Source organism: Ranitomeya imitator, chromosome 2, assembly GCF_032444005.1.
Source record: "Ranitomeya imitator isolate aRanImi1 chromosome 2, aRanImi1.pri, whole genome shotgun sequence".
In the NCBI taxonomy this organism is placed as follows: domain Eukaryota; kingdom Metazoa; phylum Chordata; class Amphibia; order Anura; family Dendrobatidae; genus Ranitomeya; species Ranitomeya imitator.
The window spans coordinates 23,473,668-23,545,756 of NC_091283.1; the positions used below are offsets into that span (position 1 = coordinate 23,473,668).

Below are 72,089 nucleotides of genomic sequence, written 5' to 3' on the forward strand. Positions count from 1 at the left end.
ACTAGAAGAGACAACAGGCAGGCGGCGGGGACTAGAAGAGACAACAGGCAGGGGGCGGTGTCTAGAAGAGACAACAGGCAGGCGGCATGGACTAGAAGAGACAACAGGCAGGCGGCGGGGACTAGAAGAGACAACAGGCAGGCGGCGGGGACTAGAAGAGACAACAGGCAGGCGGCGGGGACTAGAAGAGACAACAGGCAGGCGGCGGGGACTAGAAGAGACAACAGGCAGGGGGCGGGGTCTAGAGGAGACAACAGGCAGGGGGCGGGGTCTAGAGGAGACAGGCAGGGGTGGGGTCTAGAGGCAACAACAGGCAGGGGGCAGGGTCTAGAGGAGACAACAGGCAGGGGGCGGGGTCTAGAGGAGACAACAGGCTGGGGGCGGGGTCTAGAAGAGACAACAGGCTGGGGGTGGGGTCTAGAAGAGAACGGGCTGGGGGTGGGGTCTAGAGGCTCACAGGCAGGGGGCGGGGTCTAGAGGAGACAACGGCAGGGGGCGGGTTCTAGAGGAGACAACAGGTAGGGGGCGGTGTCTAGAGGCGACAACAGGCAGGGGGCGGGGTCTGGAGGAGACAACAGGCAGGGGGCGGGGTCTGGAGGAGACAACAGGCAGGGGGCGGGGTCTGGAGGAGACAACGGCAGGGGGTGGGGTCTAGAGGAGACAACAGGCAGGGGGCGGGGTCTAAAGGCGACAACAGGCAGGGGGCGGGGTCTAGAAGAGACACCAGGCAGGGGGCGAGGTCTAGAGGAGACAACAGGCAGGGGGCGGGGTCTAGAGGAGACAACAGGCAGGGGGCGGGGTCTAGAGGAGACAACAGGCAGGGGGCGGGGTCTAGAGGAGACAACAGGCAGGGGGCGGGGTCTAGAGGAGACAACAGGCAGGGGGCGGGGTCTTGGCATGGATGGGATACAGTAACGCCGCCAGTTCTGACCGTCTCATAGTCCTTCAGTGCAGCCTTCAGCTTCCCCAGCGCCATGTTGCTGGCCGCTCGCCTGTAGTAGCCTTTGATGTATTTGGCATCGAGTTGGATGGCGCGCGAGGCGTCGGCCAGGGCGTAGCCGTAACATTCAGTGCGGAGGTACGCCAGGCTGCGGTTCCCATAGTAAATGGCGCTGTTTGGGCTGAGAGCGATGGCTTCAGTGTAATATTGTACGGCGCGGTCATAGTCCTTCACTGCGGGAGAAAGAGGCACCAATCACAGAAAGCTATGTCCAGACCACACCCACTGATGGTTAAGCTCCGCCCATGGACCACACCCACCTGTAAGCTCCACCCACTCCGTTACAGTCGCCCTACACCAGGCACAGCTGAGCTTTTGGGGAACAACTGGGGGTTCACAATGTAAGGAGACTGGATGCTGGGGGTTGTAGTAGACGGCACTTAAAGGGAACCTGTCAGCAGGATTGTGCATAGTAACCTACAGACACTGTCAGGTTGGTGCCGTTATACTGATTACACTGATACCTGGTGATGAAATCTGTCTTGTGGTTGTTGTTTAATCCTTATTTTTAATTTTTAGTTAGGCCCCTTTCACACATCAGTTTTTCGCCATCAGTCACAATCCGGCGAATTTTGAACAACCGGATCCGGCAAAAGTTGCCGCCAGATCCGTTTTTTCCCTCATAGACTTGTATTGGCGACGGATGGTCTCACGTTTCATCCGTTCACCGGATCCGTCGAAAAGTATCAGTCCGGCGGCCGGAGACAACGGATAATGTAAAGTTTTTTTGTGCCCTTTAAAAAAAACGGACAGTGACGGATTCCATTTCTTTAAACTGAGCATGCTCCGATTTTTTTAGGATACAATTAGCCGGATCAGCTAGTCGGATCCGGTGAAAAAACAGATCCGTCGCATCTTTTTTTCACAATCTGCGACGGATCTGTTTTTTTTTTTTAAATTCAACGGATTGCGACTGATGGCAAAAAAACTAATGTGTGAAAGCAGCCTTAAAGGCAACCCGTCACCTGAATTTGGCGGGACCAGTTTTCGGTCATATGGGCGGAGTTTTCGGGTGTTCGATTCACCCTTTCCTTACCCGCTGGCTGCATGCTGGCCGCAATATTGGATTGAAGTTCATTCTATGTCCTCCGTAGTACACGCCTGCGCAAGGCAATGCCTTGCGCAGGCGTGTACTACGGAGGACATAGAATGCCTTGCGCAGGCGTGTACTACGGAGGACATAGAATGCCTTGCGCAGGCGTGTACTACGGAGGACATAAAATGCCTTGCGCAGGCATGCACTACAGAGGACATAGAATGCCTTGCGCAGGCGTGTACTACGGAAGACATAGAATGCCTTGCGCAGGCGTGTACTACAGAGGACATAGAATGCCTTGCGCAGGCGTGTACTACAGAGGACATAGAATGCCTTGCGCAGGCGTGTACTACAGAGGACATAGAATGCCTTGCGCAGGCGTGTACTACAGAGGACATAGAATGCCTTGCGCAGGCGTGTACTACGGAGGACATAAAATGCCTTGCGCAGGCGTGTACTACAGAGGACATAGAATGCCTTGCGCAGGCGTGTACTACAGAGGACATAGAATGCCTTGCGCAGGCGTGTACTACAGAGGACATAGAATGCCTTGCGCAGGCGTGTACTACAGAGGACATAGAATGCCTTGCGCAGGCGTGTACTACAGAGGACATAGAATGCCTTGCGCAGGCGTGTACTACGGAGGACATAGAATGCCTTGCGCAGGCGTGTACTACGGAGGACATAAAATGCCTTGCGCAGGCGTGTACTAGAGGACATAGAATGCCTTGCGCAGGCGTGTACTACGGAGGACATAAAATGCCTTGCGCAGGCGTGTACTACAGAGGACATAGAATGCCTTGCGCAGGCGTGTACTACGGAGGACATAGAATGAACTTCTAGGTTCTAGGTTAGCGCCTATTATCTTCCTGTGTTTCAAAGAAAAAAAAAATCATCATCAATATCTCGGGTGTGCCTGCGCATTGGCGTGTATCGCGTTCCGAGAGATGCTACTGCACAGCGCCACCGCCGGCTCCTTACTACTGCAGCCAAAAAAAAACACTACAAGAAAATGGCAGCGGCGGCGCTTGCTAAGTAGCATCTCTCAGTACGCGAGCGGCATCTGTGGGCTCCAGACTGTGGCAAGTTTTGATGTTTACATTGTTATTCCTTTTGTTTATTCTTCAGCGTGGTTGTTGGGACTTGTGTTGCCGTCTACCGCACTTTCTAGCACTGCTCACTGTATGGCGTGTCCGTGCACTATAGTGCGGCTGCCATTCTATCACCCCCTGATATTTGATTGTCCTGATATGATGCCTACTTTTGGAATGATGCAAACATTAATATCCTAATGTATTAAAATTGTACATTGATTATCTTGTCAATGTATATTTTGCATACCGATGCTCATTGCACATGAGAGCTGTTGACACAAATAAATCCTGTATATTCTCATGCATTTGCATTGATTATCTTGACAACATTTTTTGCATATGCTAGACCTGGATAAAAATCACCAGTATCTTATTTCACAGCCCCCCCCAAAAAAAGAAGCCCACGCCAAACGCGCGTCGGGGCTGCACCAGGACTTCACTTCACACAGGCATTATGGGTAAGGCTACTTTCACACATCAGTTTTTTGCCTTCAAGCATAATCTGGCGTTTAAAAAAAAAACATAGAGAGCGAGAGAGATTTTGACTTTCTCAGTAAATATTGTGTGTTAAAAAAAATTCTTTATGGTTTTTTTAATTAATAAAATGAATTTGTATTATACAGTTTGGACTTAAGATATCGGGAGAGTTCAATTATATCTTTACTGGTCGCATAGGACCGGTCACGATATTGTAGTTACCATGGTTCAGCGGAATCTTTTTCTCACGATACTGAGAGTTGTAGTACACTAGATATAAGGTGACAAGATGCTGGGAGTTGTAGTACAGTAGATACAAGGTGACAGGATGCTGAGAGTTGTAGTACACTACATATAAGGTGACAGGATGCTGGGAGTTGTAGTACACTAGATATAAGGTGACAGGATGCTGGGAGTTGTAGTACACTAGATATAAGGTGACAGGATGCTGGGAGTTGTAGTACGCTACATATAAGGTGACAGGATGCTGGGAGTTGTAGTACGCTACATATAAGGTGACAGGATGCTGGGAGTTGTAGTACGCTACATATAAGGTGACAGGATGCTGGGAGTTGTAGTACGCTACATATAAGGTGACAGGATGCTGGGAGTTGTAGTACGCTACATATAAGGTGACAGGATGCTGGGAGTTGTAGTACGCTACATATAAGGTGACAGGATGCTGGGAGTTGTAGTACGCTACATATAAGGTGACAGGATGCTGGGAGTTGTAGTACGCTACATATAAGGTGACAGGATGCTGGGAGTTGTAGTACGCTACATATAAGGTGACAGGATGCTGGGAGTTGTAGTACGCTACATATAAGGTGACACGATGCTGGGAGTTGTAGTACACTAGATATAAGGTGACAGGATGCTGGGAGTTGTAGTACGCTACATATAAGGTGACAGGATGCTGGGAGTTGTAGTACGCTACATATAAGGTGACAGGATTCTGGGAGTTGTAGTACACTAGATATAAGGTGACAGGATGCTGGGAGTTGTAGTACACTAGATATAAGGTGACAGGATGCTGGGAGTTGTAGTACACTACATATAAGGTGACAGGATTCTGGGAGTTGTAGTACACTACATATAAGGTGACACGATGCTGGGAGTTGTAGTACACTAGATATAAGGTGACAGGATGCTGGGAGTTGTAGTACGCTACATATAAGGTGACAGGATGCTGGGAGTTGTAGTACGCTACATATAAGGTGACAGGATGCTGGGAGTTGTAGTACGCTACATATAAGGTGACAGGATTCTGGGAGTTGTAGTACACTACATATAAGGTGACAGGATTCTGGGAGTTGTAGTGCACCACATATAAGGTGACACGATGCTGGGAGTTGTAGTACGCTACATATAAGGTGACAGGATTCTGGGAGTTGTAGTACACTACATATAAGGTGACAGGATGCTGGGAGTTGTAGTACGCTACATATAAGGTGACAGGATGCTGGGAGTTGTAGTACGCTACATATAAGGTGACAGGATTCTGGGAGTTGTAGTACACTACATATAAGGTGACAGGATGCTGGGAGTTGTAGTACGCTACATATAAGGTGACAGGATGCTGGGAGTTGTAGTGCACTACATATAAGGTGACAGGATGCTGGGAGTTGTAGTACGCTACATATAAAGTGACGATGCTGGGAGTTGTAGTGCACTACATAGAAGGTGACAGGATGCTGGGAGTTGTAGTACGCTACATATAAGGTGACAGGATGCTGGGAGTTGTAGTACGCTACATATAAGGTGACAGGATGCTGGGAGTTGTAGTACGCTACATATAAGGTGACAGGATGCTGGAAGTTGTAGTACGCTACATATAAGGTGACAGGATGCTAGGGAGTTGTAGTACGCTACATATAAGGTGACAGGATTCTGGGAGTTGTAGTACGCTACATATAAGGTGACACGATGCTGGAAGTTGTAGTACGCTACATATAAGGTGACAGGATGCTGGGAGTTGTAGTACGCTACATATAAGGTGACAGGATGCTGGGAGTTGTAGTACGCTACATATAAGGTGACACGATGCTGGGAGTTGTAGTACACTACATATAAGGTGACAGGATTCTGGGAGTTGTAGTGCACCACATATAAGGTGACAGGATGCTGGGAGTTGTAGTACGCTACATATAAGGTGACAGGATTCTGGGAGTTGTAGTACGCTACATATAAGGTGACAGGATGCTGGGAGTTGTAGTACGCTACATATAAGGTGACAGGATGCTGGGAGTTGTAGTGCACTACATATAAGGTGACAGGATGCTGGGAGTTGTAGTACGCTACATATAAGGTGACAGGATTCTGGGAGTTGTAGTACGCTACATATAAGGTGACACGATGCTGGAAGTTGTAGTACGCTACATATAAGGTGACAGGATGCTGGGAGTTGTAGTACGCTACATATAAGGTGACAGGATGCTGGGAGTTGTAGTACGCTACAGATAAGGTGACACGATGCTGGGAGTTGTAGTACACTACATATAAGGTGACAGGATTCTGGGAGTTGTAGTACACTACATATAAGGTGACAGGATTCTGGGAGTTGTAGTACACTACATATAAGGTGACAGGATTCTGGGAGTTGTAGTGCACCACATATAAGGTGACAGGATGCTGGGAGTTGTAGTACGCTACATATAAGGTGACAGGATTCTGGGAGTTGTAGTACGCTACATATAAGGTGACAGGATGCTGGGAGTTGTAGTACGCTACATATAAGGTGACAGGATGCTGGGAGTTGTAGTACGCTACATATAAGGTGACAGGATGCTGGGAGTTGTAGTACGCTACATATAAGGTGACACGATGCTGGGAGTTGTAGTACGCTACATATAAGGTGACACGATGCTGGGAGTTGTAGTACACTAGATATAAGGTGACAGGATGCTGGGAGTTGTAGTACGCTACATATAAGGTGACAGGATGCTGGGAGTTGTAGTACGCTACATATAAGGTGACACGATGCTGGGAGTTGTAGTACACTAGATATAAGGTGACAGGATGCTGGGAGTTGTAGTACGCTACATATAAGGTGACAGGATGCTGGGAGTTGTAGTACGCTAGATATAAGGTGACAGGATGCTGGGAGTTGTAGTACACTAGATATAAGGTGACAGGATGCTGGGAGTTGTAGTACACTACATATAAGGTGACAGGATTCTGGGAGTTGTAGTACACTAGATATAAGGTGACAGGATGCTGGGAGTTGTAGTACGCTACATATAAGGTGACAGGATGCTGGGAGTTGTAGTGCACTACATATAAGGTGACAGGATTCTGGGAGTTGTAGTGCACCACATATAAGGTGACAGGATGCTGGGAGTTGTAGTACGCTACATATAAGGTGACAGGATGCTGGGAGTTGTAGTACGCTACATATAAGGTGACAGGATGCTGGGAGTTGTAGTACGCTACATATAAGGTGACAGGATTCTGGGAGTTGTAGTACACTACATATAAGGTGACAGGATTCTGGGAGTTGTAGTGCACTACATATAAGGTGACAGGATTCTGGGAGTTGTAGTACACTACATATAAGGTGACAGGATGCTGGGAGTTGTAGTACGCTACATATAAGGTGACAGGATGCTGGGAGTTGTAGTGCACTACATATAAGGTGACAGGATGCTGGGAGTTGTAGTACGCTACATATAAAGTGACAAGATGCTGGGAGTTGTAGTGCACTACATAGAAGGTGACAGGATGCTGGGAGTTGTAGTACACTACATAGAAGGTGACAGGATGCTGGGAGTTGTAGTACACTACATATAAGGTGACAGGATGCTGGGAGTTGTAGTACGCTACATATAAGGTGACAGGATGCTGGGAGTTGTAGTACGCTACATATAAGGTGACACGATGCTGGGAGTTGTAGTACACTAGATATAAGGTGACAGGATGCTGGGAGTTGTAGTACGCTACATATAAGGTGACAGGATGCTGGGAGTTGTAGTACGCTACATATAAGGTGACACGATGCTGGGAGTTGTAGTACACTAGATATAAGGTGACAGGATGCTGGGAGTTGTAGTACGCTACATATAAGGTGACAGGATGCTGGGAGTTGTAGTACGCTAGATATAAGGTGACAGGATGCTGGGAGTTGTAGTACACTAGATATAAGGTGACAGGATGCTGGGAGTTGTAGTACACTACATATAAGGTGACAGGATTCTGGGAGTTGTAGTACACTAGATATAAGGTGACAGGATGCTGGGAGTTGTAGTACGCTACATATAAGGTGACAGGATGCTGGGAGTTGTAGTGCACCACATATAAGGTGACAGGATTCTGGGAGTTGTAGTGCACCACATATAAGGTGACAGGATGCTGGGAGTTGTAGTACGCTACATATAAGGTGACAGGATGCTGGGAGTTGTAGTACGCTAGATATAAGGTGACAGGATTCTGGGAGTTGTAGTACACTACATATAAGGTGACAGGATTCTGGGAGTTGTAGTGCACTACATATAAGGTGACAGGATGCTGGGAGTTGTAGTACGCTACATATAAGGTGACAGGATGCTGGGAGTTGTAGTACGCTACATATAAGGTGACAGGATTCTGGGAGTTGTAGTACGCTACATATAAGGTGACAGGATTCTGGGAGTTGTAGTGCACTACATATAAGGTGACAGGATTCTGGGAGTTGTAGTACACTACATATAAGGTGACAGGATGCTGGGAGTTGTAGTACGCTACATATAAGGTGACAGGATTCTGGGAGTTGTAGTACACTACATATAAGGTGACAGGATGCTGGGAGTTGTAGTACGCTACATATAAGGTGACAGGATGCTGGGAGTTGTAGTGCACTACATATAAGGTGACAGGATGCTGGGAGTTGTAGTACGCTACATATAAGGTGACAGGATTCTGGGAGTTGTAGTACGCTACATATAAGGTGACACGATGCTGGAAGTTGTAGTACGCTACATATAAGGTGACAGGATGCTGGGAGTTGTAGTACGCTACATATAAGGTGACAGGATGCTGGGAGTTGTAGTACGCTACATATAAGGTGACACGATGCTGGGAGTTGTAGTACACTACATATAAGGTGACAGGATTCTGGGAGTTGTAGTACACTACATATAAGGTGACAGGATTCTGGGAGTTGTAGTGCACCACATATAAGGTGACAGGATGCTGGGAGTTGTAGTACGCTACATATAAGGTGACAGGATTCTGGGAGTTGTAGTACGCTACATATAAGGTGACAGGATGCTGGGAGTTGTAGTACGCTACATATAAGGTGACAGGATGCTGGGAGTTGTAGTACGCTACATATAAGGTGACAGGATGCTGGGAGTTGTAGTACGCTACATATAAGGTGACACGATGCTGGGAGTTGTAGTACGCTACATATAAGGTGACACGATGCTGGGAGTTGTAGTACACTAGATATAAGGTGACAGGATGCTGGGAGTTGTAGTACGCTACATATAAGGTGACAGGATGCTGGGAGTTGTAGTACGCTACATATAAGGTGACACGATGCTGGGAGTTGTAGTACACTAGATATAAGGTGACAGGATGCTGGGAGTTGTAGTACGCTACATATAAGGTGACAGGATGCTGGGAGTTGTAGTACGCTAGATATAAGGTGACAGGATGCTGGGAGTTGTAGTACACTAGATATAAGGTGACAGGATGCTGGGAGTTGTAGTACACTACATATAAGGTGACAGGATTCTGGGAGTTGTAGTACACTAGATATAAGGTGACAGGATGCTGGGAGTTGTAGTACGCTACATATAAGGTGACAGGATGCTGGGAGTTGTAGTGCACTACATATAAGGTGACAGGATTCTGGGAGTTGTAGTGCACCACATATAAGGTGACAGGATGCTGGGAGTTGTAGTACGCTACATATAAGGTGACAGGATGCTGGGAGTTGTAGTACGCTACATATAAGGTGACAGGATGCTGGGAGTTGTAGTACGCTACATATAAGGTGACAGGATTCTGGGAGTTGTAGTGCACTACATATAAGGTGACAGGATTCTGGGAGTTGTAGTACACTACATATAAGGTGACAGGATGCTGGGAGTTGTAGTACGCTACATATAAGGTGACAGGATGCTGGGAGTTGTAGTGCACTACATATAAGGTGACAGGATGCTGGGAGTTGTAGTACGCTACATATAAAGTGACAAGATGCTGGGAGTTGTAGTGCACTACATAGAAGGTGACAGGATGCTGGGAGTTGTAGTACACTACATAGAAGGTGACAGGATGCTGGGAGTTGTAGTACACTACATATAAGGTGACAGGATGCTGGGAGTTGTAGTACGCTACATATAAGGTGACAGGATGCTGGGAGTTGTAGTGCACTACATATAAGGTGACAGGATGCTGGGAGTTGTAGTACGCTACATATAAAGTGACAGGATGCTGGGAGTTGTAGTGCACTATATAGAAGGTGACAGGATGCTGGGAGTTGTAGTACGCTACATATAAAGTGACAGGATGCTGGGAGTTGTAGTGCACTACATATAAGGTGACAGGATGCTGGGAGTTGTAGTACGCGCATTCCGGGCAGTTACCCCTGAAGTACTCGTTGGCCTTCTCCTTCAGCTCCTCCGCCGTCCTCCCGTCTCCGCTGCCGGCCTCTCCTCCTCCAGTCTCCGCCGCCCGCTCTCCCTCAGCCATCTTCCCGCTGCCGGTCACTGACACTGCGTCACTATGAGAGCGACAAAGTGCGACATCCGGCGGCCACCTTGAGAATGGCGGCGGCCAGAGGAACGCGTGACTGTAGCGTCATCTTGTGGCTGTCTAGCGGCCATGCTACGAGTGGCAGAAGCAGCTGGCGTCGGCCATATTGTGGATGGCGAATGTCTTTCTCAGAAGGATACAATACGGTTGAGCCTAAACTGTTTACCAATACAATATACAGAGACCAGCAGCACCCGGTTATACGGAGGGTCTTGTAGGGTGTTCCCGGTATATGGTGGGTCAGTGGAGTGATTCCGGTATATACCTGCAGCATCTGTGAGGTGTCTCTGCTATACAGCGGGTCAGTGGGGTGTCTACAGTATACGGGGGTCTGTGGGGTGTCCCCGATGTACGGCGGGTATTGTGGGGTGTTCCCTGTATACCACGGGTCAGTGGAGTGACTCCGGTATATGCAGCATCTGTGGATTTTTCCCGTTTATGGAGGTCTTGTAGGGTGTTCCCGGTATATGGCAGGTCTTGGGTGTTTCTGGTATACGGCAGGTCTTGTGGGGTGTTCCCGGTATACGGCAGGTCTTGGGTGTTTCTGGTATACGGCAGGTCTTGTGTAGTGTTCCCGGTATAGGGCAGGTCTTGTGGGGTGTTCCCAGTATACGGCAGGTCTTGTGGGGGTGTTCCTGGTATACGGCAGGTCTTGGGTGTTTCTGGTATACGGCAGGTCTTGTGGGGTGTTCCCGGTATACGGCAGGTCTTGTGGGATGTTCCCGGTATACGGCAGGTCTTGTGGGGTGTTCCCGGTATACGGCAGGTCTTGTGGGATGTTCCCGGTATACGGCAGGTCTTGGGTGTTTCTGGTATACGGCAGGTCTTGTGTAGTGTTCCCGGTATAGGGCAGGTCTTGTGGGGTGTTCCCAGTATACGGCAGGTCTTGTGGGGGTGTTCCTGGTATACGGCAGGTCTTGGGTGTTTCTGGTATACGGCAGGTCTTGTGGGGTGTTCCCGGTATACGGCAGGTCTTGTGGGATGTTCCCGGTATACGGCAGGTCTTGTGGGATGTTCCCGGTATACGGCAGGTCTTGGGTGTTTCTGGTATACGGCAGGTCTTGTGTAGTGTTCCCGGTATAGGGCAGGTCTTGTGGGGTGTTCCCAGTATACGGCAGGTCTTGTGGGGGTGTTCCTGGTATACGGCAGGTCTTGGGTGTTTCTGGTATACGGCAGGTCTTGTGGGGTGTTCCCGGTATACGGCAGGTCTTGTGGGGTGTTCCTGGTATACGGCAGGTCTTGTGGGGTGTCCCCGGTATACGGCAGGTCTTGTGGGGTGTCCCCGGTATACAGCAGGTCTTGTGGGGTGTTCCCGGTATACGGCAGGTCTTGTGGGGTTTTCTCTGTATACGGCAGGTCTTGTGGGGTGTTCCCGGTATACGGCGGTCTTGTGGGGTGTTCCCGGTATACAGCAGGTCTTGTGGGGTGTTTCCGGTATACGGCAGGTCTTGTGGGGTGTTTCCGGTATAAGGCAGGTTTTGTGGTGTTCTCAGTATACGGCAGGTCTTGTGGGGTGTTCCCGGTATACGGGGGGTTCTGTGGGGTGTTCCCGGTATACGGGGGGGGGGGGGGGAGGGGGGGTGTTCTGTGGGGTGTTCCCGGTATACGGGGGGCTCTGTGGGGTGTTCCCGGTATACGGGGGGGGGGGGGTTCTGTGGGGTGTTCCCGGTATACGGGGGGGGGGGGGGGGGGTTCTGTGGGGTGTTCCCGGTATACGGGGGGCTCTGTGGGGTGTTCCCGGTATAAGGCAGGTTTTGTGGTGTTCTCAGTATACGGCAGGTCTTGTGGGGTGTTCCCGGTATACGGGGGGTTCTGTGGGGTGTTCCCGGTATACGGGGGGGGGGGGGGGGGGGGGTGTTCTGTGGGGTGTTCCCGGTATACGGGGGGCTCTGTGGGGTGTTCCCGGTATACGGGGGGGGTTCTGTGGGGTGTTCCCGGTATACGGGGGGGGGTGTTCCCGGTATATGGCAGGTCTTGTGGGATGTCTCTGATACACAGCAGGTCAGTGGGGTGTCTACGGTATTCGTGGGGGTCTGTGGGGTGTACCCGGTATACGGGGGTCTCTGGGCTGTTCCCAGTGGGTTGCTTAGTAGCTGTCAAAGTGTCCAAGAAAGGACATTGTTTGTCCCCGCGATGGAGCGATGCACAGCGTCCTGATGAATGGTGATTTCTTTTGTCGTCTGGTGAACTGATGGCACCGGGGAAGAAAACAAGCAGCTGCGATTTTCTGTGGGGATCATGTGGATGTGACACATCCTGCTCCAACGGCAGGATAATGGCGGCGCCTCTACCAGCAGAGAGTGGTCGGTCAGGAGCGAGGAGCATGATGAGATGGGGATGATGACGTCCTCAGATCTCAGTCCCGAACATCTGTGGGATGTGCTGGATTATGGAGCCGCACCGAGGAGTGCACAGGACTGATAATGGTGCTGTGTGACCGCCATACATGTAACACATGAGCTCTCGCCGGCTGCAGCGCTCATGTGACATCACCGCCAGAAGAGAATATATGCACATTTTGTTTTCAGGCCACTACGGCCGCAGGTTTAAAACAAGAAAGTGTTGATGAACCTCATGATTCTGTAACGTGGCAGCCGAACCACAGGACTGAGTGCAGCGGCCGCCACATCTCAGCACCTGGCGAGCCGTGACACATCATTGGGCGGGTCAAACTGTACACCCAAGACTGGGCGTGGTCTATAGTGCAAAAGTGGGTGTGGCTTAGTTATTCGGGGGGGGGGGGAGGGAAGGTTTGGGGTTCTCTTTGAATGTGTTTTACCAGGGTGGTGACCTCTGGTTTTCTCTGTGGATTCGTTGCTCCGTCTATGATTGTACAACCCCAGGCAAAATTATGGAATCACCGTCCTTGGAGGATGATCGTTCAGTTGTTTAATTTTACAGAAAAAAGCAGATCACAGACAAAACTAAAGTAATTTCAAATGGCAACTTTCTGGCTTCAAGAAACACTAAAATAAATCAAGAACAAAAAATGTGGTAGTCAGTAATGGTTACTATTTTTAACCAAACATAGGGGAAAAATTATGGAGTCACCCTGTAAATTTTCATACCCAAAAATAACACCTGCATCAGATTAGATCTGCTTGTTAGTCTGCATCTAAATAGGAGGGATTACACCTCGGAGAGCTGCTGCACCAAGTGGACTGACATGAATCATGGCTCCAACAAGAGAGATGTCAATTGAAACAAAGGAGAGGATTATCAAACTCTTCAAAGAGGGTAAATCATCACACAATGTTGCAAAAGATGTTGGTTGTTCACAGTCAGCTGTGTCTAAAATGTGGACCAAATACAAACAACATGGGAAGGTTGTTAAAGGCAAACATACTGGTAGACCAAGGAAGACATCAAAGCGTCAAGACCGGAAACTTAAAGCAATATGTCTCCAAAACAGGAAATGCACAACAAAACAAATGAGGAACGAATGGGAGGAAACTGGAGTCAACGTCTGTGACCGAACTGTAAGAAACTGCCTAAAGGAAATGGGATTTACATACAGAAAAGCTAAACGAAAGCCATCATTAACACCTAAACAGAAAAAACAAGGTTACAATGGGCTAAGGAGAAGCAATCATGGACTGTGGATGACAGGATGAAAGTCATATTCAGTGATAAATCACGAATCTGCATTGGGCAAGGTGATGATGCTGGAACTTTTGTTTGGTGCCGTTCCAATGAGATTTATAAAGATGACCGCCTGAAGAGAACATGCAAATTTCCACAGTCATTGATGATATGGGGCTACATGTCAGGTAAAGGCACTGGGGAGACGGCTGTCATTACATCTTCAATAAATGCACAAGTTTATGTTGATATTTTGGACACTTTTCTTATCCCATCAGTTGAAAGGATGTTTGGGGATGATGAAATCATTTTTCAAGATGATAATGCATCCTGCCATAGAGCAAAAACTGTGAGAACATTCCTTGAAAAAAGACACAAGGTCAATGTCATGGCTGCAAATAGTCCGAATCTCAATACAATTGATTATCTTTTGGTGGAAGTTGAAGAAAATGGTCCATGACAAGAATCCAACCTGCAAAGCTGATCTGGCCACAGCAATCAGAGAAAGATGGAGGCAGATTGATGAAGAGTCCTGTGTGACGCTCATTAAGTCCGGCCTCAGAGACTGCAGGCTGTTAGAAAAGCCAGAGGTGGTGCAACAAAATACTATTGATGTGTTGGAGGGGTTTGTTGTTTGTTTGTTTTTCATGATTCCATAATTTTTTCCTCAGAATTGAGTGATTCCATAATTTTCCCCCTATACTTGGTTAAAAAAAGTAACCATTACTGACTACCACATTTTTTGTTCTTGATTTCTTTTAGTGTTTATTAAAGCCAGAAAGTTTCCATTTGAAATGACTTTAGTTTTGTGCCATGTCAGTGATCTGATTTTTTTCTACAAAATTAAACAATTGAATGAACAATTGTATATCCTCGTGACAAAAGAATGTCTTTCAATATTCAATATCTGCAGTTCATCTACTACTATTACATCAGGAATACAGTTATGTATATTTTGTATTATAAGTTAAAAGTGGGTGTGGTCTGTAGTATTAAAGTGGGCGTGGTTTAGTTATTAGAATAATTCATGTGGTTGACATGTAATAGTGGGCGTGGTCAACTGAGGACAAAAACCGGCGTGGTCAGCTAATGAGGGTGTGGCTAACAGACTGTAAGAGTGGTCATGGTCAAATGTGTACATAGGAGTGGGTGTGGTCAGCAGTGAACATGGGAGTGGTTATCAGTGAACGTGGGAGTGGTCAGCAGTGAATGTAGGAGTGGGAGTGGTCAGCAGTGAATGTAGGAGTGGTCAGCAGTGAATGTGGGAGTGGTTAGCAGTGAATGTAGGAGTGGTAGTGGTCAGCAGTGAATGGAGGAGTGGGTGTGGCTATATCTGAATATAAGAGTAGGCGGGGTTATGTCTGGGAGTGGGTGTGGTCAGCAGTGACATATTTCCTCAGTGAGTCCCGCCACTTGGTAGCAATTTTATTATTACTCACAGACCATTATATATAATCTTGTATTATAGATACAGATATCTGAACACAACTTTAACAACATTAACAGCTAATATGGGGCAATAATAATGGGGTCCTCCAATCCTCAGCGGACACAACTGGGGGCCCGGTTACGGTTCTATTACTTTCAGCAATGGAGCTTTTTCGGCCAGCAGAACGGACACTGGTTTTAGTGGAGAGACGTTCTCATATGGCAGCCTCGGGGAGCCGCTCTTCACCAGACGATCATGGAGCAGACTGAACTGCAGAGCCTTAATGCTGAAAAAGAAGGGGGCAGGGTTAAGGAGGAGGAGTCATGATTATTTATGAGGAGGATTTATGATTATTGATGAGGAGGAGCCAGGATTAGTGAGGAGGAGGAGTCATGATTATTGATGAGGAGACGCCAGGATTAGTAAGGAGGAGGAGTCATGATTATTGATGAGGTGTCATGATTACTGAGGAGGAGCCAGGATTAGTAAGGAGGAGGAGTCATGATTATTGATGAGGAGGAGCCAGGATTAGTAAGGAGGAGGAATCATGATTATTGAGGAGGAGGAGTCAGGATTAGTAAGGAGGAGGAGTCATGATTATTGATGAGGAGGAGCCAGGATTAGTAAGGAGGAGGAGTCATGATTATTGATGAGGAGGAGCCAGGATTAGTAAGGAGGAGGAGTCATGATTATTGATGAGGAGGAACCAGGATTAGTAAGGAGGAGGAGTCATGATTATTGATGAGGAGCCAGGATTAGTAAGGAGGAGTCATGATTATTGATGAGCAGGAGCCAGGATTAGTAAGGAGGAGGAGTCATGATTATTGAGGAGGAGGAGGAGTCAGGATTATTGATCAGGAGCCAGGATTAGTAAGGAGGAGTCATGATTATTGATGAGGAGGAGCCAGGATTAGTAAGGAGGAGGAGTCATGATTGAGGAGGAGGAGTCAGGATTAGTAAGGAGGAGTCATGATTATTGATGAGGAGGAGCCAGGATTAGTAAGGAGGAGGAGTCATGATTGTTGATGAGGAGGAGCCAGGATTAGTAAGGAGGAGGTGTCATGATTATTGATGAGGAGCCAGGATTAGTAAGGAGGAGGAGCCAGGATTAGTAAGGAGGAGGTTATCAAGCAGTGATAAAGGTCTGTTGACCGAAACGTTGCTACAGAAGGCAGAATAAATGTGAGTTTTTATTTTTTCACCATCCATTGTGGCGCTGTCTTTTTTCTTTGAAGTCTTAGTAAGGATGAGGTGTCATGATTATTGAAGAGGAGGAGCCAGAATTAGTAAGGAGGTGTCATGATTATTGATGAGGAGGAGTCAGGATTAGTAAGGAGTCATGATTATTGATGAGGAAGAGCCAGGATTAGTAAGGAGGAGTCATGATTGAGGAGGAGGAGCCAGGTTTAGTAAGGAGGTGTCATGATTATTGATGAGGAGGAGTCAGGATAAGGAGGAGGTGTCATGATTATTGATGAGGAGGAGCCAGGATTAGTAAGGAGGAGGTGTCATGATTATTGATGAGGAGGAGCCAGGATTAGTAAGGAGAAGACATGATTATTGATGAGGATGAGCCAGGATTAGTAAGGAGGAGTCATGATTATTGATGAGGAGTCAGGATTAGTAAGGAGGAGTCATGATTATTGATGAGGAGGAGGATTAGTAAGGAGGAAGTGTCATGATTTTTGATGAGGAAGAGCCAGGATTAGTAAGGAGGAGTCATGATTGATGAGGAGGAGCCAGGATTAGTAAGGAGGAGGTGTCATGATTATTGATGAGGAGGAGCCAGGATTAGTTAGGAGGAGGTGTCATGATTAGGGTTGGGCGAAACGGATCGGACAAATTCAAAAATCGCCGACTTTCGGTAACGTCGGGTTTCATGAAACCCGACCCGATCCTAGTGTGGGATCGGCCATAAGGTCGCCGATCTGCGCGCAAAAGTCGCGTTTCATATGACGCTTTCAGCGCCATTTTTCAGCCAATGAAGGAGAGTGTGGGCAGCGTGATGACATGATTGAGGAGTAGGAGCCAGGATTTGTAAAGAGGAGTCATGATTATTGATGAGGAGGAGCCAGGATTAGTAAGGAGGAGGAATCAGGATTATTGATGAGTCAGGATTAGTAAGGAGGAGGAGTCATGATTATTGATGAGGAACCAGGATTAGTAAGGAGGAGGAGTCATGATTATTGATGAGGAGGAGCCAGGATTAGTAAGGAGGAGTCATGATTATTGATGAGGAGGAACCAGGATTAGTAAGGAGGAGTCATGATTATTGATGAGGAGTCAGGATTAGTAAGGAGGAGTCATGATTATTGATGAGGAGGAGGATTAGTAAGGAGGAGGAGTCATGATTTTTGATGAGGAAGAGCCAGGATTAGTAAGGAGGAGTCATGATTGAGGAGGAGGAGCCAGGATTAGTAAGGAGGTGTCATGATTATTGATGAGGAGGAGCCAGGATTAGTAAGGAGGAGGTGTCATGATTATTGATGAGGAGGAGCCAGGATTAGTAAGGAGGAGTCATGATTATTGATGAGGAGGAGCCAGGATTAGTAAGGAGGAGGAGTCATGATTATTGAGGAGGAGGAGTCAGGATTAGTAAGGAGGAGTCATGATTATTGATGAGGAGGAGCCAGGATTAGTAAGGAGGAGGAGTCAGGATTAGTAAGGAGGAGGTGTCATGATTATTGATGAGGAGGAGCCAGGATTATTAAGGAGAAGACATGATTATTGATAAGGAGTCAGGATTAGTAAGGAGGAGTCATGATTATTGATGAGGAGGAGGATTAGTAAGGAGGAAGTGTCATGATTTTTGATGAGGAAGAGCCAGGATTAGTAAGGAGGAGTCATGATTGAAGAGGATGAGCCAGGATTAGTAAGGAGGTGTCATGATTATTGATGAAGAGGAGCCAGGATTAGTTAGGAGGAGGTGTCATGATTATTGATGAGGAGGAGCCAGGATTAGTTAGGAGGAGGTGTCATGATTAGGGTTGAGCGAAACGGATTGGACAAATTCAAAAATCGCCGACTTTCGGCAACGTCGGGTTTCATGAAACCCGACCCGATCCTAGTGTGGGATCGGCCATAAGGTTGCCGATCTGCGCGCAAAAGTCGCGTTTCATATGACGCTTTCAGCGCCATTTTTCAGCCAATGAAGGAGAGTGTGGGCAGCGTGATGACATGATTGAGGAGTAGGAGCCAGGATTAGTAAGGAGGAGGAATCAGGATTATTGATGAGTCAGGATTAGTAAGGAGGAGGTGTCATGATTATTGAAGAGGAGGGGCCAGGATTAGTAAAGAGGAGTCATGATTACGGATGAGGAGTCAGGATTAGTAAGGAGGAGGTGTCATGATTATTGATGAGGAAGAGCCAGGATTACTAAGGATGAGTCATGATTATTGATGAGGAGGAGCCAGGATTAGTAAGGAGGAGTCATAATGACTGATGAGGAGCAAAGATTAGTAAGGAGGAGCCAGGATGCGGGGGTCTCTTCAATTTTTGATAACCAGCACAGGGATAACCAACAGCTGTGGGCTGCAATCCTCAACTGTAAGCTTTATCATGGCTGGTTATCAAGAATAGAGGGGTCCCACACCAATTATTATTTAAACATTTAAATTAAATTTAAATTAACAAAGATCCAGATGATTTGGGAAAGTCATGTGACCACTATTCACGCCAGCCGGCTCACACTGAGACAGGAGCGTAATCCTCACTTATGGCACCGGTGTTCATCAGCTATCAACTTTGATGAACTTTCTCATGGGGAGCTCAGCGCTACAAACTGCAGGTGTGAGATTACGCTCCTGTCTCAGTGTGAGCCGGCTGGTGTGGATAGCGGTCACACCACAGATTTGACAGCTACCCAATTCATCCGGATCTTCGTGAGACAGATATGGATTATATTCTCGTCGGACAGGTGAGGGATATGGTTGTTTATTATTTTTTGTCTTTTACAGGCGACATGTAGGGTTGAGCGACCTTGACTTTTTTAGGGTCGAGTCGGGTTTCGCGAAACCCGACTATCTCAAAAGTCGAGTCGAGTGAAATCGGCCGATTATGGCGAAAAGTCGAGGATCGACCGAAACACGAAACCCAATGCAAAGTCAATGGGAATATATATATATATATATATATATTTTTTTTTTCTCTCTCTCTCTCTCCTCCGTCCGTCCCTGAACTGAAAAGCTGGTGTTACACATTGCAAATCGCTACAGCGCACAAGCAACAACATGGCGATAGGCGTCCACGCCCCTAAGACCTATGTCATCACTCTGCCCACGCTCCTTCATTGGCTGAAAAAAATGGCACCAAGTGCGTCATACGAAACGCGACTTTGGCGCAAAAGTCGCGTACCGCATGGCTGACCCCACACAGGGATCGGGTCGGGTTTCATGAAACCCGACTTTGCCAAAAGTCGTCGACTTTTGAAAATTAACGATCCGTTTCGCTCAACCCTAGTGACATGGGCTTCAGTGGATTAGACGTAAAGGTGAGTATAACTGTGCTATTTTATTTCAAATAAACATGTCTGCATCATTATTTCAATTAAAGGATTTTATTCTTGCTGTGTCTTTTTTTTTTACAATCTAGCTATGGTGTTAATCTTAAAGACATGGTGTCTCACCAATATGGGTGCCTCTCGCGGGCAGACATCAGTCTCCACAGCTCTGCCAGCTCTCTAGTTGCAGCTGTCGATGCTTTGCCTGGGTGAGCACTAAAAAGACAAGAAGAAGGTGAGCTCTCCCGTCACTGGCCATGCCGCGACCCCAGACTTCTCCGGTACCTCAGGTATGGACGTCTGTTTAATCTGCAGAACATGATGAATCCATTCACACACTTCTTTCTCATCTGCTGCAGACGGGTAAGCGTGCGAGGTTTCTGTGCGACTGTTTTTCCTGGCTTATGACAGGAGCTCGCCGTTTTCACTACGTTGCCGGGTTTGGCGCAGTGCCCCTGAAAGGCAAGACCAATAGTAAGATTAATGATACTTTGGAACAAAAAACATAGTTTTATATAGAGCTGGGTCCCAATAAGAAACCAAACAACCAAAAAGACCCCTAAAATATAACTTTTAATAATATCATTAAAACTCTAAAAAAAAGTATATATAGAGGTGTGTCTGTACAAATACAGAAAAAAATCAAGGGAGGATAAAGGGGACTTATAAATCCCTAACCATATCCCTACCTATATGCGAAGGTTGGCTTCCCCGCTCAACGTCGGATCTCCCTAGAGACCCTAGTACACACCTAATCTATCATTAAAGTGCAACACAGGTAGTGAAAAATAAATCCTGGATTTATATCCAATATGTACATACATTTACATCCAATATGTACATACATTTACACACCAGAACCAAACCCCCCACAGAATACTGAAAAAAAAAACAACCTGTCAAATACGAGAACAGAACCCCTCAAACCATTGATATAAACAGAAAATTGGTCTCAATTCAGGGGATATATACAGTAGTGATCAAAATACCAGCCGTCCAATAGGACTGACCAGATTAATCGCTGGTTTTGGTATAAATTCTATCACCACACGTCACACAAGTTACCAGATGTGCAGTAGATTCTAAGAAAACCCCCAGACTCAAGATTCATCACCTGCAGGTTTCTGAGTCCGTGTATTAGAATAAGTAATTGAAAGTCGGTGTCTACAGTAATATCAGTGTGGAGATCAATCAGTGCGGTCAATCATTCTGTGAAGACACAGGGGTGAATCCGGTGGCCCTTATAGAAGGGTGAAGCCAGGACATTGTACATGCATTTCTCGTTGAAAGCCTGAGAAATATGGGGCGTGCGAGACATTGTTCAGAAGAACAGCATACGGTGATTAAAAAGTTGATTGGAAAGGGTAAAACTTATAAAACAGTGCAGACAATGATCGGCTGTGCAGCTACAATAATTTCCAATGGTTTATAATGGAAAGCCGAACCAGAGAGACAAGGAAGAAAAAGGAAGACGACCATTCTAATGATGGAAGAATGGCCGCAGCTCCGCCAGTGATCGGCTCCAGGATGACAACAGACAGCCTCATGTTACCTGTGAGGACTGTGACAGGTAGAAGACGTCTGTGTGACGCTGATCTCTTAGTAAGAAGTCCCAGCAGGGTTCCACTGTTAATGAAGAGACATGTACTGATACAATCTGCCACAGAACACATCAAATGGCCTAAAGAGAAATGGAGAAACATTTTGTGACTGATGAAAGTAAAATTGTTCTTTTTGGGTCCAATGGTTGCAGACAGTTCGTTCATCAGACGACCCCCAAACTCTGCATTCAGCCGCAATACACCCTGCACACAGTGGAGCATGGTGGTGAAGCATCATGATGTGGGCAGGTTTCTCTTACTATGGTGCTGGACCTATTTACTGCATACCAGGGATCATGGACCAGTCTGCAGATATTATAATACCTGAAGAGGTCATGTTGTCTTGCACTGAAGAGGATTTGCCCGTGAAATGGGGGTTTCACCAAGACAACAACACTAAATACAGCAGTAAACGAGCAAAATCTTGGATTCAGTCCAACAAAATTGAGGTTATAAAGCGGCCGGCCCAATCCCCGGACCTTCATCCGATAGACACTTGTGGGGCGAAATTAAAGGTATGTGCACACTCTGCAGATTTGTCTCCAAAAACGCAGGTAAAAATCAGCGCATTTTTGATGCGTTTTTTGTGCGGACTTTCATGCGTTTTTTTATGTAGATTTGTCTGCGCTTTTGTAACCTAAGGGTATGTGCCCACGTTGTGTATTTGGCTGCGGATCCGCAGCAGTTTTCCATGCGGTGTACAGTACCATGTAAACCTATGGAAAACCAAATCCGCAGTGCACATGCTACGGAAAAGCAGCGGTTTACTTTCCGCAGCATGTCAATTTGTGCGGATTCCGCAGCATTTTGCACCTATTCCTTTATAGGAATCCACAGGTGTTAAAATGCAGGTGAAATCTGCACAAAATCCGCAACGTGTGCACATACCCTAAAGATCTACTATTTAACAAAAAAAAAGAATTGTGATGTAATTTCTTAGTCCAACCTCTTATTTTACATACTCCATTGAAGAATGCTGCCCTTCCCGTGGTTGTTCCTTCCCGGGGAAAGGCCTGGCTATTCACTGCTTGCGTCGAGAAACACGTGATGGTGTCTCCGCAGCTTCTTTACATGCATCTGCATATTTCCCATAAGGGATGGGGGCAGTGTTCTGGAATCACTGCGTTGAGAAACACGTGATGGTGTCTCCGCAGTGTTGGATGTTTTGGTCTCCCCGAGGCCAATCATCTGTGCCTTTATAGCCTTTTTACTAGGCACTGCTCCTAATAGCCAGATTCCTACTCCACACTGATGAGGGGCAAAACCCCGAAACAGCTGTCTGTGGATGGATACCATGCTTGGCATAGGTGGCTTTCCTTCATAGGATGCTGCCCTTCCCGTGGTTGTTCCTTCCCGGGGAAAGGCCTGGCTATTCACTGCTTGCGTCGAGAAACACGTGATGGTGTCTCCGCAGCTTCTTTACATGCATCTGCATATTTCCCATAAGGGATGGGGGCAGTGTTCTGGAATCACTGCGTTGAGAAACACGTGATGGTGTCTCTGCAGTGTTGGATGTTTTGGTCTCCCCGAGGCCAATCATCTGTGCCTTCATAGCCTTTTTACTAGGCACTGCTCCTAATAGCCAGATTCCTACTCATAGTAACATAGTAACATAGTTAGTAAGGCCGAAAAAAGACATTTGTCCATCCAGTTCAGCCTATATTCCATCATAATAAATCCCCAGATCTACGTCCTTCTACAGAACCTAATAATTGTATGATACAATAGTGTTCTGCTCCAGGAAGACATCCAGGCCTCTCTTGAACCCCTCGACTGAGTTCGCCATCACCACCTCCTCAGGCAAGCAATTCCAGATTCTCACTGCCCTAACAGTAAAGAATCCTCTTCTATGTTGGTGGAAAAACCTTCTCTCCTCCAGACGCAAAGAATGCCCCCTTGTGCCCGTCACCTTCCTTGCTATAAACAGATCCTCAGCGAGATATTTGTATTGTCCCCTTATATACTTATACATGGTTATTAGATCGCCCCTCAGTCGTCTTTTTTCTAGACTAAATAATCCTAATTTCGCTAATCTATCTGGGTATTGTAGTTCTCCCATCCCCTTTATTAATTTTGTTGCCCTCCTTTGTACTCTCTCTAGTTCCATTATATCCTTCCTGAGCACCGGTGCCCAAAACTGGACACAGTACTCCATGTGCGGTCTAACTAGGGATTTGTACAGAGGCAGTATAATGCTCTCATCATGTGTATCCAGACCTCTTTTAATGCACCCCATGATCCTGTTTGCCTTGGCAGCTGCTGCCTGGCACTGGCTGCTCCAGGTAAGTTTATCATTAACTAGGATCCCCAAGTCCTTCTCCCTGTCAGATTTACCCAGTGGTTTCCCGTTCAGTGTGTAATGGTGATATTGATTCCTTCTTCCCATGTGTATAACCTTACATTTATCATTGTTAAACCTCATCTGCCACCTTTCAGCCCAAGTTTCCAACTTATCCAGATCCATCTGTAGCAGAATACTATCTTCTCTTGTATTAACTGCTTTACATAGTTTTGTATCATCTGCAAATATCGATATTTTACTGTGTAAACCTTCTACCAGATCATTAATGAATATGTTGAAGAGAACAGGTCCCAATACTGACCCCTGCGGTACCCCACTGGTCACAGCGACCCAGTTAGAGACTATACCATTTATAACCACCCTCTGCTTTCTATCACTTAGCCAGTTACTAACCCATTTACACACATTTTCCCCCAGACCAAGCATTCTCATTTTGTGTACCAACCTCTTGTGCGGCACGGTATCAAACGCTTTGGAAAAATCGAGATATACCACGTCCAATGACTCACCGTGGTCCAGCCTATAGCTTACCTCTTCATAAAAACTGATTAGATTGGTTTGACAGGAGCGATTTCTCATAAACCCATGCTGATATGGAGTTAAACAGTTATTCTCATTGAGATAATCCAGAATAACATTCCTCAGAAACCCTTCAAATATTTTACCAACAATAGAGGTTAGACTTACTGGCCTATAATTTCCAGGTTCACTTTTAGAGCCCTTTTTGAATATTGGCACCACATTTGCTATGCGCCAGTCCTGCGGAACAGACCCTGTCGCTATAGAGTCCCTAAAAATAAGAAATAATGGTTTATCTATTACATTACTTAGTTCTCTTAGTACTCGTGGGTGTATGCCATCCGGACCCGGAGATTTATCTATTTTAATCTTATTTAGCCGGTTTCGCACCTCTTCTTGGGTTAGATTGGTGACCCTTAATATAGGGTTTTCATTGTTTCTTGGGATTTCACCTAGCATTTCATTTTCCACCGTGAATACCGTGGAGAAGAAGGTGTTTAATATGTTAGCTTTTTCCTCGTCATCTACAACCATTCTTTCCTCACTATTTTTTAAGGGGCCTACATTTTCAGTTTTTATTCTTTTACTATTGATATAGTTGAAGAACAGTTTGGGATTAGTTTTACTCTCCTTAGCAATGTGCTTCTCTGTTTCCTTTTTGGCAGCTGATGAGGGGCAAAACCCCGAAACAGCTGTCTGTGGATGGATACCATGCTTGGCATAGGTGGCTTTCCTTCATAGGATGCTGCCCTTCCCGTGGTTGTTCCTTCCCGGGGAAAGGCCTGGCTATTCACTGCTTGCGTCGAGAAACACGTGATGGTGTCTCCGCAGCTTCTTTACATGCATTTGCATATTTCCCATAAGGGATGGGGGCAGTGTTCTGGAATCACTGCGTTGAGAAACACGTGATGGTGTCTCCGCAGTGTTGGATGTTTTGGTCTCCCCGAGGCCAATCATCTGTGCCTTTATAGCCTTTTTACTAGGCACTGCTCCTAATAGCCAGATTCCTACTCCACACTGATGAGGGGCAAAACCCCGAAACAGCTGTCTGTGGATGGATACCATGCTTGGCATAGGTGGCTTTCCTTCATAGGATGCTGCCCTTCCCGTGGTTGTTCCTTCCCGGGGAAAGGCCTGGCTATTCACTGCTTGCGTCGAGAAACACGTGATGGTGTCTCCGCAGCTTCTTTACATGCATCTGCATATTTCCCATAAGGGATGGGGGCAGTGTTCTGGAATCACTGCGTTGAGAAACACGTGATGGTGTCTCCGCAGTGTTGGATGTTTTGGTCTCCCCGAGGCCAATCATCTGTGCCTTTATAGCCTTTTTACTAGGCACTGCTCCTAATAGCCAGATTCCTACTCCACACTGATGAGGGGCAAAACCCCGAAACAGCTGTCTGTGGATGGATACCATGCTTGGCATAGGTGGCTTTCCTTCATAGGATGCTGCCCTTCCCGTGGTTGTTCCTTCCCGGGGAAAGGCCTGGCTATTCACTGCTTGCGTCGAGAAACACGTGATGGTGTCTCCGCAGCTTCTTTACATGCATCTGCATATTTCCCATAAGGGATGGGGGCAGTGTTCTGGAATCACTGCGTTGAGAAACACGTGATGGTGTCTCCGCAGTGTTGGATGTTTTGGTCTCCCCGAGGCCAATCATCTGTGCCTTTATTACCTACACAGACAGACACACAGTTACAGACAGATAATAAATGATAGATTGATGATAGATGATAGATATATAATAGATGATTGATAATAGATAGATGATTGATTATAGATAGATAATACCAAGGCCAATATTTAGTAATGAACCTAATAAAATGGTACATAAATAGTTAAAGACACACACAAAATCTGCACGCAATATCTTTAATTTTTTTTAAAAAGGGAAAAAAAAAGCTGTGGGCTCCCGCACAATTTTCTGTGCCAGAGAGGAAAAGCCGATGGCTGGGGGCCAATGTTTCTAGCCTGGGAAGGGGTTAATACCCATGGAGCTTCTGAGGCTATGAATATCAGCCCGCAGCTGTGTATTTAGCCTTTACTGGCTATTAAAATAGGGGACCCCCCCCCCAAAAAAAAAAAAATGACATAGGGCCCCTCTATATTTAATAGTCAGAAAAGGCTCCGCAGACAGCTGCAGGCTGATATTCATAGCTTAGGAATGGGCCATGGATATTGCCCCCCCTGGCCACAAATACCAGCCCCCCCAGAAATGGCTCATCTGTAAGATGCGCCAACTCCGGCACTAAGCCTCTCTCTTCCCACTGCCGTGTAGCGGTGGGATATGGGGTAATAAGTGGTTAATGTCACCTTTGATTGTAAGGTGACATTAAGCCCGGCTAGTAATGGAGAGGCGTCAATAAGAAACCTATACATTACTAATCCTATAGTAGTGAAAGAGATAAATAAAAACAGCCAGAAAAAAGTATTTTAATATTCTTAATTTCACCATACTTACAACCACGACTAATTCCCCGAAGCCATCGATCGCCCGCAAAAAATAAAACATAATAAACCAACAGTATACTCCCTGGTCCGATGCAGTCAATATAATAATGAGTGTCCCAGGACAATCTCCCCTATAGAACAGTGACATCAGGAGATGTGACAACTCTACAGACCTTCAGTGACACACTGACAGGAGACAATGGCTCCTGCAGTGTTATCACTGAAGGTTCAATGGCCTCTCACTTTACGGCACTTTTTCCCACGCAGCGGTGCCGCAAGTGACAGTATTAACCGTACTGTACTCACAGCGGCGTAGGGATATAGTGCGGAAGGATACCTTCCGTCATTGTATCTCAGAGCCCATGGAGAGCGGTCGCATCTGTCGATGTTACAGCTCTGCACGGGAGATCGTCGTGGGATACTCGTTATTAAATGGATTACATCGGATCAGGGAGTATACTGTTGATATATTATACTTACATTTTTTAACAGGTGATCGAGGGCTTCGGGGACTAGGTGATTGGTGAGTAAGTACTGTATGTTGTATGTACAGCATATCTATGTGTCTTTTGGGGGTTTTTTACACTTGAACACAGTAGCCGGATGATGGGACTACTACCGTCCCATCATCCCGCTACCTGTCACTGTAGCAGGCATTGCCGGATGGGACTAGTAGTCCCATTGGACGATGCCTGCCTACACACAGCCCCACATACAGATACATACTAACATCCGCACACACACACAGCCCCACACATCTGCTCCGCACACACACAGCCACGCACACAAACACCTGCACACAGCCCCGCACATACACAGTCACGCACACAAACACCTGCACACAGTCCCGCACATCTTCTCCGCACACACAGCCACGCACACACACAAACATCTGCACAGTCCCGCACATCTTCTTTGCACACAAACACCTGCACACAGCCCCGCACATCTTCTCCGCACAAACAGCCACGAACACAAACACCTGCACACAGCCCCGCAAATCTTCTCCGCACACACAGCCACGCACATAGTCCCGCACATCTTCTCCGCACACACAGCCACGCAAACACCTGCACACAGCCCCGCACATCTTTTCCGCACACACACAGCCACGCACAAACACCTGCACACAGCCCTGCACATCTTCTCCGCACACACACAGCCATGCACACAAACACCTGCACACAGCCCCACACATCTTCTCTGCACACACAGCCATGCACACAAACACCTGCACACAGACCCGCACATCTTCTCTGCACACACAGCCATGCACAAACACCTGCACACAGCCCCGCACAACTTCTCCGCACACACAGCCATGCACACAAACACCTGCACACAGACCCGCACATCTTCTCTGCACACACAGCCATGCACAAACACCTGCACACAGCCCCGCACATCTTCTCCGCACACACAGCCACGCACACAAACACCTGCACACAGCCCCACACATCTTCTCCGCACACAAACACCTGCACACAGCCCTGCACATCTCCGCACACAAACACCTGCACACAGCCCCGCACATCTTCTCTGCACACACAAAGCCACACACACAAACACCTGCACACAGCCCCGCACATCTTCTCCGCACACAAACAGCCACGCATACAAACACCTGCACACAGCCCCGCACATCTTCTCCGCACACAAACAGCCACACACACAAACACCTGCACACAGCCCCGCACATCTTCTTTGCACACACACAGCCACGCAAACATCTGCACACAGCCCCGCACATCTTCTCCGCACACACAAAGCCACACACACAAACACCTGCACACAGCCCGCACATCTTCTCCGCACACAAATAGCCACGCACACAAACACCTGCACACAGCCCCGCACATCTTCTCCGCACACACACAGCCACACACACAAACACCTGCACACAGCCCCGCACATCTCTGCACACACACAGCCACGCACACAAACACCTGCACACAGCCCCGCACATCTCTGCACACACACAGTCTCAGCCCACACACTCTTCCCCCTCCCGATCTGCAGTGTTTCTCGCAGGCACATCCGCAGATCTTTTTTAAACCTGTGGTTTTGTTGCGGATTGTCCTGACACAATGGAAGTCAATGGGTGCAGAAACGCTGCAGGTCCGCACAAAGAATTGAAGCGCGGAATCGCAGCTTTTTTTTTTTTCCGCAGCATGTGCACACCAAATTTCAATTTCATATTGACCAACATTACTACACTGCAGATTTGATGCAATCCCGCACGTCCAAGAACGCTGCGGATCCGCATCTAAATCCGCAACGTGTGCACATAGCCTTTAAATGCCGTTTCTGAGGCAAAGCCAACAAATGCCAGAAGATTATGGCGAGCATCCTGGGCTGGAATAACAGGTGAGCGGGGCAGAAGATGGTGACTCCGTGCAACATAGATGTGAAGTCGATCTAAAAAAACTGTGGGGAACAACTAAATATTAGGTCAGAGGGGAAGTGGGGTGGCTCTGGCTGAGGTCTCTGGGGTTGGGCGGGGTGGGGGGGCTCTGGGTCGGGGGGGGAAAAGTTAACTGTAAATGTTTAATGAAACATTATGAAACATTGTCATGAGAAATATTCTGATTGTTTATTCTTTGCGGATAATAAAAATCTATCTGATAAAAAAAAAAATATTAGGTCAGAGATTCACAGGAAGGATAAATCCACAAAAAAATTCATATTGTGAGTGTGTAAAGACAAAAGCAGACGCTGCTGTTTATTAGAACGGCCCAATGTTCATTATCTGTTATTTTCTGTAAAGTAGTTAATCGTTATCTACATTTCTCTTCATGCTCTGTATTAGAAAACAGCGAGCGATGTTCCCAATGCTGGAGATAAAACTAGGAGAAAGATTGTGTCATTAACTCATGTTTTTCAACCCACTGCTATTATTTTGAACACTATGTGCATGAGAAGCAATATCCATAAAGGTAAAAACTGGCAAGAATATATTGTAAATACCATACTTACCGTATATACTTGAGTATAAGCTGAGATTTTCAGCCCACTTTTTTGGGCTGAAAGTCCCCCTCTCGGCTTATACTCGAGTCATACCCAGGGGTCGGCAGGGGAGGGGGAGCAGGGGCTGTCTGTAATGTGCTGCTGCAGTGCAGTATAGAGCAATCTCCACCAGGGGGTGCTGGATAAGGAAAGGAGGCTGCACACACAGCGCAGCAACACTGAGCAACAACACAGGTGTCACAGGTAATAAAAGGGACATGAAACAAGCCAAGGTCATACACGGAGATAGCAGCGCGGTACAGAAGGGGCGAGCAGAGAATCGTCGGGGACAAGCAAGACGTCAGAACCTACCGGGAACGTGGTAACCAAAACGTGAGACGGAGACGGAGTCGGGGTACAGGCCAGAGGTCAGAACAAGTCATAAACGGGTGTAGGCAGTCAGAGGCAAACAGGAACACAATAACAGGGATCAGGTCAGGAGCTCAAACCGTGCAGCATGAACTATAGCTGACACTGGCCCAATGGCTGCAGAGGACTTAAATAGCTCAGCCAGCTCCAGGGTGAGGCAGAGAGGATTAACTCCCACATGACCAGTCCAGAGACAAGAGAGCTGAACATAATCTCAGAACTGGATCATGACAGTACCCCCCTCTCAATGGGGGGCCACTGGACCCGCAGGCTTCTCTGGATAACGAGCATGAAAGGCCCGGACCAGCCGATCTGCATGGACCAAACGCGCTGGCACCCACGACCGGTCCTCAGGACCGTAACCCCTCCAATGGACCAAGTACTGCAGTGAACGGCGGAGCATACGAGAATCCACCACCCGTTCCACCTCATACTCGGTCTGGCCATCAACCACAACAGGCGGAGGGTGCGCGGGAGACTCACCTGAGGAAGGCACTGATGGCTTCAGAAGCGTCTTATGGAATACATTGGGGATCCGCAACGACGGAGGCAAGCATAGACGGAAGGTCACAGGATTAACCACCTCCAAAATTTCATAAGGGCCAATAAACTTGGGACCCAGCTTAGCAGAGGGAATCCTCAATCTAATATTCTTAGTGGATAACCATACCTTATCCCCCAGCTGGTAAGTCGGCCCCACAGAACGTCGTTTATCGGCAAAAAATTTATACTTGTCCTGAGCCTCCCCAATGTTTCTCTGAACCTCCCTCCAGATCTCTCCTAACCGCAGAAAGGCTGAATCAGCCCCTGGACACCCCGAATCCAGCCGGGAAAACTCACCAAAGTGAGGGTGAAACCCATAGTTGCAAAAGAACGGGGACGTACCAGTGGACTGATTGACACGATTATTAAAAGCAAATTCCGCCATGGGTAACGCAGAGCACCAATCATCCTGTCTGGACATAGCAAGACATCGCAATATCTGCTCCAAAGACTGATTGGTTCTCTCAGTCTGACCGCTGGTCTCGGGATGGTAGGCCGAAGAAAAGGACAGACTGATACCCAGCCTTTTACAAAAAGCCCTCCAAAATTTTGCCACAAATTGCACTCCTCTATCAGACACCACACTGACAGGCACACCATGCAATCGGACCACATGCTCCATGAATAGTTTTGATAGTGTCTCAGCATTAGGGAGACCCGCTAAAGGTACAAAATGTGCCTGCTTACTGAACCTATCAACAACTACCCAGATAACGGTTTTGCCATGAGAGTGGGGAAGATCAGTAATAAAATCCATGGACAGGTGAGTCCACGGTCTATCTGGAATTGGCAGTGGTACCAATTCCCCGGCCGGCCGGTTACGGGAGGTTTTAGCACGAGCACAAGTTTCACAGGAAGACACAAACCCAATGACGTCAGAAGCCAACGAAGGCCACCAAAACAGCGTAGTGATGGCTTTACGTGTGGCCGAGATTCCAGGATGCCCACTAAGAGCCGAGTCATGGAACTCCCAAAGCACCCTTAACCGATACTGGACAGGTACAAAGAGCTTATCATTAGGTACGGACGAGGGAACAAGAGATTGGGCTTCACGAATCTCTCGCTCCAATACTGATGACACCGCAGCCACCACCACTCCGCGCTGGAGAATGGAGGAAGGAGGTTCAGGTGGTGAAACTGGGTCCAAACTACGAGATAAGGCAACAGCCTTCACATTCTTGGACCCTGGTCTGAAAGTAATAGAAAACTGAAATCAAGAAAAGAAAAGTGACCACCTAGCTTGTCTCGGGGTCAACCGTTTGGCAGATTCGATGTAAGACAGATTCTTGTGATCAGTAATGACAGTAATATGATGGGCAGCTCCCTCCAAAAAATGCCTCCATTCTTCAAATGCTAATTTAATGGCCAACAGCTCCCGATTACCCACATCATAATTCCTCTCAGCAAAGGAAAATTTTCTCGAAAAGAAGGCACAAGGTCTTAAGTTAGTCAACGTGGTGGGCCCTTGGGATAACACAGCCCCTACTCCCACCTCCGAGGCGTCCACCTCTATGATAAATGGTTTAGACAAATCTGGTTGAACCAGTACAGGAGCAGTCATGAAACAATTCTTCAAAGAAGAAAATGCCCCCAAAGCTGCAGTTGACCAGTTTTTGAGATCTGCCCCCTTACGAGTTAAATCTGTGAGGGGTTTGTTACTATGTTACTATGTTTGACCACCTGAGAAAACCCCTTAATGAATTTTCTATAATAATTAGCGAAACCCAGAAAACGCTGAAGACCCTTGAGATCTCTGGGTTGAACCCAATCCACAATAGCCTGTACCTTCCTGGGATCCATACGAAACCCCTTAGCGGACAGAATGACCCCTAGAAAGGATACTTCCTGAGCAAAAAATGAACATTTCTCTAGTTTAGCAAATAGTGAGTTCTCCCTAAGCCTCAGAAGAACTGCACGGAGGAGGTCCATGTGACTCTGTTTGTCGGAAGAATATATGAGGATGTCATCCAAATAAATTACCATAAAACGCCCAATAAAATCTGAGAAAACATGATTCATGAAATTCTGAAACACAGCTGGTGCGTTAGTCAGGCCAAAGGGCATAACCAAATTCTCAAACAAACCTTCTGAGGTGAGAAAAGCAGTTTTCCATTCATCCCCCTCCCGCATACGGATGAGATTGTATGCCCCCCTGAGGTCCAACTTAGAGAACCACCTGGCCCCCGACAATTGGTTATACAAATCGGGGATAAGTGGGAGAGGATAAGTATTTCTTATGGTGATTTTATTAAGTTCTCGAAAATCGAGGCATGGGCGTAAACCACCATCCTTTTTCTTCACGAAAAAGAACCCCGCAGCCACAGGAGAGACAGATGGCCGAATGTGCCCTTTGCGGAGACTATCGGAGATACACTCCTTCATGGCAGCCCGCTCAGGGGCAGAGAGATTGTACAGACGGGCTTTGGGCAATTTGGCACCAGGAACAAGATCAACAGCACAATCGAATGGGCGGTGTGGTGGCAGAACCTCAGCCTCCTTTTTGGAGAACACATCCTCAAAGTCCTTCAGGTACTCCGGAATACCCTCCAGACTGACGGATGACACAGATACAGAAGCAAGACATTTCTTAGAACAATTGGGACCCCATTTAACAATGTCCCGGGATTCCCAGTTTATAACAGGATTATGTGATTGCAACCAGGGAAGCCCCAACACCAGTCCCGCAGGCAGATTATCCATAACAAAAAATGAAATACGTTCTTGGTGTAAAGCACTCACTTTAAGGAGAAACTCTTCAGAAATCATTTTGATGACATTCTTAGCCAGTGGTGTTTTGTCAATGGCAACAACATGAATAGGAGTCTCCAGCCTAACTGTCCCTAACTTACACCTGGACACCAAGTCAGAGTTAATAAAGTTCATGGACGACCCGCTATCCACGAAGGCAGAAGTGGACACGGAGCCACTCCCACAACAAAGTTCCACTTCCAACAAAATTTTTGAAAATGCCAAAAAAGGTACCTGAGAGTCGGGGTGACTACCACGACAATCACCCAGACTCAGCCGCTTGTAGCTTGGTGGACAGGAGGAGCAGTCTTTTTTCAAATATCCAGGATCTCCACAGTAGAAACACAACTTTGCTTCAAACCGTCGTCTCCTCTCCTTCTCCTTGAGATTGGCGACTCCCACCTCCATAGGTTCAGATGGGGATGAAACAGGACCAGCAGGAAAAAACGGACCTTTACGCTGTGCAATACCTCTCTCCCTCAGCCTCCGATCCATGCGGATAGCCTGAGTCATGGTCTCCTCCAATGAGCTAGGAGGTGGATGAAAGGCCAGAGCGTCCTTCAGGTAATCCGCCAGTCCACTCCTGAACAGACATCTAAGTCATCCCAGGACACCTCAGTGGACCATCGGCGGAACTCAGAGCTGTACCACTCGGCTGAGCGCTCCCCCTGAACCAGACCCATAATAGTGTCCTCTGCCAACCTGACACGGTCCGGTTCGTCATAGATAAGTCCTAGGGCCTCAAAGAACCTATCTACTGACATGCTTTCAGGAGCAGTGAGGGGCAGTGAGAAAGCCCAAGACTGAGGACCCTGCCTAAGTAAGGAAATAATAACCCCTACCCGGTGAGTCTCATTCCCAGACGATAAGAGGTCTAAGGGAAAACAATAACTTACAGCTTTCCCTGAACAGGTGAAATTTATCTTTTTCGCCAGAAAAAGTGTCAGGAAGCTGAACCAAGGGTTCGGCAGAATGCAAAGCAACATCTACAGACTCACCAGGTTGACTAACAGCAAGGGGGGTGGTTTCCTGCATGGTCAGAACAGTCTCTGTCAGTTCTTTTTGTAAGAGAGCATGAGACGTGACAAGGGCCCGATGTTCCACCAAAAAATCCCGCACCATCTGTGTCAAACTGGACACTTGATCCACCAAGTTGCAAAGCGGATCCATGACCAGAGAAAAAAAAAATGACAAAATCCCCTTTAAATGTCAGGTCAGCTATAATGTAATGTGCTGCTGCAGTGCAGTATAGAGCAATCTCCACCAGGGGGTGCTGGATAAGGAAAGGAGGCTGCACACACAGCGCAGCAACACTGAGCAACAACACAGGTGTCACAGGTAATAAAAGGGACATGAAACAAGCCAAGGTCATACACGGAGATAGCAGCGCGGTACACAAGGGGCGAGCAGAGAATCGTCAGGGACAAGCAAGACGTCAGAACCTACCGGGAACGTGGTAACCAAAACGTGAGACGGAGACGGAGTCGGGGTACAGGCCAGAGGTCAGAACAAGTCATAAACGGGTGTAGGCAGTGAGGATTAACTCCCACATGACCAGTCCAGAGACAAGAGAGCTGAACATAATCTCAGAACTGGATCATGACACGGTCTAATTATACTCACCTACTCCTGGCGCGGTCACTGGTTTCCCCGGCGCCGGCAGCTTCTTCCTGTACTGAGCGGTCACATGGTACCGCTCATTGCAGTAATGAATATGCGGCTCCACCGCCCATAGAGGTGGAGCCGCATATTCATTACTGTAATGAGCGGTAATGGTGACCGCTCAGTACAGGATGAAGCTGCGGCGTCGGGGAAGCAGGGACTGCACCGCACCAGGTGAGTATAATGGGGAGGGGAGCACTGCGCGATATTCACCTGATCCTCGTTCCGGGCGCCGCTCCATCTTCAGCAGTGTCGCTCAGGTCAGAGGGCGCGGTGACGTGGTTAATGCGTGCCCTTTGCCTGAACGTCAGTGCAGAAGACGCTGAAGATGGAGTGGCGCCGGAACAAGGAGCAGGTGAATATTGAAAGTGTCGGTGGCCTGAGCGATGGAGAGGTGAGTATGTGATTTCTTTTTTTTATCGCAGCAACAGCAAATGGGGCAAGTGTCTGTATAGAGCATCTATGGGGCCATAACGTTTGTGCGGCACTATATGGGGCTATAACGTTTGTGCGGCACTATATGGGGCCATAACGTTTGTGCAGCACTATATGGGGCCATAACGTTTGTGCAGCACTATATGGGGCCATAACGTTTGTGCAGCACTATATGGGGCAAGTGTTTGTATGGAGCATCTATGGGGCCATAACATTTGTGCAGCACTATATGGGGAAAGTGTCTGTATGGGGCCATAATTAACGTTTGTGGAGCATTACGGTATATGGGGCAAGTGTCTGTATGGAGCATCTATGGGGCCATAACGTTTGTGCGGCACTATATGGGGCTATAACGTTTGTGCGGCACTATATGGGGCCATAACGTTTGTGCAGCACTATATGGGGCCATAACGTTTGTGCAGCACTATATGGGGCCATAACGTTTGTGCAGCACTATATGGGGCAAGTGTTTGTATGGAGCATCTATGGGGCCATAACATTTGTGCAGCACTATATGGGGAAAGTGTCTGTATGGGGCCATAATTAACGTTTGTGGAGCATTACGGTATATGGGGCAAGTGTCTGTATGGAGCATCTTATAGGGCCATAATCAAGTTTTGTGCAGCATTATATGGGGCAAATATCTTTATGGAGCATCTTATGGGGCCATAATCAGCATTTGTGCAGCATTATATTGGGCAAATGTATCTATGGAGCATCTTATGGGGCCATTATTAACCTTTATGCAGGATTATATGGGGCATATTTTAATATGAAGCATCTTATGGGGCCATCATAAACTTTATGGAGCATTATATGGGGCTCCTGATTCAATATGGGTATTCAAAAACACTTAACCTACTGATGTCTCAATTAATTTTACCCTAGGCTTATACTCGAGTCATTAAGTTTTCCCAGTTTTTTGTGGCAAAATTAAGGGGTCGGCTTATACTCGAGTATATATGGTATGTAAAAACCTCATGCCATGAAGTGTAAGAATCCATGTCCCGATGTGTTTCCCCCCCAATATCCTCAGGGTTCACTCGGGGACTCATGACATACTGACAATGCAGTGGCCACAGGACTGACTTGTGCAGCGTCCGGCGACGGGCACGGCCATCTTAAGGATGTATCTCAGGTCACATCTGGTCTACTCGGAGGCGTGGAAGGCACGGTGAGGTCCACGGTCACTCCGGTCGTGCGCAGAAAATAATATCGGATATAATCAAAGTAATGTGTAACGCACCATGTGTTCCAAGGTCAAGTCGCCACGCTAATGCGCCCAAGATGGTGTCTTCAACAAAAATATGTAGATTAAAATCCTACACCCAGGGAAACTGAACATATTATAGACAATGGCCATATATAACACGTCATATAGTATATTGGTCACTACAGCATGTCAAATAGCGCAATAATATACACAAAATGTAATGATGCAATATATACAGGCCCTAAATGTCATATGGTAATTACAAAGATAGTAATCATTTAATGCCTAATATCACCCAGATGTTCACGAATGCGCACATGTAATTCATAGGATACGTGCAGGAGCACGGATATACAACACCAGTGGTCTTAAAGACAGCAAAACACCTCATACTGTAGATCCTATTGGTCACAGCACTGGTGAATGATCCTGAAGGGTGACAAATCTGTGAAAACTGCAGTGGCCACATCTAAAGGTGTCCATGGTGTTGCAGATTATTAAAAACTGATGCGACAGATCTGTTTTTTTCAATGGATCCGACTAGCGGATCTGGCTAAATAAGTCGGAGCATGCTCAGTTAAAAAAACGGAATCCGTTGCCAGATTCCATCATTTGATGGATCCGGCGCCCATGTGCTTCCATTCGAGCAAATGACGGACGGCGAAGGATCCGTCGCTGTCCATTTTTTTCAAAAAACGTTACTTTGTCTGTTGTCTCCGGCCTCCGGACAAACAATTTTCGACGGATCCGGAGAACAACGGAAGAAATGTGAGGCCATCCGTCGCTAATACAAGTCTGAGAAAAAAACGGATCAGGCGGCAACAGTCGACGGATTAGTTTTTTTTTAAAATTCGACGTATTGAGACTGATAGCAAAAAACTGATGTGTGAAAGAGGCCTTATCCTACCTTAATGTTTGCTGTGTTTGTACAGAGAAATCTCTATAATTTTTAGACTTAGAGTGTTTTTGAGAGTTTTAAATGATATTATTAAAAGTCATATCTTAGGGGTCTTTTTCTCTTTTTTGTTGTAAGATTAACTGTGCCCGCACCTCACCTTCAACCTCCTGGCTTTACTTTTGGGGCTGTGCACTTGAATGCATCTCCTTAATCCCGATCCTGCGGGGCCCTGAGGGGTAGATTCTGGGCATATGGCCACAGTGTCGCTTTCCTTTGTTGGCAGCAGGGGCCAGGTGTGGCTCTTATCACAGGACAGATAGCTGTGATCCAGGGAGAAGGCTGAGGCCTCTGCAGCGTCCTAAACACAAAAACATGAAGCCGAGAGGGGTGGGTGCCCAGAAATCACATTTGAGGGAGCCCCCAGAGTCTACCTACGAAGTACAAAGTCACCAAATCGTTACCTGAACAACCTCGGAGGGCCAAGACATGATGTCTACCTCCTCAAACACAACTGAAAAGAAAAATCCCAACATGAGCATTCATCTCTCCCCACAGTGCTCAACCAGTTATATGGCCCGATATACCCTGTGGGAGATAATCAGCAGGAGAGGACAGGAGCCAAGGGCTGAGCTCAAGAGCTGCAGTTGACGACGACTGTGGGATGCAGGGACCTGAAAAATGAGGACAAAAATGTCAGTGCAGACGTCGGGTCACTGCGCTCCCTCCGTAGTGACTGCTCCGGCCACCACCCGTCCAGTACCTGTACCTTCCATGCCACATGCAGATATTATCATACATTTCACCCTATGTATTGCAAAGTGTTAAGTTGATGGTTAAAACTAGCAGACCGAACGGATGTACTGCAATTTTAAAATTGTTGCCACGTGTCAATTTTCGCACAGATATTTTTCTGCAGCATATGAATCAAGTACGGTATTAAAAAGAGCCGCTAACCACATTTTTTTTATTTAAAACAATTGTCCCAATGGTGGTCTTAATATGAAAGGAAGATGTGGTCACCCACTGGACCCCTGATGTTCCTCTTCGTACTGAAGCTCGCCACCCTGGAAGTTTCTTGTCTTCCAACTCTGACAGAAGATTTCAGGGGACCGGTATAGCCAATCAGCAGCCACTGACTGGCTGCAGCGGTCACATGCTATCCAAGGTGAGAGCTAGCAGATCAACAGGGGAGACAAGCAGCAGCGGTGAGATTTTCGTGCTAGTTTTCTACACACAATCGGCACCTCTGAAGGCTTCACAAACTGGCACCTGTTATGGATTTCCATCAATGACTTGACCACAATCACTCACTGAGAGGAGAGCCCGGGGACACGAGCCACGGACCGCCATCACCGTTATCCGAGGACGAGGAGGAGACGTAAGGGACCAGTATCTGCCTGGAATAAAACACACCGGTCACAAGCGGAAGGTTTGTGCCACGCGCACAGGGCGATCTATGACGTTCTTACCGAGAGATGTGCTTGGAATTTAGTTTTGGTTTTACATCAGAACCTTAAAGAAAAAATGCTGATGTTACTACTCCCTACAGAGACCGCGCCAATCTTCTGATCACTCCGCACCCCCAGCTTCCATCCGTCACAATGTATGAGTGCAGATGATGACGAGCAGTGATCGGAGTGGAGTCAGTCTAGTGTATAATCAACCGTACCCCTCTAAGTACTACCATGGGAGAAAGAAAGAAAGAACAGCGCAGACTCTTATCTTACCCATTGACTGCCATCTTCTTCTGACCCTCCGGCGAGCTTTTCTATTCTTAATGGTGATATCTTTGAAACGTCTCGGGGTCCAAAGTGGCAGTAAACCTGTAAGAAAAGAGGTATCTGAGCACTAAGTACCTTCCCTGCCCCCCACTAATGTCTGCACACCCAATGCCAACCTCACTGACCTGCACCACTCCGGTCAGAGCATGTGAATGCTGCACCAAGCACTCTAATGCCTGATTATCTAAGTGATGGCGAGATGATGGGAGTCCACTACTCCCGTATACACTTACCCCCATCTCCTGTACATATATGCCCCTGTCTCTACTTACCCTCGCAGCCGCTATGGGGGTCGAGTTTGCTCTGAGTCTCTTGAACTCTGCGTTGCAGTAACTGGATGTAGGAGATGACGCGGGGAATCATCCTCTGAGAGTTACAATACAAGACATATACATCATATTACCTATATACACAGATCATCCAGACTATATACCATATATACTCGAGTATAAGCCGAGATTTTCAGCCCAAATTTTTGGGCTGAAAGTGCCCCTCTCGGCTCATACTCGAGTCACGGTCGGCGGCAGGGTCGGCGGGTGAGGGGGAGAGAGGTCTGTCGCATACTCACCTAGTCCCGGCGCTGCTGGCGCTCCCCCTGCCTGTTACACTGTCTTTGGGTGCCGCAGCTCTTCCCCTGTACAGCGGTCACGTGGGACCGCTCATTAAACTTATGAATATGGACTATTATTCATTCCTCTAATGAGCGGTACCAGTGACTGCTGACAGAGGAAGAGCTGCGGCATCCGAAGACAGTGTAACAGGCAGGGGCTAGGTGAGTATTTTATATTCACCTGTCCACGTTCCACCCACCGGGCGCCGCTCCGTCTTCCCGTCCTCTTGCTCTGACTGTTTAGGTCAGAGGGCGCGATGACGTACTAGTGTGCGCGCCGCCCTCTGCCTGAACAGTCAGTGCGGAGAGACGCCGAGACGGGACGCTGAGGAGCTGCAGGCAGCAAGAGAGGTGAGTATGTGTTTTTTTTTTTATTGCAGCAGCAGCAGCGTTATATATGGCACAGCTTTATAAGGAGCATCTATGGGGCCATAATGAACGGTGCAGAGCATTATATATGGGGCACAGCTTTATAAGGAGCATCTATGGGGCCATAATGAACGGTGCAGAGCATTATATATGGGGCACAGCTTTATAAGGAGCATCCATGGGGCCATAATGAACGGTGCAGAGCATATATGGCACAGCTATATATGGATCATCTATGGGGCAATAATCAACGGTATGGAGCATTATATATGGCACAGCTTTATATGGAACCTCCTCTGGGGCAATAATGAACATCTATTTTTATTTTTGAAATTCACCGGTAGCTGCTGCATTTTCCACCCTAGGCTTATACTCGAGTCATTAAGTTTTCCCAGTTTTTTGTGGCAAAATTAGGGGGTCGACTTATACTCGGGTCGGCTTATATTCGAGTATATACGGTACATCACCAGGAACATATATACATATATCATACACTGTGTACATCACCATACATAATATATGCTGTCCTGTGCAAAAGTTTTAGGCAGTGGTGGAACAAATGCTGCAAAGTAAGAAGCTTTCAAAATAGAAGCGTTAATAGTTTATTTCTATCAAATGATAAAATGAACGAATAGAAGAGAAATGTAAATCCCATCAGTATCTGGTGACCGCCCGTCACCTCCATCATCAGTATCTGGTGACCGCCTGTCGCCTCCATCATCAGTATCTGGAGACCACCCGTCACCTCCATCATCAGTATCTGGAGACCACCCGTCACCTCCATCATCAGTATCTGGTGACTGCCCATCACCTCCATCATCAGTATCTGGTGACCACCCGTCACCTCCATCATCAGTATCTGGAGACCACCCGTCTCCTCCATCATCAGTATCTGGTGACTGCCCATCACCTCCATCATCAGTATCTGGTGACCGCCCGTCACTTCCATCATCAGTATCTGGTGACCGCCTGTCGCCTCCATCATCAGTATCTGGAGACCACCCGTCACCTCCATCATCAGTATCTGGTGACCACCCATCACCTCCATCATCAGTATCTGGTGACCGCCCGTCACCTCCATCATTAGTATCTGGTGACCGCCCGTCACCTCCATCATCAGTATCTGGTGACTGCCCATCACCACCATCATCAGTATCTGGTGACTGCCCGTCACGTCCATCATCAGTATCTGGTGACTGCCCGTCACGTCCATCATCAGTATCTGGTGACCGCCCGTCACCTCCATCATCAGTATCTGGTGACCGCCCGTCACCTCCATCATCAGTATCTGGTTACTGCCCATCACCACCATCATCAGTATCTGGTGACTGCCCGTCACGTCCATCATCAGTATCTGGTGACCGCCCGTCACCTCCATCATCAGTATCTGGTGACTGCCCATCACCTCCATCATCAGTATCTGGTGACTGCCCGTCACGTCCATCATCAGTATCTGGTGACCGCCCGTCACGTCCATCATCAGTATCTGGTGACTGCCCATCACCTCCATCATCAGTATCTGGTGACTGCCCATCACCTCCATCATCAGTATCTGGTGACTGCCCATCACCTCCATCATCAGTATCTGGTGACCGCCCGTCACGTCCATCATCAGTATCTGGTGACTGCTCGTCGCCTCCACCATTAGTATCTGGATGATTAGATACTGATGATGGAGGTGACGGGCGGTCACCAGAAACTTATGACGGAGGTGACGAGTGGTCACCAGATACTGATGGGATTTACATTTCTCTTTTCTTCATTAATTTTGCATTTTATTAATTGATGAATGATCATTTCTATGTATGAAGCTTCTTACTCTGCAGCATTTTTTCGGCACCTGGCTAACACTTTTGCACAGCGCTGTATATCACCTAGACTATACACATTATATGGTCATCTCCACAAGCTTCTAACACCCATGTCTGCACTTTACAGTTTTGATGAAATGTTCTGGCTCTTTCTTCAGGCGTCTTCTGGATATGGAGGCCATCAACAACAAAATCAGAAGGAGCCGAGCACTTCATCTAAACCGTAACGTGGAGACACAGCATGTTCCATTGTGTGACCCTCTATAATACACACACCGCCACACATCTCCTGTCCCCTAAATCTACACCATTACACCAGCAGAAAACCTTACAGCTCCAGATGTGACTGGAGAATAAGACATGCAGAACTGTGAATGCAGATCCGGATGTGACTGGAGACGTAACTCGGGATCATTGTGTTGTGGCACAAACTCCGCACTGTGTCCTATAAACAGACCTGGAATCCGTGCTCTTTCCACCGACTGCCGGGAAGGGTCATCACCAGCTCCTCCATGTCCAATGATCGTCTGGCCCTTAAAGGGAAACACATTAATTACTCCTGTGTATGAGACGATGACTAGGGAAGTGGACGGGCGCCTGGTGTGGTATTGTGGACCTGTGGTTCTCAGCCTGGGTCTAGGGGGGATGAGGGTCCAGGCTACGAGTTTATGACAAAAGTGGACACAACTACTGTAGATTATAGAGTGAAACTCCACGAATGTGAGTGGAAAATGACAGGAGGAGGAACGACCAGAGCTCCTGCCGTGTCCGTACGGGCAGCGCCTGTGTATGTGGTCGCACGTCAATATGTAACCCAGCGCTGGGGCTTATTCACATGTCACCATTTTGTTTAACCCCTTCCCGACCTGTGACACAGCGTATGCGTCATGAAAGTCGGTGCCAATCCGACCTGTGACGCATATGCTGTGTCACAGAAAGATCGCGTCCCTGCAGATCGGGTGAAAGGGTTAACTCCCATTTCACCCGATCTGCAGGGACAGGGGGAGTGGTACTTTAGCCCAGGGGGGGTGGCTTCACCCCCTCGTGGCTACGATCGCTCTGATTGGCTGTTGAAAGTGAAACTGCCAATCAGAGCGATTTGTAATATTTCACCTAAAAAAATGGTGAAATATTACAATCCAGCCATGGCCGATGCTGCAATATCATCGGCCATGGCTGGAAATACTAATGTGCCCCCACCCCTCCGATCGCCCCCCCAGCCCCCCGATCTGTGGCCCGCTCCCCTCCGTCATGTGCTCCGCTCCCCCGTCCTCCTGTCCGCTCCCCCCGTGCTCCAATCACACCCCCCCGTGCTCCAATCAAACCCCCCCGCACTCCGATCCCCCCCCGTGCTCCGATCCACCCCCCCTGCACACCGATCCACCCCCCCTGCACACCGATCCACCCGCCCGCACACCGATCACACTCCCCCATGCTCCGATCCCTCCCCCCCCGTGCTCCGACGCCCCCCCGTGCCCTGATCTCCCCCCCCTGTGCCCTGATCTCCCCCCCTTATACTTACCGATCCTGGCGGGGTCCGTCCGTCTTCTTCCCCGGGCGCCGCCATGTTCCAAAATGGCGGGCGCATGCGCAGTGCGCCCGCCGAATCTGCCGGCCGGCAGATTCGTTCCAATGTGAATTTTGATCACTGATATAATCTATCACAGTGGTCAAAATAAAAAAACAGTAAATGACCCCCCCCATTTGTCCCCCATAGATAGGGACAATAATAAAATAAAGAATTTTTTTTTTTTTCACTAAGGTTGGAGTTAGAACTAGGGTTAGGGTTAGGGGTAGGGTTAGGGGTAGGGTTAGGGGTAGGGTTAGGGTTAGGGGTAGGGTTAGGGGTAGGGTTAGGGTTAGGGGTAGGGTTAGGGTTAGGGTTTCGGTATGTGCACATGTATTCTGGTCCTCTGCGGATTTTTCCGCAGCGGATTTGATAAATCCGCAGTGCTAAACCGCTGCGGATTTATGGCAGATTTACCGCGGTTTTTCTGCGCATTTCACTGCGGTTTTACAACTGCGATTTTCTATTGGAGCAGTTGTAAAACCGCTGTGGAATCCGCAGAAAGAAGTGACATGCTGCAGAATGTAAACCGCTGCGTTTCCGTGCAGTTTTTCCGCAGCATGTGTACAGCGATTTTTGTTTCCCATAGGTTTACATTGAACTGTAAACTCATGGGAAACTGCTGCGGATCCGCAGCGTTTTCCGAAGCGTGTGCACATACCTTTAGAATTAGGCTATGTGCACACGGTGCGGATTTGGCTGCGGATCCGCAGCGGATTGACGCTGCGGATCCGCAGCAGTGTTCCATCAGGTTTACAGTACCATGTAAACCTATGGAAAACCAAATCCGCTGTGCCCATGGTGCGGAAAATACCGCACGGAAACGCTGCGTTGTATTTTCCGTAGCATGTCAATTCTTTGTGCGGATTCCGCAGCGTTTTACACCTATTCCTCAATAGGAATCCGCAGGTGAAATCCGCAGTAAATCCGCAGGTAAAACGCAGTGCCTTTTACCCGCGGATTTTTCAAAAATGGTGCGGAAAAATCTCACACGAATCCGCAACGTGGGCACATAGCCTTAGGGTTAGGGTTGGGTTGGAATTAGGGTTGTGGTTAGGGTTAGGGGTGTGTTGGGGTTAGGGTTGTGGTTAGGGGTGTGTTGCGGTTAGGGTTGTGATTAGGGTTACGGCTACAGTTGGGATAAGGGTTAGGGGTGTGTTGGCGTTAGAATTGAGGGGTTTCCACTGTTTAGGCACATCAGGGGGTCTCCAAACGCAACATGGCACCACCATTGATTCCAGCCAATCTTTTATTCAAAAAGTCAAATGGTGCTCCTTCCCTTCCGAGCCCCGACGTGTGCCCAAACAGTGGTTTACCCCCACATATGGGGTATCAGTGTACTCAGGACAAACTGGGCAACAATTACTGGGGTCCAATTTCTCCTGTTACCCTTGAGAAAAGAAAATTGCTTGCTAAAACATCATTTTTGAGGAAAGAAAAATGATTTTTTATTTTCACGGCTCTGCGTGCTCACCACATATCTAGATAAGTTCCTTGGGGGGTCTAGTTTCCAAAATGGGGTCACTTGTGGGGGGTTTCTACTGTTTAGGCACATCAGGGGCTCTGCAAACGCAACGTGACGCCCGCAGACCATTCCATCAAAGTCTGCATTTCAAAAGTCACTACTTCCCTTCTGAGCCCCGACGTGTGCCCAAACAGTGGTTTACCCCCACATATGGGGTATCAGCGTACTCAGGAGAAACTGGACAACAACTTTTGGGGTCCAATTTCTCCTGTAACCCTTGGGAAAATAAAAAATTCTGGGCTAAAAAATTATTTTTGAGGAAAGAAAACGTATTTATTATTTTCACTGCTCTGTGTTATAAACTTCTGTGAAGCACTTGGGGGTTCAAAGTGCTCACCTCACATCTAGATAAGTTCCTTTCGGGGTCTAGTTTCTAAAATGGGGTCACTTGTGGGGGGTTTCTACTGTTTAGCCACATCAGGGGCTCTGCAAACGCAACGTAACGCCCGCAGAGCATTCCATCAAAGTCTGCATTTCAAAATGTCACTACTTGACTTCCGAGCCCCGACATGTGCCCAAACTGTGGTTTACCCCCACATATGGGGTATCAGCGTACTCAGGAGAAACTGTACAACAACTTTTGGGGTCAAATTTCTCCTGTTACCCTTGGGAAAATAATAAATTGCAGGCTAAAAAATCATTTTAGAGAAAATAAAATTTTTATTTTATTTTCATGGCTCTGCGTTATAAACTTCTGTGAAGCACTTGGAAGTTCAAAGTCCTCACCACACATCTAGATTAGTTCCTTTGGGGGTCTAGTTTCCAAAATGAGGTCATATGTGGGGGATCTCCAATGTTTAGGCACACAGGGGCTCTCCAAACGTGACATGGTGTCCGCTAATGATTGGAGCTAATTTTCCATTTAAAAAGCCAATTGGCGTGCCTTCCCTTCCGAGCCCTGCCGTGCGCCCAAACAGTGGTTTACCCCCACATATGGGGTATCAGCGTACTCAGGACAAACTGGACAACAACATTTGCGGTCCAATTTCTCCTATTACCCTTGGCAAAATAGGAAATTCCAGGCTAAAAATCATTTTTGAGGAAAGAAAAATTATTTTTTATTTTCATGGCTCTGCATTATAAACTTCTGTGAAGCACCTGGGGGTTTAAAGTGCTCAATATGCATCTAGATAAGTTCCTTGGGGGGTCTAGTTTCCAAAATGGGGTCACTTGTGGGGGAGCTCTAATGTTTAGGCACACAGGGGCTCTCCAAACGCGACATGGTGTCCGCTAACAATTGGAGCTAATTTTCCATTCAAAAAGTCAAATGGCGCGCCTTCCCTTCCGAGCCCTGCCGAGTGCCCAAACAGTGGTTTACCCCCACATATGAGGTATCGGCGTACTCGGGAGAAATTGCCCAACAAATTTTAGGATTCATTTTATCCTATTGCCCATGTGAAAATGAAAAACTGAGGCGAAAAGAATTTTTTTGTGAAAAAAAAAGTACTTTTTCATTTTTACAGATCAATTTGTGAAGCACCTGAGGGTTTAAAGTGCTCAATATGCATCTAGATAAGTTCCTTGGGGGGTCTAGTTTCCAAAATGGGGTCATTTGTGGGGGAGCTCCAATGTTTAGGCACACGGGGGCTCTCCAAACACGACATGGTGTCCGCTAACGATGGAGATAATTTTTCATTCAAAAAGTCAAATGGCGCTCCTTCCCTTCCGAACCTTACCATGTGCCCAAACAGTGGTTTACCCCCACATGTGAGGTATCGGTGTACTCATGAGACATTGCCCAACAAATTTTAGGATCCATTTTATCCTGTTGCCCATGTGAAAATGAAAAAAATTGAGGCTAAAAGAATTTTTTTGTGAAAAAAAAGTACTTTTTCATTTTTACGGATCAATTTGTGAAGCCCCCGGGGGTTCAAAGTTCTCACTATGCATCTAGATAAGTTCCTTGGGGCGTCTAGTTTCCAAAATGGGGTCACTTGTGGGGGAGCTCCAATTTTTAGGCACACGGGGGCTCTCCAAACGTGACATGGTGTCCGCTAAAGAGTGGAGCCAATTTTTCATTCAAAAAGTCAAATGGCGCTCCTTCCCTTCCAAGCCCTGCCGTGCGCCCAAACAGTGGTTTACCCCCACATATGAGGTATCAGCGTACTCAGGACAAATTGGACAACAACTTTCGTGGTTCAGTTTCTCCTTGTACCATTGGGAAAATAAAAAAAATGTTGCTAAAAGATAATTTTTGTGACTAAAAAGTTAAATGTTCATTTTTTCCTTCCATGTTGCTTCTGCTGCTGTGAAGCACCTGAAGGGTTAAAAAACTTCTTGAATGTGGTTTTGAGCACCTTGAGGGGTGCATTTTTTAGAATGGTGTCACTTTTGGGTATTTTCAGCCATATAGACCCCTCAAACTGACTTCAAATGTGAGGTGGTCCCTAAAAAAAATGGTTTTGTAAATTTCGTTGTAAAAATGAGAAATCGCTGGTCAAATTTTAACTCTTATAACTTCCTAGCAAAAAAAAATTTTGTTTCCAAAATTGTGCTGGTGTAAAGTAGACGTATGGGTAATGTTATTTATTAACTATTTTGTGTCACATAACTCTCTGGTTTAACAGAATAAAAATTCAAAATGTGAAAATTGCGAAATTTTCAAAATTTTCGCCAAATTTCCGTTTTTATCACAAATAAACGCAGAATTTATTGACCTAAATTTACCACTAACATGAAGCCCAATATGTCACGAAAAAACAATCTCAGAACCGCTAGGATCCGTTGAAGCGTTCCTGAGTTATTACCTCATAAAGGGACACTGGTCAGAATTGCAAAAAACGGCCAGGTCATTAAGGTCAAAATAGGCTGGGTCATGAAGGGGTTAATTTTATAGTTCAAAACTGTCAAAGTGCAGAATAAATCACAGCGAGGAGACCCCTGACACAATCTCATGAGGAATCAGGGGGTTTCCACTGTAGACCCCCGGTATAAGAGAGCAGACTCCAATTATAACAAAGAATACATAGACCCGCGTTATCACAAAGCATAGACCCCCAGAATAAAAATGTAAACCTCCGGGATCACAAAGCGAAGACCCCCATATAAGAGTGTATACCTCTGATATAACAGAGCGTAGACTCCTAGTATAAGAGAGTAGACCCCCAGTATTACAAAGTGTAGACCCCTGATATAATAGAGTGTAGACCCCAGTATTGGAGAGTAGACCCCATGTACTGGAATGTAGACCCCTGATATTGGAGTGTAGACCCCCGGAAAAAGAGTCAAGACCCCTGGCATATTAGCATGTGGACAGCAAGTATAGGAGTGTAGACCCCAAGTATTGGAGTGTAGACTCCCGGTATTGGAGCGTAGACCACCAGTACAGGAGGGTAGATCTCAGTAAAGGAGTGTAGACCTCAGTATAGGAGTGTAGACCCCAGTATAGGAGTGTAGACCCCAGTATAGGAGTGTTGACCCCAAGTATTGGAGTGTAGACTCCCGGTATTGGAGGGTAGACGACCAGTATAAGAGTGTAGACCACAGTGTAAGAATGTAGACTCTGAGTATAGGCATGTAGACCCCTGATATGAGTGTAGACCCTGGCTATAAGCATGCAGACCCCCGGTATAGGAGAGTAGACCCCCGATATAAGAGAGTGAAGACACCAGTATAGAAATGTAGACCCTCGGTATAATATAGTGTCGACCCCCAGTAAGAGTGTAGACCCCAAGTATTAGAGTGTAGACCCCAAGTATTAGAGTGTAGACCCCAAGTATTAGAGTGTAGACCTCAGTATGGGAGTGTAGACCCCTGGTATAACATAGTGTAAATCCCCAATAGTGTAGACCCCAGTAGTATAGGAGTGTAGACCCCGGTAAAGCATGGTGTAGACCTCAGTATAGGAATATAGACCCCAGGTATAACATAGTGCAGACCCCGGTACAACATAGTGTAGACGCCTGGTTATAACATAGTGTAGACCCCCAGTATAACAGTGTAGACCCTCAGTATAACAGTGTAGACCCCGGTATAACATACTGTAGACCCCCCGTTATGAGTGTAGACCCCGGGTATAACATAGTGTAGACCCCCGGTTATAACATAGTGCAGACCCCCCGATTATGATTGCAGAACCCCCAGTATAACATAGTGTAGACCCCGGTATAACATAGTGTAGAACCCTCACCCCCCCCCCCGTTATGAGTGTAGACCCCCGGTTATAACATAGTGTAGACCCCCGTTTATGAGTGTAGAACCCCCAGTTATGAGTGTAGACCCCCAGTATAACATAGTGTAGACCCCCGGGTATAACATTGTGTAGACCCCTGGGTATAACATTGTGTAGACCCCCAGTATAACATAGTGTAGACCCCAGAGTATAACACTGTGTAGACTCCAGTATAACATAGTGTAGAGCCCGGGTATAACATAGTGTAGACCCCCGGGTATAACATTGTGTAGACCCCTGGGTATAACATTGTGTAGACCCCCGGGTATAACATAGTGTAGAGCCCGGGTATAACATAGTGTAGACCCCCGGGTATAACATTGTGTAGACCCCTGGGTATAACATTGTGTAGACCCCCGGGTATAACATAGTGTAGACCTCCAGTATAACATAGTGTAGACCCCCCGGGGTATAACATTGTGTAGACCCCCCGGGTACAACATTGTGTAGACCCCCAGTATAACATTGTGTAGACCCCCAGTATAACATTGTGTAGACCCCCAGTATAACATTGTGTAGACCCCCAGTATAACATAGTGTAGACCCCCGGGTATAACATAGTGTAGACCCCCCGGGTATAACATTGTGTAGACCCCCAGTATAACATTGTGTATACCCCTGGGTATAACATAGTGTAGACCCCCGGGTATAACATAGTGTAGACCCCCAGTATAACATAGTGTAGACGCCCAGTATAACATAGTGTAGACCCCCGGGTATAACATAGTGTAGACGCCCAGTATAACATAGTGTAGACCCCCAGTATAACATTGTGTAGACCCCGGGTGTAACATAGTGTAGACCCCCAGTATAACATTGTGTAGACCCCTGGGTATAACATAGTGTAGACCCCCGGGTATAACATAGTGTAGACCCCCAGTATAACATAGTGTAGACGCCCAGTATAACATTGTGTAGACCCCCGGGTGTAACATAGTGTAGACCCCCAGTATAACATAGTGTAGACCCCCAGTATAACATAGTGTAGACCCCCTGTATAGTGACTGTAGACCCCCAGTATAACAGTGTAGACCCCCAGTATAACAGTGTAGACCCCCAGTATAACATAGTGTGGACCCCCAGTATAGTGACTGTAGATCCTCAGTATAACATAGTGTAGACCCCCAGTATAACATAGTGTAGACCCCCTGTATAGTGACTGTAGACCCCCAGTATAACAGTGTAGACCCCCAGTATAACATAGTGTGGACCCCCAGTATAGTGACTGTAGACCCCCAGTATAACATAGTGTAGACCCCCGGGTATAACATTGTGTAGACCCCCAGTATAACATAGTGACTGTAGACCCCCTGTATAGTGACTGTAGACCCCCTGTAGTGACTGTAGACCCCCTGTATAGTGACTGCAGACCCCCTGTATAGTGACTGCAGACCCCCTGTATAACATAGTAACTGTAGACCCCCTGTATAGTGACTGTAGACCCCCTGTATAACATAGTAACTGTAGACCCCCTGTATAGTGACTGTAGACCCCCTGTATAGTGACTGTAGACCCCCAGTATAGTGACTGTAGACCCCCTGTATAGTGACTGTAGACCCCCAGTATAGTGACTGTAGACCCCCAGTATAGTGACTGTAGACCCCCTGTATAGTGACTGTAGACCCCCAGTATAGTGACTGTAGACCCCCAGTATAGTGACTGTAGACCCCCAGTATAGTGACTGTAGACCCCCTGTATAACATAGTAACTGTAGACCCCCTGTATAGTGACTGTAGACCCCCTGTATAGTGACTGTAGACCCCAGTATAGTGACTGTAGACCCCCAGTATAGTGACTGTAGACCCCCTGTGTAGTGACTGTAGACCCCCTGTATAGTGACTGTAGACCCCCTGTATAGTGACTGTAGACCCCCTGTATAGTGACTGTAGACCCCCAGTATAGTGACTGTAGACCCCCTGTATAGTGACTGTAGACCCCCTGTATAGTGACTGTAGACCCCCTATATAGTGACTGTAGACCCCCTGTATAGTGACTGTAGACCCCCTATATAGTGACTGTAGACCCCCAGTATAGTGACTGTAGACCCCCAGTATAGTGACTGTAGACCCCCTGTATAGTGACTGTAGACCCCCTATATAGTGACTGTAGACCCCCAGTATAGTGACTGTAGACCCCCAGTATAGTGACTGTAGACCCCCTGTATAGTGACTGTAGACCCCCTGTATAGTGACTGTAGACCCCCTGTATAGTGACTGTAGACCCCCAGTATAGTGACTGTAGACCCCCTGTATAGTGACTGTAGACCCCCAGTATAGTGACTGTAGACCCCCTGTATAGTGACTGTAGACCCCCTGTATAGTGACTGTAGACCCCCAGTATAGTGACTGTAGACCCCCTGTATAGTGACTGTAGACCCCCAGTATAGTGACTGTAGACCCCCTGTATAGTGACTGTAGACCCCCAGTATAGTGACTGTAGACCCCCTGTATTGTGACTGTAGACCCCCTATATTGTTGACTGTAGACCCCCTGTATAGTGACTGTAGACCCCCTGTATAGTGACTGTAGACCCCCTGTATAGTGACTGTAGACCCCCTATATAGTGACTGTAGACCCCCTGTATAGTGACTGTAGACCCCCTGTATAGTGACTGTAGACCCCCTGTATAGTGACTGTAGACCCCCTGTATAGTGACTGTAGACCCCCAGTATAGTGACTGCAGACCCCCTGTATAGTGACTGTAGACCCCCAGTATAGTGACTGTAGACCCCCTGTATAGTGACTGTAGACCCCCAGTATAGTGACTGTAGACCCCCAGTATAGTGACTGTAGACCCCCAGTATAGTGACTGTAGACCCCCAGTATAGTGACTGTAGACCCCCTGTATAGTGACTGTAGACCCCCTGTATAGTGACTGTAGACCCCCTGTATAGTGACTGTAGACCCCCTGTATAGTGACTGTAGACCCCCTGTATAGTGACTGTAGACCCCCAGTATAGTGACTGTAGACCCCCTGTATAGTGACTGTAGACCCCCTGTATAGTGACTGTAGACCCCCTGCATGTACATGAGGTGAGCTCTGGTATGAGGTGACCGGAGTTCTCTATGTCGGGCTGAGCCATCACCCGCTGCTCCCTCAGCGCCATCATATAACACCGTCTGTCGCTGATGAGAGCACGGCGGCCGGGAGCGCAGCCCCGTCACCCCTCCGGCACCCACCTCCCCCGCGGAGCTCCGTCCCTCACAGCCGCCGACTCCGCCATATTCCGGGAGGACGGAGAATGGGAGCAGAGCGCCGGGGGCGGGGCTTCTAACACAGCTCCGCCCACACACCTCACTGCAGCCTCATCCTCAATAATCAGGCGGGAAAGCAGATGTTCTGTCACGTGACTGTTGACATCGGCTGGCCTTCAGGGTGACGGTTGTCTTGACAACGCCCTGACCTATGTGCCTGGGAGTTGTGGTTCTACATGGTAAGAGTGAGGTCCAGAATCTATAGAGAGCTAAGTGCAGCCATAGTTCACACCCAGCACAGGCCTGCCGGTAACAAGCCAATGATGCCCCTCAGGGGGGTACAGGGGCCATTACCACAGATGCTGCATTCCTTGGGCTGGCACAGTGTCACCTCCTCCCCTTTTTGATTGGGACCAGTGTTAGGTTTAGGGCTAGGCTTTGGACCAGTGTTAATGTTAGTTATAGGCTTGGGTCTAGTGTTAGATTTAATGCCAGGCTTAGGACAAGTGTTAGGTTTAGGTCTATGCCTAGGGCTAGGCTTTGGACTAGTGTTAGATTTAGGGCTAGGCTTGGGACTAGTGTTAGGTTCAGGGCTAGGCTAGGGACTAGTGTTAGATTTAGGGCTAGGCTTGGTACTAGTGTTAGATTTAGGGCTAGGCTTTGGACTAGTGTTAGATTTAGGGCTAGGCTTGGTACTAGTGTTAGATTTAGGGCTAGGCTTGGTACTAGTGTTAGATTTAGGGCTAGGCTTTGGACTAGTGTTAGATTTAGGGCTAGGCTTGGGACTAGTGTTAGGTTCAGGGCTAGGCTTTGGACTAGTGTTAGATTTAGGGCTAGGCTTGGGACTAGTGTTAGGTTCAGGGCTAGGCTTGGGACTAGTGTTAGATTTAGGGCTAGGCTTGGGACTAGTGTTAGATTTAGGGCTAGGCTTGGGACTAGTGTTAGATTTAGGGCTAAGCTTGGGACCAGTGTTAGGTTCAGGGCTAGGCTTGGGACTAGTGTTAGATTTAGGGCTAGGCTTGGGACTAATGTTAGATTTAGGGCTAGGCTTGGTACTAGTGTTAGATTTAGGGCTAGGCTTGGTACTAGTGTTAGATTTAGGGCTAAGCTTGGGACCAGTGTTAGGTTCAGGGCTAGGCTTGGGACTAGTGATGAGCGAGTGTACTCGTTGCTCGGGTTTTCGTGAGCACGCTCGGGTGGTCTCCGAGTATTTTTTTAGTGCTCAGAGATTTAGTTTTCCTCACCTCAGCTGAATGATTTACAGCTACTAGCCTGCTTGATTACATGTGCAGATTCCCTAGCAACCAGGCAACCCCCACATGTACTAAGCCTGGCTAGTAGCTGTAAATCATTCAGCTGCCCCGATGAAAACGAAATCTCCTAGCAGTAATAAATACTCGGACACCACCCGAGCGTGCTCCGGAAAACCCGAGCAACGAGTATACTCGCTCATCACTACTTGGGACCAGTGTTAGGTTTAAGGCTAGGCTTGGGACCAGTGTTAGGTTTAGAGCTAGGCTTGGGACCAATGTTAGGTTTAGGACTAGGCTTGGGACCAATGTTAGGTTTAGGGCTGGGCTTGGGACCAGTGTTAGATTAAGGGTTAGGCTTGGGACCAATGTTAGGTCTATGCTTAGGGCTAGGCTTGGGACTAGTGTTAGATTTACGGCTAGGCTTGGGACTAATGTTAGATTTAGGGCTAGGCTCAGGACTAGTGTTAGATTTAGGGCTAGGCTTGGGACCAATGTTAGGTTTAGGGCTGGGCTTGGGACCAGTGTTAGATTAAGGGTTAGGCTTGGGACCAATGTTAGGTCTATGCTTAGGGCTAGGCTTGGGACTAGTGTTAGATTTAGGGCTAGGCTTGGGACCAGTATCAAGTTTAGAGCTAGGCTTGGGACCAATGTTAGGTTTAGGGCTAGACTTGGGACCAATGTTAGGTTTAGGGCTGGGCTTGGGGCCAGTGTTAGATTTAGGGTTAGGCTTGGGGCCAATGTTAGGTTTAGGGCTGGGCTTGGGACCAGTGTTAGATTTAGGGTTAGGCTTGGGGCCAATGTTAGGTTTAGGGCTGGGCTTGGGACCAGTGTTAGATTTAGGGTTAGGCTTGGGGCCAATGTTAGGTTTAGGGCTTGGCTTGGGACCAGTGCTAGATTTAGGGTTAGGCTTGGGACCAATGTTAGGTCTATGCTTAGGGCTAGACAATGAAAAAATCCGGCACTCCAAAAAAGATAATTATATTTTATTGATTATAAATCCAGTTTTCAGTTATAACGTAACGTTTCGGCCAATTATGGCCTTCATCAGACTAGGATACAAAACAAAAAATATAACAAAATTTCACAAACAACATCACTCCATAATGTATAAAACAAAAAAAACAAATACACAATAAGAGAACAATTTCTATCTCATACTGCACATATTTTATCATATAGCAAAAAAGCCTTGTATCACCAAGGTGATAATGATGTCCATAATTAACAAAAAGAACAGTCAGCGGAAGTGGTTTTACATAATGAACACAGAAATACTACACGTGGCCAATTTTCTTCAATTACAATTATCCTTTTCCTGGAATCACTCCACTTTAATCACCTGTACTCTCAATAATGTACAAAATATCCCCAAAAAAATATATACAAAAAAGAGAAAACTTCATATGAAAACCAAAATATAAAAGGAAAAAAGTATTATTTCATACATTACACCTATGTAGTATCCTACCAAATACTAATAGTCCCTAAGGTAGACATATAAATGCTTACCGCAATATGCAGAGCTTGTATAGACCACCATAAGTGTACTAAATGTGACTCCGTCGGGAGTTCTATAAGAGAAAGACAGCAGTCCAATCAGTAAAAGAAAAAGCGAAAGTGAAACTAAGAAAAAATAAACCACCGGCCAGTATCCAATATTTCACCGCACACCGCGGATTACTGCTGTGATTCACCGGACACACTTGCGGTAAGCCCCCTCTTTGGGTTCTGATGTAGTTAGTCGATAACCTTTGGATACTGGCCGGTGGTTTATTTTTTCTTAGTTTCACTTTCGCTTTTTCTTTTACTGATTGGACTGCTGTGTCTTTCTCTTATAGAACTCCTGACGGAGTCACATTTAGTACACTTATGGTGGTCTATACAAGCTCTGCATATTGCGGTAAGCATTTATATGTCTACCTTAGGGACTATTAGTATTTGGTAGGATTCTACATAGGTGTAATGTATGAAATAATACTTTTTTCCTTTTATATTTTGGTTTTCATATGAAGTTTTCTCTTTTTTGTATATATTTTTTTTGGGATATTTTGTACATTATTGAGAGTACAGGTGATTAAAGTGGAGTGATTCCAGGAAAAGGATAATTGTAATTGAAGAAAATTGGCCACGTGTAGTATTTCTGTGGTCATTATGTAAAACCACTTCCGCTGACTGTTCTTTTTGTTAATTATGGACATCATTATCACCTTGGTGATACAAGGCTTTTTTGCTATATGATAAAATATGTGCAGTATGAGATAGAAATTGTTCTCTTATTGTGTATTTGTTTTTTTGTTTTATACATTATGGAGTGATGTTGTTTGTGAAATTTTGTTATATTTTTTGTTTTGTATCCTAGTCTGATGAAGGCCATAATTGGCCGAAACGTTACGTTATAACTGAAAACTGGATTTATAATCAATAAAATATGATTATCTTTTTTGGAGTGCCGGATTTTTTCATTGTCTGGATATAGGGGTGGCATCCCTTTTCTGAGCACCCTATTTTAAAGGAGGAGTGATGTGATAGAATCTTCAAATATGCTTAGGGCTAGGCTTGGGACTACTGTTAGATTTAGGGCTAGGCTCGGGACTAGTGTTAAATTTAGAGCTAGGTTTGGGACCAGTGTTAGGTTTAGGGCTAGATTTGGGACCAGTGTTAGGTTTAGGGCTAGGTTTGGAACCAGTGTTAGGTTTAGGGCTAGACTTGGGACTACTGTTAGATTTAGGGCTCGGCTTGCAACCAGTATTAATGTTTGGTCTAGGCTTGGGACCAGTGTTAGGGTTAGATTTAGGGCTAGGCTTGGGAGAAATGTTAGGTCTATGCTAGCAGGGTCGAACTGGCCCACCAGGATACCGGTGAAATACCAAGTGAGCCCCAGAGAAGGAGGAAGAAGAAAAACATTTTTTTTAGGGATGCGGAACTGCAGGAGGCAGGGGCGCGTGCACGCAGTCCCGTATCCCGACCCACCGCCACGACCAGGGCCAGCGGCACCACCCGGCGAACCCAGGTAAACGCTGGGGGCTCTGGGTGTACAGGGGGTGGGACACACAGTATGGGGCCCGTGAGTCGGGGGAGCCTGATGCCAGCGCTGGCATGTTCCCTCTCTAATCCTCACCGCTCCTCGTTCCCGGCAGTTGCAGTGTATTCAGCGCCCTCTGACTCTGCGACGTCCCAGGGTAGAGGCTGCGATGGCGTCATCACTGCGCGCTCAGCCTCACTGTCCTGAGCATTGTAGAGCCGGGAGAGACGCTGAGGGTACCAGCACACGGCCTTTCACAGCGGCAGTCGGCAGCCATTATAATGACCACACCGAATATGAAGCCACAAGAGGACTCCGGGGAACGCAAGAAGGTGAGGAGAATCTCCCCCCTCTGTGATTTGGCAAGGTAGTGGCCATAGGGGGCCAGAGAGGGGACATAGGGGTCAAGGATAAGGACATTAAATAAAGGGGCCCAGGATGGTGACCTTATTAAAGTGGACATTGGAGTCAAGGTTAGGGACATTAAATAAAGGGGCCCAGGATCTGGCTCCTTATTAAATAAAGGGGTGACATAATTACTGCACGGAGGTCAGGATGAGGAACATACATTATTGGTTTATGGTTTCAAGTGGGGACATAATTACTGTAGGGGCCAATCAGGGACATCATTACTGCTGCAATTTAATTTACTTTTGAGGTTACTGTCTTCTATGGGAGAGAACAAAAGGAGGTCCTGCTACTGTGCTGGGCAGCACTATGTCATTTTTTAAATCATCTGACATAGTGTAGAATTCTGGGGAAATAGTGGGGAATGTGCTCTGGAAGTGATCAGCTATAGATAACTGTTATTTTCTGCAGAGACGAGTCCTTGCTGGAAGAAGTGATGACGGTCTGCACTGGATGAAGATGAAAGACTTCAACTACAGACGTCACCGGTGAGTCAGTGCGTTACTTGTACACTTACACTATATACTGTATACCGTGTATAGAGCTCCTGTGTATAATGTAACTGGTGATCACTGTATTATCTGTACACTGACACTATATACAGAGCTGCTGTGTATAATGTCACTGGTGATCACTATTACCTGTACACTATACACTATATACAGAGCTCATGTGCATAGTGTCACTGCTGATCACTATATTATCTGTACACTGACACTATATACAGAGCTCCTGTGTATAATGTCACTGGTGATCACTGTATTCTCTGTACACTATATACAGAGCTTCTGTGTATAATGTCACTGATGATCACTGTATTACCTGTACACTATATACAGAGCTTCTGTGTTTAATGTCACTGGTGATCACTGTATTATCTGTACACTGACTATATACAGAGCTCCTGTGTATAATGTCACCGGCGATCACTGTATTACCTATACGCTATATACAGAGCTCCTGTGTATAGTGTCACTGTTGATCACTGTATTCTCTGTACACTATATACAGAGCTGTGTATAATGTCACTGGTGATCACTGTATTATCTGTACACTGACACTATACAGAGCTCATGCGTATAATGTCACTGGTGATCACCGCATTACCTGTACACTGACACTATCTACTGAGATCCTGTGTACAATATCACCAGTGATCCCTGTATTACCTGTACACTGACGCTATGTACAGCGCTCCTGTGTATAATGTCACTGGTGATCACTGTATTACCTGTACACTGACACTATATATAAAGCTCCTGTGTATAATGTCACCAGTGGTAATATTAGTGTTATTAGTATTGTGGTTTTTATTAATGATCAGTATTGTAATACTCTCACTATATGGTGGTCATGATTTGGTGGTATTTCTCTTGTAGTGGTAATATGTGGTCTGGTCATGGTGTGGCGGTATGTGTCTCCTGTATCTGATATTATTCGGTCACTATGTGGTGGTAATATGTGGTCTGGTCATGGTATGACAGTACTTGTTCCTTTGTATGTGGTATTATTGGTTTTTGGTATAGGGGATTGTGTTGTGAATGGAGGTCACTTGTTCTCTCTGATATTAATTAGGGGAACATTCTTGATTTCCAATATGGATGAAATACTTGGACGTTTAACCCCTCCCTGTCCTGTAAACTATTACACAGTAGCAAATATGCACTTACAGGGGTTCTACGGTGAAACCAAGTAATCACATGTCCTAAGGCCATGTTCACACATTCAGTGTTTGGTCAGTATTTTTTTTGTCTAAGGCCATGTTCACACCATCAGTATTTGGTCAGTATTTTACCTCAGTATTTGTAAGCCAAAACCAGGAGTAGGACAATCAGAGGAAAAGTATAATAGAAACATATGCACCACTTCTGTATTTATCACCCACTCCTGATTTTGGCTACAAATACTGAACGTGCGAACGTGGACATAGGATAAGTTATAGATTGGTGGGGGCCCGACTGCTGGGACCTGCACCGATCTGCAGAATGTGAAATCTTATCTCCATTAGTATGGAGCGGCATGTATGACTTGACCACTGACCTATTCATTCCCTGAGGGGCTGCACTTGGCTTTTTCGGGAAGTCCTCAAAGAGGATGAATGGAGCTGCAGTCAGACATCCCATCTGCCGCTCCGTTTTAAAATGGGAATAAAAGTGTTCTGTCAGGCATAAAAGTTCCCCATTCTTTTTTTCAATGGTCGGATTCCACCGATCATTAAGTTATCACCTCCCTAACCTGTGGATAGCACCCTTTAATTAGAATTACCATAATTGTGCATCCCAGTTATGGTGGCGCACAGTAGATGTGCAGCAGTCTCCTGTGTTTTACAGTCGATGTTCCACTATATCGGGGATAACGGCTAAGTTATTTGCATATAGCTGTAGGGTGGGCCTCTAGAGTCAATACCCCCTATGGGCCCCAGACACCCCAGTCCGACCCTGGGGACCAGTGTTAGGTTTAGGACTAGGCTTGAGACCAGGATTAGTGTTAAGTCTAGGCTTGGGACCAGTGCTATGTTTAGGGCTAGTCTTGGGACCAGGGTTAGTGTTAGATTTGGTACCAGGATTAGTGTTAGACTTAGGGCTAGGCTTGGTAGTTATGTTAGTTTTAGGTCTATGCTTGGGACTAGTGTTAGCGTTAGGTTTAGGTCTAGGCTTGGGACCAGTGTTTAGTGTTTTTTTTAGAACGGCTTCACATCTATGTTGCACAGAGTCATTATCTTCTGCCCCGCTCACCTTTTATTCCAGCCCAGGATGCTCGGACGACATCCCACAATCTTTTGGCATTTGTTGGCTTTGCCTCAGAAACTGCATTTTTGATGTCGCCCCACAAGTGTCTATCGGATTAAGGTCCGGGGATTGGGCCGGCCGCTCCATAACATCAATTTTGTCGGACTGGAGCCAAGATTTTGCTCGTTTTCTGGTGCGTTTAGTGTCATTGTCTTGTTCAAACCCCCATCACAAGGGCATATCCTCTTCAGTGTAAGGCAACATGACCTCTTCAAGTGTTTTAATATCTGCAGACTGGTCCATGATCCCTGGTATGCAGTAGATAGGTCCGGCACCATAGTAAGAGAAACCTGCCCACATCATGATGCTTCACCACCATGCTTCACTGTGTGCAGGGTGTATTGCAGCTGAATGCAGTTTGAGGGTCGACTGACGAACGAACAGTCTGCGACCATTGCACCCAAAAAGAACAATTTTACTTTCATGAGTCACAAAATGTTTCTCCATTTCTCTTTAGGCCAGTTGATGTGTTGTGTGGAAGATTGTACCCGCTTCAGTACATGTCTCTTTATTAATAGTGGGACCCTGCTGGGACTTCTCACTAAGAGATCAGCGTCACACAGACGTCTTCTACCTGTCACAGTCCTCACAGGTAACATGAGGCTGTCTTTGGTCATCCTGGAGCCGATCACTGGCAGAGCTGCGGCCATTCTTCCATCATTAGAATGGTCGTCTTCCTTTTTCCTCCACGTCTCTCTGGTTCGGCTTTCCATTATAAACCGTTGGAGATCATTGTAGCTGCACAGCCGATCATTGTCTGATTGACCACACTGATTGATCTCCACACTGATATTACTGTGGACACCGACTTTCAGTTACTTATTCTAATACACGGACTCAGAAACCTGCAGGTCATGAATGTGGAGTCTGGGGGTTTTCTTAGAATCTCCTGCACCAGCTGGTAAATTGTGTGACGTGTGGTGATAGAATTTATACCAAAACCAGCGATTAATCTGGTCAGTCCTGTTGGACGGCTGGTATTTTGAACACCACTTGACCATCCGACGTGTTATGTGCCATACGCGTTTTTTCTACTTCTTGTGGGTGGATTATTAGATTCTCCAGACGTTCACATTAGGTGCAGGATCCACTACTAGATGATGACAGTAGAGTATGGAGGATGCTGGGGCAATATTGACGCCACCTGTCATGCCATCTGTTAGACTTCGGCCTATGCAGTTCTGTGCTGATGGCATCGTCTGCCACAACTTGGTGAACGGCGTTGCTCGCCTCCGATCATCCATCGTCACCATCTGTTCTGACCGGGATTTTCCGCACCAGCGCACAAACAAGCAGCATGGAAAGCTGGGCACGTGCAGAGGTGGGAGAGCTGCAAGCTCCTGGCACTGTCCGGGCACACGACAATCATCTGTCAGGGTAACATGGAAACTGGGGGCAGCCGATCACCCAGCTGACAATGCACAGTGACGACAATGGCGGACAGACAAATATTTATCTGACTGAGCAGTGGGCGACATTTACCCAACGCCTCTCGTCTCACACAAAGACCTAATTGGTTATTCCAACCAGCAGTCCCATGTAAAGTCCCCGTCAGGGCCAGACATACCATTGGTTCAACCGGTGCCGCTGCACAGGGGCCCGGGAGCAAAGTCCAACTCCAAGGCCTCTTCTATTACAGACAAATAAAGGGGAGCATTATATGGAGCTAGTGGACTGCAGGGGGGCCCATATATTGCACGGGGCCCCATTCATGATGTATGAAATATTAACCCTGGAAATATCAGTCGTTTTCTCCTGTCCAATCCTGTTCTGCCTTTGTGGCAATCCAGAGGTGTAATGGCAGACCCATAAACAGCTGCCACCCTCTATGGGCACTATTGGGGCGAGCGCCCTGATTCCACCCTGTCTCCCCACCCAGGTAATGTTGGATCCCCGTCCCTGTCCGCAGCTCATTGCCAGCCCTGTCAATAATCATCCCACCACCTCTCGTCTGCGGCTTGTTTGCTTTCCTCAGCTCACGCTTGGCCGGATTAGAACAGATTACAGATGGCAGCAAAGGCGATAAGAGACGAGCACTGTGATATGGAGGCTGTAAATGTGAGCTCGGGGCACAACACTGCGCTGAGTATTGATTTATGAGAAAATTAGGGTAGGGCAGCGTGGTCGCAGTGTCACCCCGATAATACGTGTGCGCAGGCGATGGTACAGATTACACGGGTTGTGTGTTTTTACACTTGTAGATGCAATGTGAACGCTGCACCGTGGACCCTGTGCCATCACACCAGCATAAATCAGGAGGTTCTCGACGTTGCAGATCGTCCAGCCGAAGTTGAAGCCAAATTTTTGATAAGTGAAGGGACCTGATTAGAAATGACAGTTGCAGCCACTTGGCCATCATTATCGGGGAGGACGTGGGCGTGTAAACCCATGTAATCTCCGCACATGTGTCCCAGCCGCTCCCTGATTCAGATCCTGGAGGCAGAGACATCAGGACACAACAAGCGACAGCGCATCCCGGCAGTCACTCAATGTACAAGAGACCAGGTCCTGCAAACGGTGGGTCCCGATTTACAATCGCATCTCCCCAATCTCTAGAATAGCCCTGGTCTGAGGATGAAGTCTTGATTTACAATCTCGTCTGCCAATCTCTGGATTAGACCTGAACCTGCACAAAGTCTTGACAATCTCATCTTCCAAATTAGGAATAGAACTGGTTTTATAGACAGAAGGTCCTGACAGTCCCATTTTCTAATATCTGGAGTACACCTGGATCCACGGATAGAGGGTCCTAACGATCTCGTCTTCTAATCTCTGGAATACATCTGGATCCACGGATAGAGGGTCCTGACGATCTCGTCTAATCTCTGGAATATACCTGGATCCGCGGATAGAGGGTCCTGACGATCTCGTTGTCTAATCTTTGGAATATACCTGGATCCACGGATAGAGGGTCCTGACGATCTCGTCTTCTAATATCTGCAATACACCTGGATCCACGGATAGAGGGTCCTGACGATCTCGTCTTCTAATCTCTGGAATACATCTGGATCCACGGATAGAGGGTCCTGACGATCTCGTCTTCTAATATCTGCAATACACCTGGATCCACGGATAGAGGGTCCTGACGATCTCGTCTTCTAATCTCTGGAATACATCTGGATCCATGGATAGAGGGTCCTGACGATCTCGTCTTCTAAACTCTGGAATACATCTGGATCCGTGGATAGAGGGTCCTGACGATCTCGTCTTCTAATCTCTGGAATACATCTGGATCCATGGATAGAGGGTCCTGACGATCTCGTCTTCTAAACTCTGGAATACAGCTGGATCCGTGGATAGAGGGTCCTGACGATCTCGTCTTCTAATCTCTGGAATACACCTGGATCCACAGATAGAGGGTCCGGACGATCTCGTCGTCTAATCTCTGGAATATATCTCGATCTGTGGATAGAGGGTCCTGACGTTCTTGTATTCTAATCTCTGGAATACATCTGGATCCGTGGATAGAGGGTCCTAACGATTTCATCTATTCTCTGGAATACATCTGGATCCGTGGATAGAGGGTCCTAACGATTTCATCTTCTAATCTTTGGAATACATCTGGATCCGTGGATAGAGGGTCCTGATAATCTCGTCTTCTAATCTCTGGAATACATCTGGATCAGCGGATAGAAGATCCTGACGATCTCATCTTCTAATCTCTGGAATACATTTGGTTCCACGGATTGAGGGTCCTAACGATTTCATCTTCTAATCTCTGGAATACATCTCGATCTGTGGATAGAGGGTCCTGACGATCTCATCTTCTAATATCTGGAACATATCCCGATCTGCAGATAGAAGGTCCTGACAATCTTGTCTTCTCAGTCTTCCCAACAGATTGGATCTATAAATTTCTCCAGACACCAATGTTTCTCCCATCTCCAGGTACAGGGAATATTCCAGTTGACATGGTTGATCCTCTCTGGGATGATCAGTTATCCCCCATGTTGCCGGCCATGAATCTCTCGTCCGCTGTTCCCGTGATCCCTGCCTCCGCCCCTTTGGTTACTGTGTCCAATGTTCCCTACTTGGTGACAGAAGTGTTGACGGCGATCATCTCTGTGGTGGGCAACACTCTTATATGCCTGGCGATTATAAATGACCGCAGGCTCCGCACCGTCACCAACAACTTCCTGCTGTCTCTTGCCGCTGCGGACATGCTGGTGGGAGCCGTGGCCATCCCTTGTGCCATCATGCTGGACCTGGGCATAGCTCGCTGCAGTCTGTTCTCCTGCTTACTCATGCTCTGCAACCTCATGACATTTTCTTTGGCGTCCATCTTCGGACTTTTAGCAATAGCGGTAGAGCGCTACATCTCCATCTTATGCCCCTTCCATTACCGTTCTCTGGTCACGCCTCGAGCTTCCATAATAGTGATAATCTGTACTTGGATACTAGCGGCACTCACCGGTTTGATGCCGCTCATGGGATGGCGTAAATCATTCCCTCCCGAAAGCGAGTGCCTCTTCAGTAGCCTCATCTCAGAGTCTTACATGGTTTACTTGATATTTTTTGGCTGTGTGATCCCACCGCTGGTCACCATGCTTGTGCTCTACGCCCGAATCTTCCTGGAAATTCGGAGGCAGATCCGACAGATTGCAGAATGGGCAGTGGACGTGAGCCGGAGGAGGAGGAGACGACGCATCGTGGTCAGGGAGTTCCGTATGGCCACCTCGCTGTTCATTGTCGTCTTCTGCTTCGTTGTCTGCTGGTTCCCCATTCATATCCTCAACGTTGTGCGACTCTTCTGCCCTCAGTGTTTGGTGCCCACGGACCTGGTGCTCACCGCTGTGATACTCTCTCACGCCAACTCTGCTATAAACCCCATTATTTATGTTTTTCGAATGAGAACTTTCCGACGGGCGATAGAAGCCACGCTGTCCTGCTCCTGTGGCACAAGCGCCGTGGGAAGCGTCACTGCGACCAGCCTGGCAAAAGCCGCCCATGAACAGAGGGGCGGAGGTCAAATCAGGGATGTTCCTCTGCCTGGCACCTAACCTTATTGGAAAAAATCTAAGCGAATAAAATCCTCTGGGTCCTTTTATCCTATCGCTGGATCTGAGACTGCAATGATTTCCTGATGGTCTCTTACTTGACCTCATGTAATCTTCTGTTTGTGAGCGCCAAGAGGACCGTGCTATTCACACGCAAGTCTGTAGTGATGGCTGAGTTTGGTGCTTCCCTGCAGCTGCCATGTCAGTCCGCACTGCGGTTCTGGCATTCTGTTCATGAAGCTGTCCGCCAGATAAGGGACAGCACTGCACAGGTTGACTATGAGGCTCCAGTTCTGTAACTTTTTACAAAATGCTCAGTAATATTGCAACTTGACCACCTGTGGTGGTTTTGGAGGACGGTGGTAGTCACGGGGGGAGCTTTGGAGACCAATGATGTAATAATTAGTGATGAGCGAGCATGCTCGGGTGCTAGCCGAGTATCTTGGGTGTGCTCAAATACGATCTGAGTCCCTGCGGCTGGATGATTTGTAGCGGTCTAAGAGCCGCAAAACATGCAGCCGCGGGGGACCCAAATATATTCGAGCACGCATGAGATACTCAGATAACAACCAAGCACGCTCGCTCATCACTAGTAATAATGTGACTGCAGTGAAATAAATGTGTTATAAAAGGTGTTTAATGTCTATTAAAGATCATTATTACCGGTAAGTTACAGGGTATGTCCGCGAGGAGGAAGGGGCGCATTACACCGGAAGATCAATGGTTGCCGGGTGCGGACCGCTCAGAAGCGCTGCTCAGCCGGCAGGTGAGGCTCCTGCACCGAGCGATCCATGGGGCATAGGTAGATTTCTAGACAATCTGTGGCTCAGTACAAATATGTAACTTTATCAATTTAGTATATTTGTATCAACCCACAGAATAGTGTTTAATTTGCAATGTTGCATGTTATACTATTGCACTAAAACAAATCACTAATTTATTTTTTTATTGGGGGTGGTCGCTATTTGGAGACCACCTTTTTCCTTTCCAGTGTGAGGCATGATTTTTGTGTAATGAGCTGGAGTTTATTGGTAGCATTTTATGATACGTACAACAGATCAGTTTTTAGCTAATTTTTTATGAGGCGTGATGAACAAACATTGCAGTTCACCATATTTTTTCTAATATAGAAAAAGTTGTATATTTTGAGTCGATACAGATGTGGCGATACTAAAAACATATTTTTTTTGGGGGGTGGAGCGCACCGATGGGATGGATAGAGCCCAGAGTAGTGATTGGCTATCCCAGACAACCCCTTAGAAAGCGAATAAGGTTGTGGTAAAGTAACACTGACCAAGGAAGTGGCTGCAATCAGAATCTTATCATGTATCTCTGTATGCATGAAGCTCCCCCTACTGGTGGCTGCAATCAGAATCTTATGTATCTCTGTATACAGGGAGCTCCCCCTAGTGGTGGCTGCAATCAGAATCTTATGTATCTCTGTATACAGGGAGCTCCCCCTAGTGGTGGCTGCAGAGTCTTATCATGTATCTCTGTATACAGGGAGCTCCCCCTAGTGGTGTCTGCAGACAGAACCTTATAATGTATCTCTGTATACAGGGAGCTCCCCCTAGTGGTGGCTGCAGACAGAATCTTATGTATCTCTGTATACAGGGAGCTCCCCCTAGTGGTGGCTGCAGACAGAATCTTATCATGTATCTGTATACAGGGAGCTCCCCCTAGTGGTGTCTGCAGACAGAACCTTATAATGTATCTCTGTATACAGGGAGCTCCCCCTAGTGGTGTCTGCAGACAGAACCTTATAATGTATCTCTGTATACAGGGAGCTCCCCCTAGTGGTGGCTGCAGACAGAATCTTATCATGTATCTGTATACAGGGAGCTCCCCCTAGTGGTGTCTGCAGACAGAACCTTATAATGTATCTCTGTATACAGGGAGCTCCCCCTAGTGGTGACTGCAGACAGAATCTTATCATGTATCTGTATACAGGGAGCTCCCCCTAGTGGTGGCTGCAGACAGAATCTTATCATGTATCTCTGTATACAGGGAGCTCCCCCTAGTGGTGGCTGCAGACAGGATCTTATGTATCTCTGTATACAGGGAGCGCCCCCTAGTGGTGGCTGCAGACAGGATCTTATCATGTATATCTGTATACAGGGAGCTCCCCCTAGTGGTGGTTGCAGACAGGATCTTATCGTGTCTCTCTATATATATATATAGTGAGCTCCCCCTAGTGGTGGCTGCAAACAGGATCTTATGTATCTCTGTATACAGTGAGCTCCCCCTAGTGGTGGCTGCAGACAGGATCTTATCATGTATCTCTGTATACAGGGAGCTCCCCCTAGTGGTGGCTGCAGACAGAATCTTATCATGTATCTCTGTATACAGGGAGCTCCCCCTAGTGGTGGCTGCAGACAGGATCTTATCATGTATCTCTGTATACAGGGAGCTCCCCCTAGTGGTGGCTGCAGACAGAATCTTATCATGTATCTCTGTATACAGGGAGCTCCCCCTAGTGGTGACTGCAGACAGGATCTTATCATGTATCTCTGTGTACAGGGAGCTCCCCCTAGTGGTGGCTGCAGACAGGATCTTATCATGTATCTCTGTATACAGGGAGCTCCCCCTAGTGGTGACTGCAGACAGGATCTTATCATGTATCTCTGTATACAGGAAGCTCCTCTTAGTGGTTGCTGCAGACAGGATCTTATCATGTATCTCTGTATACAGGGAGCTCCCCCTAGTGGTGGCTGCAGACAGGATCTTATCATGTATCTCTGTATACCGGGAGCTCCCCCTAGTGGAGGTTTGTTCTATCACTGTGACTATTAGCATTTTTTTCCTGACCCCAATGACATTCTTCTGTGTAGACAGACCCCCTCCCCAGAAACACAGTGAGTTGACATTTCAGATCTGCAGATTCTGTTTATTACAAAAACAAATAAAAATCAGAAGAAACACAGGCTCCCAAAAAGTCTGAAACAAAAAAAAAATGTATAAGACCCTAAAAATGTGAGAGTCCTCAGCGCTTCCACCTTTTGGGCATGAGCTACCATAGACAAAATGAGAGGGTCGGGGGCAATGCAGGTGGTGACGCCATCACTTTCCAGCCAGCAGCGGGTTCCTGAGCACCACTATGACGCTGTCTCCTCGCAGAAACATCTTGGAGATGTATCTGTCCTTGTTGACTGGCTTGGATTTCTTCTTTCCCTTGCCGCTCTTAGGGACCTCGGTCCACATTTCCTTAACATTTTCTAGGACCATGTTACAGTGCCTGCATGGGAAAATAAAGGGCGGCATAAGAAGGAGAAACTATGGGGTGATCATTACCCGCTGGAGCCTGCAGGCACTCACCTGTCAAAGGCCTTCACCCTCCCCAGCAGCTTCTTGTTGTTCCTGCAGTTGATGAGCACCTGGGTGTTGTTCTTCACAGACTGTGTGAGCACCGACAGGGGCCCCGTGTTAAACTCTTCCTCCTCCCGCTTCTGCAGCTCATCAGGGGTCATCTCACTCTTCGGCTTGTTTAGGAGACTCCTGAAGGTAACAGAAAGTGAAGGAAGGTAAAATACATGTAGAATACACAGAACGACCAGAAGTGGGCACCACAGAACCAGGCATGATATATCCCACCCTGTACATTACCTGGAGGGAATCGCCAAACCAAGTCCCCCTCATAGACGATATGTGACATCCTCTACATTATACGGGGGTCCCATACACGATATAGGACATCCTCTACATTATACGGGGGTTCCATACACGATATACGACATTCTCTACATTATACGGGGGTCTCATACACGATATATGACATCTATACATTATACGGGGGTCCCATACACGATATATGACATCCTCTACATTATACGGGGGTCCCATACACGATATATGACATCCTCTACATTATATGGGGGTCCCATACACGATATATGACATCTATACATTATATGGGGGTCTCACACACGATATATGACATCTATACATTATATGGGGGTCTCGCACACGATATATGACATCTATACATTATACGGGGGTCTCATACACGATATATATGACATCTATACATTATACGGGGGTCCCATACACGATATATGACATCTATACATTATATGGGGGTCTCACACACACGATATATGACATCTATACATTATGGGGGTCTCACACACACGATATATGACATCTATACATTATATGGGGGTCTCACACACGATATATGACATCTATACATTATATGGGGGTCTCACACACGATATATGACATCTATACATTATATGGGGGTCTCACACACAATATGACATCTATACATTATATGGGGGTCTCACACACGATATATGACATCTATACATTATATGGGGGTCTCACACACGATATATGACATCTATACATTATATGGGGGTCTCACACACGATATATGACATCTATACATTATATGGGGGTCCCATACACGATATATGACATCTATACATTATATGGGGGTCCCACACACGATATATGACATCTATACATTATATGGGGGTCTCACACACGATATATGACATCTATACATTATATGGGGGTCTCACACACACGATATATGACATCTATACATTATGGGGGTCTCACACACGATACATGACATCCTCTATATCAGTGTTCCCCAACTCCGGTCCTCAAGAGCCACCAACAGGTCATGTTTTCAGGATTTCCTTAGTATTGCCCAGGTGATTGAATGCTTGCCTGTCTAGGTAATGCAATTATCACCTGTGCAATACTAAGGAAATCCTGAAAACATGACCTGTTGGTGGCTCTTGAGGACCGGAGTTGGGGAACACTGCTCTATATTATATGGGGGTCTCATACACGATATATGACATCTATACATTATATGGGGGTCCCATACACGATATATGACATCTATACATTATATGGGGGTCTCATACACGATACATGACATCCTCTACATTATACGGGGGTTCCATACACGATATACGACATCCTCTACATTATACGGAGGTCTCATACACGATATACGACATCCTCTACATTATACGGGGGTCCCATACACGATATATGACATCCTCTACATTATACGGGGGTCCCATACATGATATGACATCCTCTACATTATACGGGGGTCCCATACACGATATATGACATCCTCTACATTATACGGGGGTCCCATACATGATATATGATATCTATACATTATATGGGGGTCCCATACACGATATATGACATCCTCTACATTATACGGGGGTCCCATACATGATATATGACATCTATACATTATACGGGGGTCCCATACACGATATATGACATCCTCTACATTATACGGGGGTTCCATACACGATATATGACATCCTCTACATTATACGGAGGTCTCATACACGATACACGACATCCTCTACATTATACGGGGGTCCCATACACGATATATGACATCCTCTACATTATACGGAGGTCTCATACACGATATATGACATCCTCTACATTATACGGGGGTTCCATACACGATATACGACATCCTCTACATTATACGGAGGTCTCATACACGATATATGACATCCTCTACATTATACGGGGGTCTCATACACGATATATGACATCCTCTACATTATACGGGGGTCTCATACACGATATATGACATCCTCTACATTATACGGGGGTTCCATACACGATATATGACATCCTCTACATTATACGGGGGTCTCATACACGATATATGACATCCTCTACATTATACGGGGGTCTCATACACGATATATGACATCCTCTACATTATACGGGGGTTCCATACACGATATATGACATCCTCTACATTATACGGGGGTCTCATACACGATATATGACATCTATACATTATACGGAGGTCTCATACACGATATATGACATCCTCTACATTATACGGGGGTCCCATACACGATATATGACATCCTCTACATTATACGGAGGTCTCATACACGATATATGACATCCTCTACATTATACGGGGGTCCCATACACGATATATGACATCCTCTACATTATACGGGGGTCAAATACACCATAAATCACACTTCTACGTTATACGGGGGTCGCACACACAATATATGACACCTCTACAATATAAGGGGTCTTATACAGTGCTACATCAGCCGCACGGGTCACTCACATCTTTCCCTCTTCACGTTGTTCCGCCGATTCTCACTATCCGGCAAAAGGACTTCCGCTTCCGGGAGTAGCGGGGTCATAGGACACTTCCGCTCACTGTTGTCATGGTGACGGCTCACTGTAGGAGCACACATACGAAGGAATGGCGCCTCCCTCCACCAGTGAGAAAGCGGCATAGAGCAAACAGTAAAAGTGTCTGATGCCGGGAGACACCGGAGGAAAAGCGGCACATGGATGGAAATAAAAGAGCAGATATCGGGGCAGTATAGATGTATATAGAGGAGATGTACAGATATCGGGGGCAGTGTAGATGTATATAGAGGGGATGTACAGATATCGGGGCAGTATAGATGTATATAGAGGAGATGTACATATATCGGGGCAGTATAGATGTATATAGAGGAGATGTACAGATATCGGGGGCAGTGTAGATGTATATAGAGGAGATGTACAGATATCGGGGGCAGTATAGATGTATATAGAGGAGATGTACAGATATCGGGGGCAGTGTAGATGTATATAGAGGAGATGTGCAGATATCGGGGCAGTATAGATGTATATAGAGGAGATGTACAGATATCGGGGCAGTATAGATGTATATAGAGGAGATGTACAGATATCGGGGGCAGTATAGATGTATATAGAGGAGATGTACAGATATCGGGGGCAGTGTAGATGTATATAGAGGAGATGTGCAGATATCGGGGCAGTATAGATGTATATAGAGGAGATGTACAGATATCGGGGCAGTATAGATGTATATAGAGGAGATGTACATATATCGGGGCAGTATAGATGTATATAGAGGAGATGTACAGATATCGGGGGCAGTGTAGATGTATATAGAGGAGATGTGCAGATATCGGGGCAGTATAGATGTATATAGAGGAGATGTACAGATA

General features: G+C 46.9%; 3 protein-coding genes and 1 pseudogene across 5 annotated transcripts in view; 1 reads left to right on the forward strand and 3 right to left on the reverse strand.

Annotated features, from left to right (window-relative positions):
- The window catches only part of PPP5C (protein phosphatase 5 catalytic subunit), a 20,131-nt gene extending 9,799 nt beyond the window's left edge, over positions 1–10,332 (reverse strand). The window contains exons 1-2 of the mRNA XM_069746146.1: positions 10,174–10,332; positions 932–1,173 (exon numbers count right to left, since the gene is read on the reverse strand). Of these exons, the coding sequence (XP_069602247.1) occupies positions 932–1,173; positions 10,174–10,279 (348 nt within the window). The 5' untranslated portion in view covers positions 10,280–10,332. The remainder of the gene's footprint in view (positions 1–931; positions 1,174–10,173) is intronic.
- A 5,002-nt stretch (positions 10,333–15,334) lies between these two features.
- MEIOSIN (meiosis initiator) lies at positions 15,335–55,641 on the reverse strand. 3 transcript variants are annotated; one of them, XM_069746148.1, is made up of 12 exons: positions 55,391–55,641; positions 42,629–42,704; positions 39,654–39,747; positions 39,328–39,423; positions 39,070–39,112; positions 38,912–38,997; positions 38,185–38,271; positions 38,062–38,111; positions 37,758–37,958; positions 20,138–20,307; positions 19,979–20,068; positions 15,335–15,639 (listed from the first exon to the last, which is right to left on the reverse strand). In XM_069746148.1, exons 2-12 carry the CDS (start codon positions 42,683–42,685, stop codon positions 15,492–15,494), a joined length of 1,122 nt encoding a protein of 373 aa, XP_069602249.1. In that variant the 5' UTR covers positions 42,686–42,704; positions 55,391–55,641; the 3' UTR covers positions 15,335–15,491. The 3 variants fall into 3 exon arrangements, with proteins under 3 accessions (XP_069602249.1, XP_069602248.1, XP_069602250.1); XM_069746147.1 differs by lacking the exon at positions 55,391–55,641 and adding an exon at positions 52,614–52,691; XM_069746149.1 differs by lacking the exons at positions 38,185–38,271; positions 55,391–55,641 and adding an exon at positions 52,614–52,671.
- An 8,385-nt stretch (positions 55,642–64,026) lies between these two features.
- Positions 64,027–65,318, forward strand: LOC138667117 (adenosine receptor A1 pseudogene; annotated as a pseudogene).
- Positions 65,319–67,963: 2,645 nt separating this feature from the next.
- On the reverse strand, positions 67,964–71,280 carry SNRPD2 (small nuclear ribonucleoprotein D2 polypeptide). Its single transcript, XM_069746151.1, has 3 exons — positions 71,189–71,280; positions 68,413–68,592; positions 67,964–68,332 (listed from the first exon to the last, which is right to left on the reverse strand). Coding segments are annotated over exons 1-3 (357 nt in total). The 5' UTR covers positions 71,191–71,280; the 3' UTR covers positions 67,964–68,157.
- Positions 71,281–72,089: the final 809 nt, after the last annotated feature.

Excerpts from the sequence above, each read along its gene's own strand:
- MEIOSIN (XM_069746147.1), bottom strand. The coding sequence starts at position 52,657 with ATGGCGGAGTCGGCGGCTGTGAGGGACGGAGCTCCGCGGGGGAG. Across the intron at positions 38,272-38,911 it reads GTCCCCGGGCTCTCCTCTCA|GTCCCTGCATCCCACAGTCG; the intron begins GTGAGTGATTGT and ends CTCATTTTTCAG. Across the intron at positions 20,069-20,137 it reads AACAGACGTCCATACCTGAG|TGCTCACCCAGGCAAAGCAT; the intron begins GTACCGGAGAAG and ends TTGTCTTTTTAG.
- SNRPD2 (XM_069746151.1), bottom strand. Across the intron at positions 68,333-68,412 it reads AGGGTGAAGGCCTTTGACAG|GCACTGTAACATGGTCCTAG; the intron begins GTGAGTGCCTGC and ends TTTCCCATGCAG.